Below are 72089 nucleotides of genomic sequence, written 5' to 3' on the forward strand. Positions count from 1 at the left end.
TTAATTAGACCATATAAAAAAATTGAAATATTTAAATTTTAAAATAAATTGAATAAATATGTGTAATAATAATGAATGCGTTTTTCTTTGCTTTTCCACTTGATTGATTCTTTTCGATATCGAAAATGATTATATATTTGGACTGGCCAGCAAAATTTGAGATCCAGAGCTAATTATATAAGGTATGATTTTCCGGTCGCTTTTCCTTTTAACGTATGCAAATTGTTGAGGGTGGTTTCCTGTTTTGTTGAATTCCTGATAACTAAAGCAATGTGAAAAGCTGGATATTTGGAATGCGAGGTTAATAATGTGTGATATTGACTATATGTGAAGTCAAAAAAATAATAATAGAAGGCCTGTTGTTTACGTATTTATTAAAGCATGAATAAAAATTGGAATATTTAAATTTTAAATTAAGTTGTATAAATATGTGTAATAATAAATGCGTTTTTCTTTGCTTTTCCATTGGATTGATTCTCCTTTATACCAAAACTGATTTTATATTTTGATTGAAGACGAAAATTTGAGAGCTAGAGCTAACTATGTGAGATATGATTTTCCGTTCACTTTTCATTTTAACGTATGCGGACTGTTGATAGTCGGTTCCTATTTTGTTGCCTTCCGATAACTAAAGCAATATGAAAAGCTGGATACTTGGCATGCGAGGTTAATATTGTGTGATATTGACTATCTGTGAATTCAACCAAAAATGGAATAATACAAATCATGTTGTGTATGTATTTATTAAAACATGATTAAAAATTGGAATATTTAAATTTTAAATTAAATTGAATAAATGTGTGTAATAATAAGTGTGTTTTTCTTTGCTTTTCCGCTTTATTGATTCCCCTTGATACAGAAACGGATTTTATATTTGGACTGAGGAGGAAAATATGAGAGCCAGATATAATTATGTGAGGTATGATTTTCCGGTCGATTTTGATTTTAACGTATTCGGACACCTGAGTGTGGTTTCCTGTTTTGTTTCCTTCTAATAACTAAAGCAATATGAAAAGCTGGATACTTGGCATGCGAGGTTAATAATGTGTGATATTGACTATATGTGAAGTCAACAAAAAATGGAATAATAGGAAGCAGGTTGTTTATGTATTTATTAAAGCATGATTAAAAATTGGAATATTTAAATTTTAAATTAAATTGTATAAATATGTGTTATAATAAATGCGTTTTACTTTGCTTTTCCGCTTGATTGATTCTCCTTTATACCGAAACTGATTTTATATTTGAACTGAAGGCGAAAATTTGAGAGCCATAGCTAACTATGTGAAATATGAATTTCCGGTCATTTTTCATTTTAACGTATGCGGACTGTTAGAGTGGATTCCTATTTTGTTGCCTTCCTGATAACTAAAACAATGTGAAAAGCTGGATACTTGGCATGCGAGGTTAATAATTTCTTATATTGACTAATTGTGAAGTCAACAAAATATGGAATAATTGGAAGCCTGTTGTTTATGTATTTATTAAAGCATGATTAAAAATTGGAATATTTAAATTTTAAATTAAATTGTATAAATATGTGTAATAATAATAGCGTTTTTCTTTGCTTTTCCATTGGATTGATTCTCCTTTATACCGAAACTGATTTTATATTTGGACTGAAGACGAAAATTTGAAAGCCATAGCTAACTATGTGAAATATGATTTTCCGGTCACTTTTCATTTTAACGTATGCGGACTGTTGATAGTGGGTTCCTGTTTTGTTGCCTTCCGATAACTAAAGCAATGTGTAAATCTGGATACTTGGCATGCGAGGTTAATAATGTGTGATATTGATTACATGTGAAGTCAACTAGAAATGGAATAATAGAAAGCCTGTAGTTATGTTTTCATTAGGGCATGATTAAAAATTAGAATATTTAAATTTTAAATAAAATTGAATAAATGTGTGTTATAATAAATATGTTTTGTTTGCTTTTCCGGTTGATTGATTCTCCTTTATACAGAAACTGATTTTATATTTGGAGTGAAGAGGAAAATTTGAGAGCCAGAGCTAATTACGTGAGGTATGATTTTCCGGTCGTTTTTCATTTTAACGTATGCGGACTCCTGAGTGTGGTTTCCTGTTTTGTTGCCTTATGATAACTAAAGGAAAGAAAAAAACTGGATACTTGCTATGCGAGGTTAATAATGTGTGATATTGAAGTCAACGAAAAATGTAACAATAGAAAGCCTGTTGTTTATGTATTAATTAGACCATGTAAAAAATTGAAATATTTAAATTTTAAAATAAATTGAATAAATATGTGTAATAATAATGAATGCGTTTTTCTTTGCTTTTCCACTTGATTGATTCTCCTTGATATCGAAAATGATTATATATTTGGACTGACCAGCAAAATTTGAGATCCAGAGCTAATTATATGAGGTATGATTTTCCGGTCGCTTTTCATTTTAACGTATGCAAACTGTTGCGGGTGGTTTCCTGTTTTGTGGAATTCCTGATAACTAAAGCAATGTGAAAAGCTGGATATTTGGAAAGAGAGGTTAATAATGTCTGATATTGACTATATGTGAAGTCAACAAAAAATGGAATAATAGAAAGCCTTTAGTTATGTTTTCATCAGAGCATGATTAAAAATTGGAATATTTAAATTTCAAAGTAAAATGAATAAATGTGTGTAATAATAAGTGTGTTTTTCTTTCGTTTTCCCTTTATTTGATTCTCGTAGATACAGAACCTGATTTTAAGTCTGGACTGAAGAAGAAAATTTGAGATCCAGAGGTAATTATGTGAGATATGATTTTCCGGTCACTTTTCTTTTTAACGTGTGCGGACTGTTGATAGTGGGTTCCTGTTTTGTTGCCTTCTGATAACGAAAGAAATGCGAAAAGCTGGATACTTGGCATGCGAGGTTAATAATGTATGATATTGACTATATGTGAAGTCAAAAAATTAATAATAGAAAGCCTGTTGTTTATGTATTTATTAAAGCATGATTAAAAATTGGAATATTTAAATTTTAAATTAAATTGTATAAATATATGTAATAATAAATGCGTTTTTCTTTGCTTTTCCATTGGATTGATTCTTTTTTACACCAAAACTGATTTTATATTTGGACTGAAGACGAAAATTTGAGAGCCAGAGCTAACTATGTGAGATATGATTTTCCGGTCACTTTTCATTTTAACGTATGCGGACTGTTGATAGTGGGTTCCTGCTTTGTTGCCTTCCGATAACTAAAGCAATGTGTAAATCTGGATACTTGGCATGCGAGGTTAATAATGTGTGATATTGACTACATGTGAAGTCAACTAGAAATGGAATAATAGAAAGCCTGTAGTTATGTTTTCATTAGAGCATGATTAAAAATTAGAATATTTAAATTTTAAATTAAATTGAATAAATGTGTGTTATAATAAATGTGTTTTCTTTGCTTTTCCGCTTGATTGATTCTCCTTTATACAGAAACTGATTTTATATTTGGAGTGAAGAGGAAAATTTGAGAGCCAGAGCTAATTACGTGAGGTATGATTTTCCGGTCGTTTTTCATTTTAACGTATGCGGACTCCTGAGTGTGGTTTCTTGTTTTGTTGCCTTATGATAACTAAAGGAAAGAAAAAAACTGGATACTTGCTATGCGAGGTTAATAATGTGTGATATTGAAGTCAACGAAAAATGTAACAATAGAAAGCCTGTTGTTTATGTAATAATTAGACCATGTAAAAAAATTGAAATATTTAAATTTTAAAATAAATTTTATAAATATGTGTAATAATAATGAATGAGTTTTTCTTTGCTTTTCCACTTGATTGATTCTACTCGATATCGAAAATAATTATATATTGGGATTGACCAGCAAAATTTGAGATCCAGAGCTAATTATATGAGGTATGATTTTCCGGTCGCTTTTCATTTTAACGTATGCAAATTGTTGAGGGTGGTTTCCAGTTTTGTTGAATTCCTGATAACTAAGTCAATGTGAAAAGCTGGATATTTGGAATGCGAGGTTAGTAATGTGTGATATTGACTATATGTGAAGTCAAAAAAAAAATAATAATAGAAGGCCTGTTGTTTATGTATTTATTAAAGCATGAACAAAAATTGGAATATTTAAATTTTAAATTAAATTGTATAAATATGTGTAATAATAAATGCGTTTTTCTTTGCTTTTCCATTGGATTGATTCTCCTTTATACCGAAACTGATTTTATATTTTGATTGAAGACGAAAATTTGAGAGCCAGAGCTAACTATGTGAGTTATGATTTTCCGTTAACTTTTCATTTTAACGTATGCGGACTGTTGATAGTCGGTTCCTGTTTTGTTGCCTTCCGATAGCTAAAGCAATATGAAAAGCTGGATACTTGGCATGCGAGGTTAATATTGTGTGATATTGACTATCTGTGAATTCAACCAAAAATGGAATAATACAAATCCTGTTGTGTATGTATTTATTAAAACATGATTAAAAATTGGAATATTTAAATTTTAAATTAAATTGAATAAAAGTGTGTAATAATAAGTGTGTTTTTCTTTGCTTTTCCGCTTTATTGATTCCCCTTGATACAGAAACGGATTTTATATTTGGACTGAGGAGGAAAATATGAGAGCCAGATATAATTATGTGAGGTATGATTTTCCGGTCGATTTTCATTTTAACGTATTCGGACACCTGAGTGTGGTTTCCTGTTTTGTTTCCTTCTAATAACTAAAGCAATATGAAAAGCTGGATACTTGGCATGCGAGGTTAATAATGTGTGATATTGACTATATGTGAAGTCAACAAAAAATGGAATAATAGGAAGCAGGTTGTTTATGTATTTATTAAAGCATGATTAAAAATTGGAATATTTAAATTTTAAATTAAATTGTATAAATATGTGTTATAATAAATGCGTTTTTCTTTGCTTTTCCGCTTGATTGATTCTCCTTTATACCGAAACTGATTTTATATTTGAACTGAAGGCGAAAATTTGAGAGCCATAGCTAACTATGTGAAATATGAATTTCCGGTCATTTTTCATTTTAACGTATGCGGACTGTTAGAGTGTATTCCTATTTTGTTGCCTTCCTGATAACTAAAACAATGTGAAAAGCTGGATACTTGGCATGCGAGGTTAATAATTTCTTATATTGACTAATTGTGAAGTCAACAAAAAATGGAATAATAGGAAGCCTGTTGTTTATGTATTTACTAAAGCATGATTAAAAATTGGAATATTTAAATTTTAAATTAAATTGTATAAATATGTGTAATAATAATAGCGTTTTTCTTTGCTTTTCCATTGGATTGATTCTCCTTTATACCGAAACTGATTTTATATTTGGACTGAAGACGAAAATTTGAAAGCCATAGCTAACTATGTGAAATATGATTTTCCGGTCACTTTTCATTTTAACGTATGCGGACTGTTGATAGTGGGTTCCTGTTTTGTTGCCTTCCGATAACTAAAGCAATGTGTAAATCTGGATACTTGGCATGCGAGGTTAATAATGTGTGATATTGACTACATGTGAAGTCAACTAGAAATGGAATAATAGAAAGCCTGTAGTTATGTTTTCATTAGGGCATGATTAAAAATTAGAATATTTAAATTTTAAATTAAATTGAATAAATGTGTGTTATAATAAATATGTTTTGTTTGCTTTTCCGGTTGATTGATTCTCCTTTATACAGAAACTGATTTTATATTTGGAGTGAAGAGGAAAATTTGAGAGCCAGAGCTAATTACGTGAGGTATGATTTTCCGGTCGTTTTTCATTTTAACGTATGCGGACTCCTGAGTGTGGTTTCCTGTTTTGTTGCCTTATGATAACTAAAGGAAAGAAAAAAACTGGATACTTGCTATGCGAGGTTAATAATGTGTGATATTGAAGTCAACGAAAAATGTAACAATAGAAAGCCTGTTGTTTATGTATTAATTAGACCATGTAAAAAATTGAAATATTTAAATTTTAAAATAAATTGAATAAATATGTGTAATAATAATGAATGCGTTTTTCTTTGCTTTTCCACTTGATTGATTCTCCTTGATATCGAAAATGATTATATATTTGGACTGACCAGCAAAATTTGAGATCCAGAGCTAATTATATGAGGTATGATTTTCCGGCCGCTTTTCATTTTAACGTATGCAAACTGTTGAGGGTGGTTTCCTGTTTTGTGGAATTCCTGATAACTAAAGCAATGTGAAAAGCTGGATATTTGGAAAGAGAGGTTAAAAATGTCTGATATTGACTATATGTGAAGTCAACAAAAAATGGAATAATAGAAAGCCTTTAGTTATGTTTTCATCAGAGCATGATTAAAAATTGGAATATTTAAATTTTAAAGTGAATTGAATAAATGTGTGTAATAATAAGTGTGTTTTTCTTTCGTTTTCCCTTTATTTGATTCTCGTAGATACAGAACCTGATTTTAAGTCTGGACTGAAGAAGAAAATTTGAGATCAAGAGGTAATTATGTGAGATATGATTTTCCGGTCACTTTTCTTTTTAACGTGTGCGGACTGTTGATAGTGGGTTCCTGTTTTGTTGCCTTCTGATAACGAAAGAAATGCGAAAAGCTGGATACTTGGCATGCGAGGTTAATAATGTGTGATATTGACTAAATGTGAAGTCAAAAAAATAATAATAGAAAGCCTGTTGTTTATGTATTTATTAAAGCATGATTAAAAATTGGAATATTTAAATTTTAAATTAAATTGTATAAATATGTGTAATAATAAATGCGTTTTTCTTTGCTTTTCCATTGGATTGATTCTTTTTTACACCAAAACTGATTTTATATTTGGACTGAAGACGAAAATTTGAGAGCCAGAGCTAACTATGTGAGATATGATTTTCCGGTCACTTTTCATTTTAACGTATGCGGACTGTTGATAGTGGGTTCCTGCTTTGTTGCCTTCCGATAACTAAAGCAATGTGAAAAGCTGGATACTTGGCATGCGAGGTTAATAATGTGTGATATTGACTACATGTGAAGTCAACTAGAAATGGAATAATAGAAAGCCTGTAGTTATGTTTTCATTAGAGCATGATTAAAAATTAGACTATTTAAATTTTAAATTAAATTGAATAAATGTGTGTTATAATAAATGTGTTTTCTTTGCTTTTCCGCTTGATTGATTCTCCTTTATACAGAAACTGATTTTATATTTGGAGTGAAGAGGAAAATTTGAGAGCCAGAGCTAATTACGTGAGGTATGATTTTCCGGTCGTTTTTCATTTTAACGTATGCGGACTCCTGAGTGTGGTTTCCTGTTTTGTTGCCTTATGATAACTAAAGGAAAGAAAAAAACTGGATACTTGCTATGCGAGGTTAATAATGTGTGATATTGAAGTCAACGAAAAATGTAACAATAGAAAGCCTGTTGTTTATGTAATAATTAGACCATGTAAAAAAATTGAAATATTTAAATTTTAAAATAAATTTTATAAATGTGTGTAATAATAATGAATGAGTTTTTCTTTGCTTTTCCACTTGATTGATTCTCCTCGATATCGAAAATAATTATATATTGGGATTGACCAGCAAAATTTGAGATCCAGAGCTAATTATATGAGGTATGATTTTCCGGTCGCTTTTCATTTTAACGTATGCAAATTGTTGAGGGTGGTTTCCTGTTTTGTTGAATTCCTGATAACTAAGTCAATGTGAAAAGCTGGATATTTGGAATGCGAGGTTAGTAATGTGTGATATTGACTATATGTGAAGTCAAAAAAAATAATAATAGAAGGCCTGTTGTTTATGTATTTATTAAAGCATGAACAAAAATTGGAATATTTAAATTTTAAATTAAATTGTATAAATATGTGTAATAATAAATGCGTTTTTCTTTGCTTTTCCATTGGATTGATTCTCCTTTATACCGAAACTGATTTTATATTTTGATTGAAGACGAAAATTTGAGAGCCAGAGCTAACTATGTGAGTTATGATTTTCCGTTAACTTTTCATTTTAACGTATGCGGACTGTTGATAGTCGGTTCCTGTTTTGTGGCCTTCCGATAACTAAAGCAATATGAAAAGCTGGATACTTGGCATGCGAGGTTAATAATGTGTGATATTGACTATCTGTGAATTCAACCAAAAATGGAATAATACAAAGCCTGTTGTGTATGTATTTATTAAAGCATGATAAAAATTGGAATATTTAAATTTTAAATTAAATTGAATAAATTTGTGTAATAATAAGTGTGTTTTTCTTTGCTTTTCCGCTTTATTGATTCTCCTTGATACAGAAACTGATTTTATATTTGGACTGAGGAGGAAAATATGAGAGCCAGATATAATTATGTGAGGTATGATTTTCCGGTCGATTTTCATTTTAACGTATTCGGACACCTGAGTGTGGTTTCCTGTTTTGTTGCCTTCTAATAACTAAAGCAATATGAAAAGCTGGATACTTGGCATGCGAGGTTAATAATGTGTGATATTGACTATCTGTGAAGTCAACCAAAAATGGAATAATAGGAAGCCTGTTTATGTATTTATTAAAGCATGATTAAAAATTGGAATATTTAAATTTTAAATTAAATTGTATAAATATGTGTTATAATAAATGCGTTTTTCTTTGCTTTTCCATTGGATTTTTTCTCCTTTATACCGAAACTGATTTTACATTTGAACTGAAGGCGAAAATTTGAGAGCCATAGCTAACTATGTGAAATATGATTTTCCGGTCACTTTTCATTTTAACGTATGCGGACTGTTGATAGTGGGTTCCTGTTTTGTTGCCTTCCGATAACTAAAGCAATGTGTAAATCTGGGTACTTGGCATGCGAGGTTAATAATGTGTGATATTGACTTCATGTGAAGTCAACGAGAAATGGAACAATAGAAAACCTGTAGTTATGTTTTCATTAGAGCATGATTAAAAATTAGAATATTTAAATTTTAAATTAAGTTGAATAAATGTGTGTTATAATAAATATGTTTTCTTTACTTTTCCGCTTGATTGATTCTCCTTTATACAGAAACTGATTTAATATTTGGAGTGAAGAGGTAAATTTGAGAGCCAGAGCTAATTACGTGAGGTATGATTTTCCGGTCGTTTTTCATTTTAACGTATGTGGACTCCTGAGTGTGGTTTCCTGTTTTGTTGCCTTATGATAACTAAAGGAAAGAAAAAAACTGGATATTTGCTATTCGAGGTTATTAATGTGTGATATTGAAGTGAACGAAAAATGTAACAATAGAAATCCTGTTTTTTATGTATTAATTAGACCATGTAAATAATTGAAATATTTAAATTTTAAAATAAATTGAATAAACATGTGTAATAATAATGAATGCGTTTTTCTTTGCTTTTCCACTTGATTGATTCTCCTCGATATCGAAAATGATTATATATTTGGACTGACCAGCAAAATTTGAGATTCAGAGCTAATTATATGAGGTATGATTTCCGGTCGTTTTTCATTTTAACGTATGCAAACTGTTGAGGGTGGTTTCCTGTTTTGTGGAATTCCTGATAACTAAATCAATGTGAAAAGCCGGATATTTGGAATGCGAGGTTAATAATGTCTGATATTGACTATATGTGAAGTCAACAAAAAATGGAATTATAGAAAGCCTTTAGTTATGTTTTCATCAGAGCATGATTAAAAATTGGAATATTTAAATTTTAAAGTGAATTGTGTAAATGTGTGTAATAATAAGTGTGTTTTTCTTTGGTTTTCCCTTTATTTGATTCTCGTAGATACAGAACCTGATTTTAAGTCTGGACTGAAGAAGAAAATTTGAGTCCAGAGGTTATTATGTGAGATATGATTTTCCGGTCACTTTTCTTTTTAACGTATGCGGACTGTTGATAGTGGGTTCCTGTTTTGTTGCCTTCTGATAACGAAAGAAATGCGAAAAGCTGGATACTTGGCATGCGAGGTTAATAATGTGTGATATTGATTATATGTGAAGTCAAAAAAATAATAATAGAATGCCTGTTGTTTATGTATTTATTAAAGCATGATTAGAAATTGGAATATTTAAATTTTAAAATTAATTGTATAAATATGTGTAATAATAAATGCGTTTTTCTTTGCTTTTCCATTTGATTGATTCTCCTTTATCTTAGACGAAAATTTGAGAGCCAGAGCTAATTACGTGAGGTATGATTTTCCGGTCGTTTTTCATTTTAACGTATGCGGACTCCTGAGTGTGGTTTCCTGTTTTGTTGCCTTATGATAACTAAAGGAAAGAAAAAAACTGGATACTTGCTATGCGAGGTTAATAATGTGTGATATTGAAGTGAACGAAAAATGTAACAATAGAAAGCCTTTTGTTTATGAATTGATTAGACCATATAAAAAAATTGAAATATTTAAATTTTAAAATAAATTGAATAAATATGTGTAATAATAATGAATGCGTTTTTCTTTGCTTTTCCACTTGATTGATTCTTTTCGATATCGAAAATGATTATATATTTGGACTGGCCAGCAAAATTTGAGATCCAGAGCTAATTATATAAGGTATGATTTTCCGGTCGCTTTTCATTTTAACGTATGCAAATTGTTGAGGGTGGTTTCCTGTTTTGTTGAATTCCTGATAACTAAAGCAATGTGAAAAGCTGGATATTTGGAATGCGAGGTTAATAATGTGTGATATTGACTATATGTGAAGTCAAAAAAATAATAATAGAAGGCCTGTTGTTTATGTATTTATTAAAGCATGAATAAAAATTGGAATATTTAAATTTTAAATTAAGTTGTATAAATATGTGTAATAATAAATGCGTTTTTCTTTGCTTTTCCATTGGATTGATTCTCCTTTATACCAAAACTGATTTTATATTTTGATTGAAGACGAAAATTTGAGAGCTAGAGCTAACTATGTGAGATATGATTTTCCGTTCACTTTTCATTTTAACGTATGCGGACTGTTGATAGTCGGTTCCTGTTTTGTTGCCTTCCGATAACTAAAGCAATATGAAAAGCTGGATACTTGGCATGCGAGGTTAATATTGTGTGATATTGACTATCTGTGAATTCAACCAAAAATGGAATAATACAAATCCTGTTGTGTATGTATTTATTAAAGCATGATTAAAAATTGGAATATTTAAATTTTAAATTAAATTGAATAAATGTGTGTAATAATAAGTGTGTTTTTCTTTGCTTTTCCGCTTTATTGATTCCCCTTGATACAGAAACTGATTTTATATTTGGACTGAGGAGGAAAATATGAGAGCCAGATATAATTATGTGAGGTATGAATTTCCGGTCGATTTTCATTTTAACGTATTCGGACACCTGAGTGTGGTTTCCTGTTTTGTTGCCTTCTAATAACTAAAGCAATATGAAAAGCTGGATACTTGGCATGCGAGGTTAATAATGTGTGATATTGACTATCTGTGAAGTCAACCAAAAATGGAATAATAGGAAGCCTGTTGTTTATGTATTTATTAAAGCATGATTAAAAATTGGAATATTTAAATTTAAATTAAATTGTATAAATATGTGTTATAATAAATGCGTTTTTCTTTGCTTTTCCATTGGATTGATTCTCCTTTATACCGAAACTGATTTTATATATGAACTGAAGGCGAAAATTTGAGAGCCATAGCTAACTATGTGAAATATGATTTTCCGGTCGTTTTTCATTTTAACGGATGCGAACTGGTAGAGAGGATTCCTATTTTGTTGCCTTCCTGATAACTGAAACAATGTGAAAAGCTGGATACTTGGCATGCGAGGTTAATAATTTCTTATATTGACTATATGTGAAGTCAACAAAAAATGGAATAATAGGAAGCCTGTTGTTTATGTATTTATTAAGCATGATTAAAAATTGGAATATTTAAATTTTAAATTAAATTGTATAAATATGTGTAATAATAAATATGTTTTCTTTGCTTTTCCGCTTGATTCATTCTCCTTTATACAGAAACTGATTTTATATTTGGAGTGAAGAGGAAAATTTGAGAGCCAGAGCTAATTACGTGAGGTATGATTTTCCGGTCGTTTTTCATTTTAACGTATGCGGACTCCTGAGTGTGGTTTCCTGTTTTGTTGCTTTATGATAACTAAAGGAAAGAAAAAAACTGGATACTTGCCATGCGAGGTTAATAATGTGTGATATTGAAGTCAACGAAAAATGTAACAATAGATAGCCTGTTGTTTATGTATTAATTAGACCATGTAAAAAAATTGAAATATTTAAATTTTAAAATAAATTGAATAAATATGTGTAATAATAATGAATGCGTTTTTCTTTGCTTTTCCACTTGATTGATTCTCCTTGATATCGAAATTGATTATATATTTGGACTGAACAGCAAAATTTGAGATCCAGAGCTTATTATATGAGGTATGATTTTCCGGTCGCTTTTCATTTTAACGTATGCAAACTGTTGAGTGTGGTTTCCTGTTTTGTTGAATTCCTGATAACTAAAGCAATGTGAAAAGCTGGATATTTAGAATGCGAGGTTAATAATGTCTGATATTGACTATATGTGAAGTCAACAAAAAATGTAATAATAGAAAGCCTTTAGTTATGTTTTCATCAGAGCATGATTAAAATTTGGAATATTTAAATTTTAAAGTAAATTGAATAAATGTGTATAATAATAAATGTGTTTTTTTTGTTTTCCCTTTATTTGATTCTCGTTGATACAGAACCTGATTTTATATCTGGACTGAAGAAGAAAATTTGAGATCCAGAGGTAATTATGTGAGATATGATTTTCCGGTCACTTTTCATTTTAATGTATGCGGACTCTTGATAGTGGGTTCCTGTTTTGTTGCCTTCCGATAACTAAAGCAATGTGAAAAGCTGGATACTTGGCATGCGAGGTTAATAATGTGTGATATTGACTATATGTGAAGTCAACAAAAAATGGAATAATTGAAAGCCTGAAGTTATGTTTTCATTAGAGCATGATTAAAAATTAGAATATTTAAATTTTAAATTAAATTGAATAAATGTGTGTTATAATAAATGTGTTTTCTTTGCTTTTCCGCTTGATTGATTCTCCTTTATACAGAAACTGATTTTATATTTGGAGTGAAGAGGAAAATTTGAGAGCCAGAGCTAATTACGTGAGGTATGATTTTCCGGTCGTTTTTCATTTTAACGTATGCGGACTCCTGAAAGTGGTTTCCTGTTTTGTTGCCTTCTGATAACTAAAGCAAAGTAAAAAGCTTGATATTTGGCACGCGAGGTTAATAATGTGCGATATTGATTATATGTGAAGTCAACAAAAAATGGAATAATAGAAAGCCTGTAGTAGGGGTATTCCAAGAACCGGTTAACCGGTTTCTGTTTGGTTTGTAGTCTAAACGGAATCAATCGGTTTGGACTTCAAACCGGTTCGGTTCGGTTTGGGAGCGGTTCGATTCGGTTCGGTTTGGGAACGTTTCGGCTCGGTGAGGTTTGGAAACGATTCGGTTTGTAAAGTGTTCGGTTCGGTTTGTAGGATGGTTCGGTTCCGTTTAGAACTGTTGGGCCCTTTTTGAGGACTGTTTTGTTTGGTTTCAGTTCAATATTTTAAAACGACAGAATCGCAGTTTGCATTATTAGGTACCGTCCTCCCAGACGTTATAATAATGCTGAATGTTACGTTTTACGGTATAACTTTTTTCAGATTAAAATTATTTCAATATTACTGAAACAATTGACGGGTTCGTACTTGTGTGGGTACTTTTACTGATGCTTTGGATTTTCGAATAAAACTCTTAATATCAGTTAGAAGACAACTTTATGGCATGGGCGGATTTAGGAGATACAGTATTACTGAGGCAGTTACTTGAGGTGTGGGTGCTATTCCAGGAGAAGCTACGCTTAGAATGAAACATTAACCCATTTAGGACCAAATTATTATTTTGGTGATTTCTTTCACTTTAAGAAGTTAATTTAGTTTATTATTGCATAAGTATCACAAAAATATAACATTTTGATTTTTCCTGCGCATCAGATGTGACTTACGTCCTGTCCTATAAATAGGATGCTGGTCCTTTCTGATATACTAGAAAGGACAAATATTTAACTATTTGCATTCTATTGTTTTAGTGAAGTAATTCAAATTTTTATCGCTATGTGGCTCAAGGCATTGAGTGATAACAGCCGGTCTATCCAAGCATGAAGTTTTCCTTTATATATATATATAATGTGTGTGTGTATATGTGCGTTTTCAATTAACGTTTATTTACGGAAATTATACAAAATACGATATATGATACATAACTAAACAGAACATACAAATACCAGTATTCAGAACACCCAACTGTTATGTTTGAAGTACAGATAATTGCTATTTTGTAATTTTGATCAACCTGTGCTAGTTTGTTACACGTGTTTGACTTTGATTCAAGGTTTATTTTTCCTTGCCTTCGTTGTATTTCACGAAACACTTTCAAACACAATGTGACATTACACTTTTCAAAGTACGATGATGGTTTTGAAGTGCATTCATTATCATGGCATCTTTACGTCTTCCTTTCCGTAATGAAGTAATCCCTTAGAGCGAAGCGTACATCATTGAATACGTTTGAACAGGTGACTACCAAGTTTGATATATTTGACAGAAATGTTGCTCCTGAATGTCAGAAGATCCACATTGGACTGAGTTGGTTTCGTAAACGTAATCATAAATGTACGATCATTGTGTTAATAATTCGTGTAAATATCACCCGATACCACTTCTTGCCTCTTATATCAATTCTAATTTTTTGATCCAGCAAATCAAGATGGTCGACACCTCCCGTGTGGTTATTGTAGGATGTTATAAAGTCAGGATGCTCAATTCTAATATGTTCATCATGTTGTCGGCTCCACCTCTTCGCGAAACAGGATGTAAGCTTTTAAAATATGTGCCAATTACAACACGTCGATTGTCATGCCATTTGGCAATGAGAACTTACCTCTTTCGAATCTGTATTCATGTAAACTTCATACGTATTTACTCAACTCTTTTGAATCAGTCAATGGATATACTGAGACACACGATTGCTTTGCAGAGTACGAGTTGTTCTGAATTCCAATTCACGAAGATGAATTAGCAGATCTCTACTTGCGAAGAAATTCTCAACTATATGACTTTTCGGATCATCATGTATATTGAGAACCACTCTGGAATCTAAAGAAAAATACCATTATGTATATTGTCTTTAGCACTCTCCTTTATCTTCATATTATTTCCATAGCAGAGATCAAATTTTTATAACAACTTTTATAATCACACAAGAGAAAATGATCATTCTTTATCTCCGCACCATACCGACCTGTTTGTCTCCATTGTGTCACTATTGAAAATACAATAGAATATCTCTGTAGGTGATTTGTTTACAACATTTCTCTTTCAGTTCGCTCAAGTTTCTGTCAGTTTGTACACCACCTTGGGGAAACTTTATGTATGATTCGTCCATTTCTCTCCAAATTTGAATATTATTATAAAGCAATCTTTTGTCTCTTCCATTTACTTCTCTACTGTAACTATACTAAAGCTTAGATATGAATTGCATTCAATTGACAAAAGCAAAAAATTGATGTTATCAAGCTTTGAACAATGAATGATAAGCGTAAGAACTCGAAAAAAAAATCAAGGGCGTTGGTCTATCTATACATTACCTTTTATTACTTGGTAATATATTGCTTTGGACCAGCGTCCTATTTATATGACACTAATTTTTCAACATCTATAGCACTGAAAGTTATAACAAAACTAAAATAACTTTAATATAGCGTGATTGCCGCATACCTATTGCTACCTAATACATATAAACCAAATGCATTGTTTCCATTAAAAACAAAAAAATAACGTTACCGAATCATACCCAAACAAAGAAACTTACAAGGGTAAATTTAAGTGTCCTTCTTTTTACAGAGGGAAAGGAAAAATATATCAAAAAATTACAGTGCATTAGGACAGGTCTCCAATTGCTTCATTTAATTAGCAGAGCTCGAAAACTTTATTCTTCTTTGTTATAAAAAATAAAATATCAAGTGTCCTAAAAATAGGACGCTGGATCCAAATGGGTTAAACTCGTCTTGAAATGACTAGGGGGGCATGACTTAGACCCTTTATGTGGAATATATCGTTGTGTAATATTATCAGGTAACCAAGAAAATTTGTGCTGTTTTTGAGAACAGTTACCTTTGTCGCGTTAGTGTGGTCAAATTGATTCTGATGACGTTACACAGTATGGTGCTAAAAAATAAAATTAAATCTTTAAGTTTTACGTCCCACAGTTATGCCGGTTGGGCTAAAGGGGACGGTGATGAAAGATGAGTGAAATGGTGGAATGAAGAAAGTGGGAGGAAACGGGAGAACCCCGAGAAAACCCACGAGCACGGTTTTTGTCCACCACAAAGTCCACACTGCGCGAGCTGGGATCGAACCAGGGACTGCAAACATAGTATTGTGCTAAATTCGTTGTACAGAAACAGAGGGGTGATTCCTGAGAGCAAAACAAACAAAAAAAGTTCCAGTACACATAGAACGAAAAGTGTATCGTTTACGTGTTATAGGCTACCGAAAGCGTGGGAAAACAAAATTTAGAGTTAATTATTGCACAAACTACTGATTGTAGACGTGATGCGGCATGATATCGACAAACGATCCTAACCTGCTCTATCCAAAATTGCAGTTTTCAGATTTGTGCAATGGCGACACAGGGAATTCCCTGATATTTTATGACGTAAATTGAGTGGACAACAACATGTACAGGACATTTCACTGCCTGGAAATAATACTACGTGGCAGGTCAGTACTCATACACGAAGATAAAAGATGGTGGATGAGGTAAAAATTACTGTATGTGGTTGCTCAAAAGGTACTAGTAAAGTTGTTGTACAATAACTCGCTGGAAACTTTACGTTTCTAGAATATAAAAATACGTACTGCACAAGCCGATAAGTAACAGAAAATAAAGAAATTCCAATTGCTGCTCTGCTTATATTAAGGATATCGCAACGCTTTTGAGAACGCATCTACCTTTACAACTACAGTAATTGAACAAGAACTACAGATAAATAAAGAACGCGTAATAATAATAATAATAATAATAATAATAATAATAATAATAATAATAATAATAATAATAATAATAATAATAATAATAATAATAATACACATAACTGTTTTAGCACATTCGTTTCGATCAGTACATCACACAAATGCGACTACAGTACGTTTTATTCAATTAATGTTCTAAACTGACGAATGTGAAACAAAATATTCCTTCCATTCACGATATTTGTACGTACTGTAACAGGGACCGACATTTCTGGATCCAAATCGTATAACGGGACTGCATACAGAAGGTAGTTGTAGGGAGCAAGATAGAGAGGGGAGTCTTTCTTTACATGTAAGAGGATGGATGTCAGAACGGACAATGCAAAAGGTGTTCAAAGTTTCAACCTACCACTTCAATGCAAAGGTTACAGCGGCGTTGAAGGGAAAGACGCTGCGAACGCATTGAAACACTCCTGCCGTTTTCTGAATGCTCCACACTGCAGCAACAATTCGAACAACCAAATCCTCCTCTGATTGCACAGGCGTCGTGCAGATTAGTTATTTCATATGCCCTCAGAAAAAGAAATCTAAGTGGTTAAGGTCGGATGAGCGAGGTGTCCAAGATACCGGTCCTTCTCTGCCGTCCATTTGTTCGGAAAGGATGCGTTGCAACGATTTCGCACCTCTACAGCAAATGTGCTGGAGCACTGTTGTGCATAAACCACATGTTTCGATGAACAGCCAGTGGCACAGTCTCTAGTAGTTCAGGCAGAATCTCTTTCAAAAATATCCAATACTCCCACATTGGGCATTGTAGTAGTAGTAAGTACGGTCTGATGAGAATTATCAACGATTCATGCCCACACATTCACAGAACACCGTTCCTGATGGGCAAGAGTTGACATTCTACATGGGTTTGCCTCAGACCACAAATGTTGAGTGTGAGTATTCATCACTCCATCATGGGAAAGCATAGTTTTATCTTTGAAGAGAATACGAGACATGAAGCGGGATATATTAGCATGGTTCGCGTAGCCACTGGACAAACTTCCGCCTACGTGGATGGCGTGAATGCATGCACCCTTTGGACATGAAAAGAGTACATCTGATTTTCGTGAAGCATGTTCCAAACCTGCCGATGATGGGTGTAAATTTCCCGTGTGCTGGTGGACGGTTTTCTGTGATCTCAAGCAAGAATTTCCTCCTCAAAAGCTACAGTCCATACGATTCTGTTTCGTCCAGCATTGGGCCTGTGTGCTTCCAGCAATCCTGTTTTTTGTGATCTTCGATCTACACCGGAAAATGTTGCGTGGTGTGAAATTATAAGACTAGGAAACTTGTCTGTACAGCCGTTGTGTCACACGGCCATTACCGTTCGCTTTCCCGTATGCCAGATCAATGTCTGCCAATTCCTCACGTGTGTACTCCTCCATTACCTCTGTAATCACACTCATTGGCCGTATGGTGATGAAATAAAGCAAAATTAAAGTGGGAAATGGTAGTTGTTTCCTCGTCATTATGTTCACTGTCCAGAATCGAAGGTAGCGAGATTGCAACTTAGTGCAACTCTTCTGAAAGAGAATGATATTTATGCATACGATTAGCAAATGTACAAATCCTACATCGTGACGGAGAAGATACCACACCCTGAGCTATAGCTACGTTTCAGTAAAACTCCAAAAGTTTCAGTAAAACTCACAAGAAGTTTTTACTTATTTACAAAAAGTTATTATATAATGATTTGTTAACGATGTGATATACAAGGTGCCGAGTATTGACTTACATTGTACGTAGGAGCGTTTTCAAAATCAGAAACGGTCAAAGTCTGAAATATGTGTTCGGCGTTTTGATGGTGATGAGTCTGGTTAGTTAATCACGCATTTCTTATAATATTAATCACGACGGTGAGAACGAAAGTGTGGAAAACTAGACAAATGAAGACACACATGCAAGCTGCTATTTGAGCGGAAATATTAAAAGTGAAGGTAAACAAGGGGAATAATAACATTTTCGAATTTGAAGCAGTTATAGAATGGGGACTTAACAGGTCAGAACTTAACACAACGAGTTTAATAGTTTTCAAAGATTGATCACTACCAGTGATTTTTTTTATTCCCTTGACATATGAAATGCTTCTACTTTGAAGGAATTTATTGGGATCATTGTTTAATCAAATACTTGTATTGCCAGGATTTTTTTTGTGCATACGTGGTATCTAGTTCTGTGATATTTTTATATATCTACATACATACAAAAGATATACAATGAGTGCTTTCAGGCTCTTTGCTATTTTATACATTTATTATACACAAATCTGCTAACTAGTTGTATGTTACGAGTGAGTTAAAGATCAAATTCAGCTCCATGTGGACACAGCTGAATTTGCTTTGACGGAGTTCGCTTAAGTTTTGGTTAGCCAATAGTAAACGAAACCACGTTTCAAACCCTTTGTACAGTTACTTTATCAAAGTTCTACGGACAGTTTTGAACGGTAAGATTCGGTTCGGTTTGAGAACGGTTCGGTTCGGTTTGTGAACGGTTCGGTTTGGGTTCGGTTCGGTTTCGGAACAGTTCGGTTCGGTTCGGTTTGAGACCGGTTTGGTCTGGGATCGGTTCGGTTCGGTTTCGGTTAACCGTTCCAAACCGGTTTAAGTGTCAAACCGAAATCGCGGTTTACGTTTTCAGGAACCGTCCACCCTTAGCCTGTAGTTTATGTATTAATTAGAGCAAGATTAAAAATTGGAATATTTAAATTTTAAATTAAGTTGAATAAATATGTGTAATATAAATGAATGCGTTTTTCTTTGCTTTTCCACTTGATTGGTTCTCCTTGATAACGAAATTGATTTTATATTTGGACTGAAGAGGAAAATTTGAGAGCCAGAGCTAATTCTGTGAGGTATGATTTTCCTGTCGTTTTTCATTTTAAAGTATGCGGACTGCTTAGTATAGTTTCGTGTTTTGTTGCCTTTCTGATAGCTAAAACAATGTGCAAAGCTGGATACTTGGCATGCGAGATTAATAATGTCTGATATTGACTATATGTAAAGTCAACAAGAAATGGAATAATAGAAAGCCTGTAGTTTATGTATTAATTAGACCATGATTAAAAATTGGAATATTTAAATTTTAAATTAAATTGAATAAATGTGTGTAATAATAAATGTGCTTTTCTTTGCTTTTCCGCTTGATTGATTTTCCTTGATACTGAAAATGATTTTATATTGGGACTGAAGAGGAAAATTTGAGAGCCAGAGATAATTATGTGAGTTATGATTTTCCGGCCGTTTTTCATTTTAACGTATGCGGAGTGCTGAGTCCTGGTCTTGGTCTTGGTCTTGGTTTTGGTCTTGCATGCAAGACTCTTGCAAAAACTGCAAGACCAGGACTCTTGCGCTCATCACTAATTTTCATATGCACCGTCGTCGAACTTTACGCTCCACTTAGATGTTGTTAAGTACAGAATATTTTTTTCTCCTTTCCAGGAAACTTCCAAATTAATTGTGCTACTTCGTGATTCTCTACTTTTTTTAACATTAATACACGAATATAATTAAAGATTTAACTTTGCTTATGATTTATCTGACTTCCCCATCTTGAAGGTATTTCTGTGATTGTAAATTTTTGATTTATTTATACAGATTTGTTGACATTTTCGGCATCTACAATCTTAAGCCCGTCACTTATAAGTAGACTTCGGATCGATATGCACTAAAAGACGGCAAAATATGCAAGCAAATATGCGTTAAAAATCACGAAAACATGCAAATATGTACTAATAATTGTAAAAATGCACCATTCAAAAGTTAAAGTTAAATTTAAAATTTTATTATATGTAGAGAAAAAAAAGGTGTATTACATGAACTACATATACTTGGTGTATAACTATGATGCATTTATGCTACAATATACAACTATGTACTTTTCGACGTTTTCTGGGAAAAGCCTGCCTGCATTTATTTGTCAAAACATTACTCTATATGGAAAATGTTTTTTGAATGTCACGGGTCGTTAAGAGACAGTATTTCAAAGAAGCAATGTTACTTGCCGTTAAATCTGAAATTCATGAGTGGTTGTTCCCAGGAACACTTTATGTATATCAGACAAGAATTTTATGCCAGAATTTTTCGCGTCTATTGACTGCGTTTCGAAGGAATTCTTGTCCGATTGGTCTTGGTGTCGTCTGTTTCGTTATTGAATCAAACTGCTCAAGTGCACTACAAGTCCTAAGAATGGCTTTTCTAATCTCGTTAAGATTTTTGAAATTGAACTGAAATGAAATTTTTGAAAAATGAAATGAAATGAAATCTTTAAGTTTTACGTCCCACGGTTATGCCGGTTAGGCTAAAGGAGACGGTGATGATGAGAGATGAGTGAAATGGTGGAATGAAGAAAGTGGGAGGAAACGGGAGAACCCCGAGAAAACCCACGAGCACGGTGTTTGTCCACCACAAAGTTCACTTGGCGGGGGCTGGGATAGAACCAGGGACCCCAAACACCAGAGGCGAACGCTCTACCACTGAGCCACCGCGCCCCCATGAAATTTTTGAGTCTTACGTCCGACGGTTATGCCAAAGGAGATGGTGATGAGAGACGAATGAAATGGTGGAATGAAGAAAGAGGGAGGAAACGGGAGAACCCCGAGGAAACCCACGCACACGGTGTTCGTCCAGCATAAAGCTCACTTGGCGGGAGCAGGGTTTGAACCCAGGACCCAAACACCAGAGGTGAACGCTCTACCACTGAGCCACTGCGGACCCCATGAACTGAAATGAGTATTGATAAACGCAAGGATGCTTTTAATAGTTTCAGCTCCGTAAGCCTCCAAAGCTTCTTGAATACATTTGGTTTCTTCGGGTTGAAACAGCTCACAGGCAGTATGTAAAATTAAAATATACTTATATATATAAATTTACAAATAAAAAGAATGCGCCTAGTATTTTCAATAAAGAATAAATATACTCGGAGAAACATTTCTGGCATAAGCATATAATAAAAGCTACCTAGCGAAATTGAACAGGACTCAAAAAATTTTCGTTAAATGTTTTAAAGTTAACTGTGTCATGAGGGACGTGCTAGAGGATATGGTGGCAGGAAAGAGAGGGAGAGGACAAAAGAGGCTACAATTAATCGACGGATATATAAATAGAAAGTTCATACGTGAAGAAGAAGAAGTTAGTGGAAGACCGTGGAGCATGGAAGGTTCTCAGCTGTAGCAAGTGACCTGCCAATAAGGGCAGAATACCTATGATGATGATGATGATGACATATATATAAACACAAGGTTGAAGATGAATTAGAGTTTTATAATTGAGGTTTTTGATTTTGGAAATTAGCGAGCTTTTTCTTCATATTTTATGTTATCAGTAAGCGTTTTAAAGAGTTTCAATGCGTTAGAACTTGTTTCTTTGCTTCCTTTGTGAATAATAATAATAATAATAATAATAATAATAATAATAATAATAATAATAATAATAACCCTTCGCTATACACGAAATAATATGAGTTATAAGTAACCGTAGTCCAATTACGGACCTTGTGTAGGGTTCCGTCGCTTTTCTCAAGTACAGTTTAAGAAACTCAAAGGCTCGGTTCCTTGCCTCAGTGAACCACAAAACAACACTCAAACAACGTCAACGGACACATCTACCGCTGGGAAAAATCCGTCCGTGAATGCTTGTACCACGTTGAGTTATGTCTTTCAAAATCGTCAAGAAGTGGCTGTGATGTTTAGAGATTATTTTTCTTTTCTTTAGTCGTTTTCTTTTAAAACATTTTTCCTTTACTTTGTCATAACTCAGAAATAGTAAATATATTTGCTGCGAAACTGGAGCAATATAAAACACCTGTCATGAGCGTCTATCCTGAACACGGATTGAATACTATAGCAATAGAATAATAAACGCTATATTAATAGTAACTATTGACTATAGCAAAATGGGAGAAATGTATTGTAATAAACACACTCTTAAATTTCGATAAACACAAAGTCTATTGTGTAATAGAGATCGAATAACATTAGCAATAGAATAATAATGCGTCTTGCTGTCCACTGTAACTGCGGCTTGATGTACCTAGGTAATTAAAACTACCAAAAACTATTGTTGTAATGTTCTAGAAGCAAATGAAAGCAAAAATCATTATAAAAGTTTAACACAAATGTACGTCATTTTAAGCAGTATAACAATCACTACCCATGTGTCAAAGGGATACTGCAATACATTGTCGGCTCTTGAGGGGATTCAAATCGGTAATAGATAAACTTTAATATTTAGCACAACAAGGTACGATAAGATTTTTAGACAGGTGTATACAAGTATTACTATTTTTCGGGATACTCCAGTTTCATCAAACATTTTCATTTCACTAATTGTCTCATCATGATTCACTGCCTTCAGTCATTCCCTGAGTTATGCCAAAGGGCGTAATTGTGAGCGTTAAACTGCAAAGAATAATTAGTATTCATTTAAGTTATAGTATAAATAATTAAATAGTTAGCAAAGGGACTTCCCTCAATAGCCAGGCACCGTAGCTACATCTATTATTAAACGTTAAAAACAAAACGAAACAGAGACTAAGCTCTGGAGATGGATACAATGCTCACACGTCAACAGCCAGCTGCTAAAGAAGACACCTAACGAGAAATACCTGAACTACGTGCGCATGTATGATGTAAAAACACCTACTAAGTGAAACAAAATTGTTACAAACAAGAGCTAAACTAGCGCCAATAAAAGTTAACTTATTTAATTAAAGAAAATACCTAAGATCTAATTCAATATTAGTAAGGACAAAAACAGCGGCACTTATATCATGTGGGCAACCCAAAATTAGCACAGTACAGATGCGCGTATGGTATAAGGAGAGGGGGGATTCAAAACACACCGATATATTTTAGACCTTCCATGGCGTACAAATAAAATAATGTCTGATATTAAATATCAGTGAAGTCAACAAGAAATGGAATAATAGAAAGCCAGTAGTTAAAGTTTTTACTAGAACATGATTAAAAAAGGGAATATTTACATCTTAAATTAAAATGAATAAATATGTGTAATAAAAAAGGAGTTTTCCTTGCTTTTCCGCTTGATTGATTCTCCTTGATACCGAAAATGATTTTATATTTGGACTGAAAGTAAAAATTGAGAGCCAGAGCTAATTGTGTGAGGTATGATTTTCCGGTCGTTTTTCATTTTAACGTATGCAGACTGCTGAGTGTGGTTTCCTGTTTTGTTGCCTTCTCATAACTAAAGCAATGTGAAATGCCGGATACTAGGCATGCGAGGTTAATAATGTCTGATATTAACTATATGTGAAATCAACAGAACAATGGAATAATAGAAAGCCTGTAGTTTATGTATTTATTAAAGCATGATTAAAAATTGGAATATTTAAATTTTAAATTAAATTGTATAAATATGTCTAATAATAAATGCGTTTTTCTTATCTTTTCTGCTTGATTGATTATCCTTGATACCGAAAATGATTTTATATTTGGACTTAAGAGCAAAATTTGAGACCCAGAGCTAATTATGTGAGTAATGATTTTCCGGTCGTTTTTCATTTTAACGTATGCGGACTGTTGAGAGTGGTTTCCTGTTTTGCTGCCTTCCGATAAGTAAAGCAATGTGAAAAGCTAGATACTTGGCATGCGAAGTTTTAATGTCTGATATTGACTATATGTGAAGTCAACAAGAAATGGTATAATAGAAAGATTAATATCTTGCATATATTAGACGTACTTTTTGATATTATAGAAAATGATTAAAGTAAAATTATTGTTGGAGTATTTTTTTTATTTTAGAGTGTGTTTGCTATCATCAGGATTAATAATAAACTTATTAAAATACGTAATAAACATTATTACGAATTGGATGTTTGAGATTTGAGTATTTAGTTTTTGATCACTGCCACCCTGCGTTTGTTTTCAAAAACATGTTTTTAACTTCCTTCCGGTAAACAAATAAACAATTGCCGCGAGAGGGTTCATAGCTAAGGAAATAAGCAACTGCAGAAGAGGAAGATTGGAAATATAAAGCTGCTTTTGTGAACGTTCTTGTAATTCATGTCATTAACACTAACAACATAAAGTATAAGGGAAGTATAAGAATAGTTTTAAATTCTTATTATATTTCAATTCACAATGGCTGGTGAGGCGTCTGTTAAGTTGGAATTGATGTGCAATGAAGAAATTCCTTATGACTTACCTCAAGAAGATCCACTCGAAGGGAAAGGGTGCACATACGAACTGATGACTGACAACAAAGAGTTAATATTATCTACAACGGAAGGAGAGGAAACAATGGACAATGATACAGATATGTGTTCTTTGAATGTGAAACTAAACGCTGATAGTGTGAAATCAGAATTTGTAGTAGAAGGAACTGCATTTGAAAGTAATACAGAAACTCTAAGAAAAATACTGGTTCAAAAGCCTTGCGCGTCGTACTCTAACGATTCCCAACAATTAACAACAAAAAGTTTAAATTCAGTTCAGCCAGATAGGTAATGTTCTATTTTTCATATACTAATTGGCTCAGATTGATAATACGGTTACATGGATTCGGAAACTTGGTTGGTTAAAAGCAATACTTCACGAGAAATATTTATGTATGGGTAGTGATGGGATTTTTACCGGTAAATATTTTTGGGTATTTACCTTGGGTAAATATCTGAGTATTTACCCAAATTGGGTAAATATAAGGGTTTTTTTCTTTTCAACCCTATATGTGATATAGACGTTCTTTAGCAGTGCATAAAATAATGAAAAAGTAAAAGTAGATCCAGTAGAAGCTACACCAAATATCAAAAGGCAATAAATTTATTATTTTCATTAGTAGATATGAGTAATGTAGTCGTTCCTGTTTTGATAATAGTAACATAAAAAAAAAGCATGTTTCTCCAGGAACATATTTTTAAGGACTGATGACTTTGAAAAAGACTACATTTATTTTACTACAAATAAAAAAGCTAAAAAAAAAGTATATGGAAAGCGGATAAGTGCTTTTCTTTTTATTTACATTCTGTAAGTGACTATGGGTGACAAGTTATTACAACTGACATGACTTGAAATATATTTTCTTTACATCATACATGCTTCAATAACTACAAATAAAACAGAGTAGGGGTAGGAGTATATACGAGGACTTTAACACGTATACTACACTTGCTAGCTAGGCATTAAAAGATGAGCTGTAATAAAAAAAATATGAGCTGCTTGAACCCAGAATGAAGTAACTGCATTTTCGTGTTTTGCGAGAAATTAGCATTCTTGGAAACAAAATAAATAATATTTTATTGGAAAATGGGTTTCACATGACGGTTACATCAGTTTCTTTAATTCGTTTCCGATTGTGTGTCATCAGATTCATACGCTTAATTTAAATGATTTGATGCTTTAATTTAGAAGTGGGCAAAATGCAGTTAGTTTCCTCTGTTTTCAGACACCTCAATTGGCAGCATCAAGCTAAAAAAAAGTACAGAAGAATTACAGAACATTTACGACTTAGCAAGGTTATCGAAATAGTCTGTACACATAAGGGCAAAACGTTATCTCGTTATGATATGGCATTTATACTAAGATTACTCATCAGATTCATCGGATACATGGAGTGAATATATCGTATCATTGCTGGTAATGTCTCCATCTATCTCACTTGCGGAAGATGTCACTGTCTTCTTCAAGGGTTCTATTTTTTCCTGGTACATGGTGCATTTCAAGTGTGATGAACTTACATTTCCCGATAACAAGGCCCACTTTCTAAGTCTTTCTGCAGCTCTGATTCAACAATCTTCTCTGTCTCTTTATGCTGTGTTGATACTTTTGACTTCTGTTCTCAGTGAAGCAACTTCTAGTTATAAGCTATATATGTAATTTTTCCGGCTCTGGAAGTATTCACCCTATTCTTTGACTTAGTGTTAATTTTTGAGAAGGTACTGAAGGATCTTCCTGTAGTGGCTGATGATTACCAGTGCTGTTGATATTCACTTTGCGATTTCAGATAAGTCGGTACTTCCATACAAATTTTGCCTCCAAATCACTAGGTTCATTTCACTAGAGCTTGCTCAAATGAACTTCTTGCTCCGCAAACCTTCCTTTGCCTTGTAATGTGCGAGATCCATCATCGTATTTAAAAGATCTGCTTTCATGTTCTCTGTAACCTTGTGTACAAACTCCAATTCATCGACATGTTCTGGAGTCAAGTCAAATCCCTGTGATGATGGATCTAGCAATGCTGCGACATAGTGAATTGGTGTAGCTTTTCCGCTTTCGAAATTATGAAGAATATTTTTCTTCTGCTTTGGACAATGAATATTCGGGTACAGGCTCTCTAGTTGCTCTTCGATTTCTTTGACAACAGGAAAAACTCTGTGTATGTTACATTCATCAGATTCTAGTATATTTATCCAGGACACCATTGGCTTAAGAATACATATTAGCTTTTCGACTGTCACCCATCAAGCAACCTTGGTTTGTGGTCTTTGATAAATGCTGTTTATCTTGCAGGGTTTCATGAACAGCTAGGTTTTGTAGGGTGACTTTTGTGGCTTTCAAACTTTCAAGAGATTTTAAATATCTTCCCCAGAGTGTTTTACATGGAAGAGTAAGAGAAGTGTGAATGTTTTTCTCATTCTTAATTGCATGAAAAAGTACATTCAAGACCTGAGTTCTTTTAACCGTTTTAATGGCGTCTACATTTGCCATAAATAATAAAATTGAAGAACACTTCGAACTATCATTGCAGATAAGGTTCAACTGTGTGCTATACGTGACAACGGGATTGCAAATGGGGATATTTTCTTGAACATGAGAAAAAGCCTTCTGCATATTTGCTGCATTATGACCAATGAGAACAAAGAACTTGCTGGGGTCGTATTTTTCAATGACCTCAAATACTTGGCCTCTAATGTACTCTGCACTGTGACGGCTATCTTTCGTGTTTATAAATTGAACAAATATTAAATGAGGGTTCGCAATTATGAAGTTGATTATTTCCTCATTACAAACATTACTCCAACCGTCACATTGAAGATTTTGATACCTCGAATCTTTTAGCTCTACAGACAGCTGTGTAAGCATTTCATTAAATCGGGCATCAAGTTGCAAAGTTGACAATGACTTTCTATCTGAAAGTTTGAATGAAGGTTTTAGCCGCTTGAAGAAATCTTTCCAGAGGTGATATCTACCTTAAACAATGGCGCTCCAGTTACGTAGGTAGCTTTCACTAGTATTCTGTTTAACTTTGCCTGATAAGATAAAATATAAAAATATGTTGTGAAATAGGTGATCTAAGGTTGAACACGTGCTATTTGCCAGATACAAACACAAATTGCTGTCTCGGTGGAAATCGGACCGATACACACTCATACTTGATGGGAATGAGAAGTTTTGCTGGACCAGCAGGAAATTCCAGTAAGAGTTTTCAACCTGGGAAGTTAGTAAATATTATACATATTTTTGTCAATAACAGTATTTATTGTATACATGTAATGAAGGTAAAAAGATCAATGTTTAAAAGTTTCTCTGCGGGAGGTAATAACCCAGGTAACAAAATAGCGAATTAAAAGCTTATATATACAATTTATTGAAAAAAAGTAAAGATTAATAATCCTTGTACCAGCTCAGACTTTAAGAATGCCCTCCCCGCACTTCTAATTCTGAAGGAAGCGAGTAGAAGTTGCTATTATTTAAAAGTAATTCATTCGTTTAATTTGGATGGAAACTTACTAGCAACAAAAGTTCTAATAAAAATTACTGATATAGTGATTAACATGAATCCTTGGGAACTTGGATGCATGTCTTTAAGAACAAGTACCACACATTTCTTAAGTAAAACACATCAAAATTTTCTTCCATGTTGTCCATTTGTTTTCATAACTCTTTACCATTTCTTATTTTTTAACTTATTTGGCCATAATTTTACAAACTATAGTCTATTTGGAAATACTTGTAATGTGTTTTAACAACCACTTTTCAGACATCGTTTTTTGACTCATTTTACAAGGCGTTGAACGATATGAAATAAAATTACTTGTACACTTGTAGAAAACGCTTGCACTGGGCTAGGGTAAATGCAATGTCATATATAAGAAGATAATTGTTGAATTAATTACACAAGTAGTTAACTGTCTTTTTCCATTTGCAATTTTTATCTGTATTTTGAGACAACTTATAGACACTGCAGGCTAGCAAACTACTATCTTATCGCTCAACCCAAAACGTAAGATTATATGTTATGTGTGTGTGTGAGCTGATTAACTTATTAACTTACACGTGTTATGCTATATATATGTACTTACGTTTCCATCAGCTGTCATTGTATCCATAAAAGTGGCAATGCTACTAGATGAACTGTGTTCGTTCGTGGAGGAACTCTTCTTATATGAAACTGGCATCAAAGTTTTTTCAGCCACCCTCGTCAGTAAAGAGTCACCAATGCTCTTACTGGTAAGTACCAATAAGAGCATTGGTGACTCTTTAGGGACGGGGTGCCTGATAAAACTTTGATGCTTGTTTCATATAAGAAGAGTTCCTCCACGTTACAATTTGACGTAGGTGTTTCACTTTCATTAACTTGTTCCATTCCAGTATTTTGGCAACAATTAGACAAAGTTCTCCCTTGTAAACCTATGGAAATTCTTTTCTTCATACTTTCAGGACACTCGAAATATTTATTCACATTTGCGTGTTTATAATTTTCACCACAGTACTTGTAGTTTACAGATTTATCACTTCGTACTTTATAAGCGCTCCAGACATTACATTTCTTTTTATCCATTTTCAGTTTGTTTCTCTCTCTGAATAAAAGAAAACAGGAAATTCAACTAAGGTAAAAGGCACGTCTACTCTCAACAAGTCCCTTAGGTGGCGCGGTGGCTCAGTAGTAGAGCGTTCACCTCTGGTGCTTGGGGTCCCGAGTGCGATCCCAGCCCCCGCCAAGCGAACTTTGTAGTGGACAAACACCGTGCTCGTGGGTTTTCTCGGGGTTCTCCCGTTTCCTCCCACTTTCTTCATTCCACCATTTCACTCATCTCTCATCATCACCGTCTCCTTTAGCCTAACCGGCATAACTGTGGGACGTAAAACTTACAGATTTCATTTCATTTTCTCAACAAGTCTCAACTCAATACCAGTACTGAACTAAATTCGAAAAGGAATTGATTGAAGCAATGTTACCAGATACAAGTTATGAGTTTCCAGTGTGGCAAGTTTCCATCTTTATTTAACCACATTTGTATTTAGAAGATCTTATTCTGCTGTTTTAGAACCCACTATGCCTTCTTATTATGTAATGTTGCAGTTTGTAATAAATACCCATTTTTTTGGTAGGTAAATAAAATTTAGGTATTTGCCGGGTATTTACCCAATTTTTATTTACCTACCCAGTGGGTAAAAGCCAAGTCCCATCCCTAGGTATGGAAGATATCTCAAACGTAAGTTAGTAACGTACAATTTGGAAATGGCATGGCACACATAGACTAGCTGTATACCAAATAAAAATATTAACAAGATTGATACCACTCATTCAAATCTTATGTAGTTCATATCTTGATAAAATATTTTTTTTGTATTATTGATTACACATTTCTCACTAATTGTTGCACATATATAAAATATGGGGTCGACGTTATTGTTTTATTTATATAGAGACTTCCGTAAAATAACAAATCGCGAGAATGGTATTTATCCTAAAATTTACCAAATTTAAACGTGGAATGTATTATATTGGAACAAAAACTATGGACGTTTGTGATTTTACTTAGGATTTAGCTCAAATGGGTCTAGCCTCATTTTTTCGGAGGGCTTCGAAAGACATTAGCAAAATACAAGATAAAGAATATTTTAACCAACAATGGATGTTCATTAATTGTAGAGGTCCATACATCAATCCATTTCATAGCTGCAGCCATTTCTTTCAAGGAAGTCGACTTCTTATATCCCCAGGAATCATTTCTAGGGTATGGACCTCCATTTCTCAATATAGGATAACTTTAGGGGCTTAGTGAACGTACATTATATATGAATTATTGTACAAACAACGCTAACCAGCATGTGCTAGATAGCCGTTAAAATAAGATTGCTATGCAGATTAGGGCATTACGAAGAATGTTGGTAAACGGGGATAGCTCAAAATACCGTATTTAGGATAAACTTACATGTCTTACGTTTTGAATGTGTTCTTCTACGTTCCTAAGTATTTTATAGGTAACATCCTGTAATGCTTTCTTTGCTTGTATATTTGTGTTCCAAAGTAACACAATACATTAGGGACGTAATTTCTTAATTATATGGATTCCTTCGTTCCCAAACAGTTTTCTAGTTCCGTGTCATGAATTGCCACATTTAATTTTGACACTTCATTTAGCTTACAGTGGTTACTAGCTACCGTAACATGGGGTTACTTTGCACATCGGGCATTACTTCCAACAAAATATGTAAAGAGTTTCACAGTCCTCTGTCGGTAAAACCATGAACTGTAAACAGGAAGCTTCAAACTACCCTGTAAGATAAAACATGTAACTGTATTTTGGCTATAATGTTGGGGGTTACCATTAGTTCTAATTACCGGGAGGGTTTGTTGTTGTACTGGTATGGAAAGCAGTCACTGTAAAGACCAACAAATTTTAAAATAATTTTCGTCAAAGTTTAGTTAGTTTCGTTGAATTCTAGTGTGCATAATGGGACTTCGATGTAATTGTTGAAATTGAAATGTGAAACGTTTCATAGGTAGAGTTACTTTGCATAACATACAAAAAAGTATGTCGAATATACGTTTCTGTGCAATGTTTTCCCTTCAGTATTTAAACATTTTACTTTCTACACAAAACTGCATGCGTTTTATTAATATTGATATTAGAATGATGGTACCGGTATCAGTACTTAGCTTGAATTATCGATATTTATAAAGAAAATTATGTATTTTCTGGTACCGACTCAGGAACCACATTCTAATAGTTTAGCATATGTCACATAAAACTGCCGATTCTCTTGAACAGAAAAAGTGATCCTCGTGAACTGATTTGATTTGGTTATTCCTTTTGTCCAAGAATATCATTCAAACCGTAATCAGTTTAATATTTACGGGGTTTGTAACTTTCATGCTGAAGCCAATCCACAATTGAATTTTTTTGTTCAAAAAAAGGGTAGTCCTTAATTAGGCTCAAGCAGTAAATTTAATCGGTTCAGTAACTTGCTGAAACTGTTTCTGCCTGAGTTATTTTTTAGAACTGTTCGTGCCTTTTGTTTGACGTCTTTTTTGAAAGATTGTTGGTAGTTCATATTTTTCTCACTAGTTGTCTCTGTACAGTCATATGGTAGTTTCTTACTGTCACGTCACATGTTCTGTCTGCTTGTATGTGTAAAATGCAGTGAGCGCGTACTTGAATTTTGGTTTCATGGCGACGATCGAGTTAGCAAATGCGATTGAGAAACCGTTTGATGAATTTAATACAAATAATTTGAACTTCTCATTTTTAAGTATGTTTGTATTAGATTCGTATATTAACTCATATCGTTTTAGAGCACTGTGTGGTTTAATTTAGTTAGAGAAAACCTGTCGTGGTTGTGGTCGAAGGCTGAAGATATTTCCGACGTATGGTAAAAGTGGGCGTTTATTGGTTAGTTTTGTTTGTAAGAATAACAAATGTTCTCGCTTTAAGAAATTGACGTCAGTGCGGAAGGGAACATTTTTAGTAATGTGAACTTGAATATTGCGCGAGTGTTCTTGCTATCTTATTTTTTCGTCAATCAGCAATTACGAATTCATTATTCATGATTGTTCTGGTATGGCGAAACGGTGAGTGCTCTCGTTTTTTGATTGATATTACTTTATTCTTGATTTTTTTTTCATTTGAGTATTTGGCAAAGTATTTGTTTTGCTGCTGGTCGTAACATTATGTTGGTGAGATGTAATTTATTTTTCCTCGTCATGCTGAACTGATTTATAATTAGTGATGAGTTTTTTTAAATTTTTCCTTCTTACCTTAGCTTTATAGTAGTGGTTTCACTAAATATTGTTTTTTGGGGATGTTTTTATGGAAATTGAGTGGGGTGGGGGGTTAGGGAGCGATAGCCCCCATTTAGATATCAATATTGATAGTGCTTCTCCTGGATTGATTAGGAATAGTGTTTAGTAACATTTAGGCCCTTGTACTTATAGCATAATTCTTAACATTGTACATTACGTTGACTCGGACAGTAACTGTAACCGATTCATCTGATCCGGTTTCGGGAGCAGTTTAGGAATGATTCCTAAACTGCTCCGGTAACGGGATAAGATTAATCCGTTGCAGTTGCAGTCACTGTTTGACTGAAAGTAAAGATTTGCCTAAAAATCTATTGTTAGTGATTGTTACGTGTATAAGCTGCAAACCCACTCCTAAAAGTGCAGTGATTTCTAAAAAAAAAAAAAAAAAGTCTTCTTGAGAGAAGGCCCTGTCAAACTACTTTTCTGGATACGCCACTGTTCATAATTTGTTTTCCAACAAGAAATTCCTTCCGGCATCTACCTAAATAAGAAATTTACCTAAATTTAAAACATCGGAGGCTCCAGTGGTAATAATTTCCTATCTAAGCGTTATTTTGGACCAGTGCAAAGTAACCGCGGGTAGAGCTGAAATGCCTTGTCCGAGTTTTACGTTTTTATATGACTTTAAAACGTTACACATTTCAATTTCAACTACTGCATCAAAGTCTCACTATACATGGTAGTATTTTACGAAACTAATTTAACTTTGACGGACATTCTTATAGATGATATCTTTCAAATTTTATCAGCCTTTACTGTGACTGCTTTCAATACCATTACAAGAACAAACTTTCCCGGTAATTGAAACTGAATTTAACCGCCAACACTATAGCCAAAATACAGTTACATGTTCTATATTATGGTGGCAATTGAAACTTCCTCTTTACTGTTCACGGTTTTCCCAACAGAAAACTGTGAAACTCTTTTCAAACTTTGTGCAAAGTAATGCCCAATGTTGAAAGTAACCCCGTCTTATGGTACTTCAAAGTAGTTTTATGCTAGACGTCATAGTTTTGAATAAACATTAGTTTATATATCATTATTTTTTTTTTTTACCTAAACTAGGGAAAAGGAAGTGCTAAGAAGATGTTATTAATTTACTCTTTCTCTCTCTGTCATCACGTTAGGAGAAGGAAGCTCGATTCGTATACTAACTTATAACAGCAAGTTAATATACACTTCTAACTAACATTATGGAGATGGATACTATAGATGTGAAAGACTCCAAAATATTAGGAAGGGTAGAGATGAGAAAATGATCAATCAGGGCCGCTATCAGTATCGAATCCATAGTCTTCTGCCGAAGTAGGTGTTGCTCATTTGTATTTATTTTGTTTATTTTTGTCAATATTAGTTATTATTACAATTATGATAAGGAATGGCAAATGTACCCGGAATAGACATTGCAGTCGCAAGAATTATTATTTATTCTCATCAATTTCTTATTTCAAAATTCTTTGTATATGCATTTTCTTCCTGAAGCTAGTGCTATTTCTCTTGGCACCTAGTAAAACACAAATTTGTACACTATTATAATAAGAGTTTTTATCTAAATACTGCGCAAAAAAATTCGTATTGTGTATCATTTATTTAACATAGCATACAAAGGATATAACTGAAAAATATATTTAATATATTAATAATCATAACATATAGAGTAATGGAGGACAATGCATAATGATTCGAATGATGTATAAAAATATTTATAACAATCTTTGAAACATTCACCACTTGAAATTGAAAGTGGCATCAATAATCACTACAGTTGGAAACACATCTCAAATAAATAAAAAAGTAAGAAATTGTTTGTGTTTCATATCTAGTCCCATTCGTTCTGTAAGATCCTCGAAAATTTTAAGTCATGTCACTTGTCTTTTAAATGGTGTGATTTCAAATTATAACCCCTATGGTGAAAAGCTGAACGCACACCGTTTTAGATCCAAATTCAAAACATGTCGCAAATAAAACGATTCGGCATATTTTTATAGCTCTTACCTTGGATATTCTTATCCTTTCCTAGATGGTAGAAAATAACTAATTATTTCACTCATCGGATAGTGATAACGTGATCTGAAGTGAAACTCTTCCACCTCAGTTCCTGAGAGCGCGTTAATGAAAGGTCAAAATTTTGAGTAGATAAAGAATAGAAGAAATGGATAATTTTAATTTTAGTTTCTGTTATGTACGGACATACTTGTATCTTTTATATTGTATCATATAGCAACAAATGTGTTTCCCTCAGTTATTACGGATAAGACAATTTCAAATTATATCCTTTGTGTTGAGAAGCGGAAAAACTGTTATTACCAACCACAAGTTTGATAATATTTCAAGAATAAGGATTGGAAATATTTTCCTAACTTGTTTCGGATTTGTACCTTTTACTTGCAACTATTCTACAACCAACTTTACAGAATATTTTTTTTTTTTATTTTAGTAGTTAAGTGTATAAAATTAGGACTTTGTGGTTTCTACAATTTAGAAATTTGTAATTATTTCCCTAGCTGGAAACTACAAAGAAAGTTTCAGTTCGTTCTATTTCAAGCGCTTTCCAATTGAAATTTTTGTTTGCGCTGCTCTGAGCCTATCGTAGAAGTATATATTTGACATCCTGCTATTCCTAGTAGAAGAGGCAAGTAACTCGTGAGTATTTTTTTTTTTTTTTAATGAAGAAGGAATGTCCGTACTGACAAACAATGAAAGAAATTTTGATCGTAGCATTAAACATTTTTCAAACTTGGTGATCAGAACGGCTCATACTCTGCGGATGATATAATTTGGGATCGTTTCATTTGTTTTAGGCGAGTGAAATGAATATAGATATTATTTGAGAATAAAGATATGTAAGAATATTCCAGGTACAAAACATAAAAAAAAGAAAGAAAAAAATAAATCCCAACCATTCTATTTGAAACATGTTTCGAACTTTAACAGCTATTGGCATTGTTTTTCCTTCTAACAGCAGAGAATGTAATTTGAGATCACGTATTTCTTATTAGGTGAGTGAAATAAATTTTGTTACTTTGCTTTTAGATTTTAGACAGAAGTGTAAATGGCCACAGATACAAGTCTCGCAGGATTTTATGTCTTTTATTTAAGAAAAGCTTTGGAATAGAAGATTAAGAATAGATTTATCAATACAAAATAACTATGCGTAGTATCCTTTTTGACAAAATAGAATCTTAATATCTTTAAAAAAATTTGCCCGCCGTCGGTTTCTTCTTTTTGGGTTTCCCTTAAAGTGGGTGGTCATTGTGACTACAAATCGATTTGTAAGTAACGTTAGTTCAATTTTTGTTATGGGGCAGCAGCATTTTATCAGATGATGTTCTCGTTGTACTTTTGAAAGGGGTATTTTATAAACGACTTTTCGTTCTTTTATATAGAACTCCTGTAGGCTGACATCGTCATTATTATTTAAATTCATTTCAGAGTGATGTTAAGTCAAATTTCATTGTGGGTTAATGAGATGTAGTCATAAAATGCCAGCGAAGCATTATTTATTTATTAGTAAATTAGCCCTGTACAGTCCAGATTAAGAATATTATCACAAATACGATATGATGAAGTACATCCCGCCTTTTGAACAAAATTTCTTAGTAGCATAGAAAACTACACCGTCTAAGCTGCATTTCATTCTCGAATCCAGGTTCAAATTAGGAAAGCACGATGATGGCTATGAATACAAGGTTTTATGAGAGAAAGATAGAAACTTTTAAGAAAAACTACTGTCCACTTTTATTATATTTCTTACACGGGGGAATATATTCTATGATCCAATCGAAAGTGCAGGAACGTGAGAGTACAAGGAGTCAAGACTGACGAAAAGGTTATGGAGCTAATGGTTTATAGTTTACTTGTGTATCAGTTTTTGAATATATTTTGTGTTTCCACGTATTTTTCGCTTTCATTAATTTGCTCCTTTTTGTCAATTTTTATTTTTTTTTCTCACTATTTTCGATTGAATACCACCGAGATATGAGTTTTCTATCATTTTGTCAGTTCTTGTGTGTATTGATAGCATTTACCATTTTCATACTGCCTTTTTGTACAGATCCATATTTTTGCACTTGAAGCTGTAAACGCTGAGCTATTCCATATAGAATCAGGAACTTCACGAGTGAGGACTTAAAAATTAAAGTTAGATCTTATATTTCAAATAAAAATGACGTTTGTTCGATTAGCACTTGCAGATGGCTCAAAGCACATAGGATACAGGCTTGGGTGTCGTTTTAAAGCTGATCAAGAGTTGTATGTGGAGTATTATTACAAACAATCCTCGCAGACCGTTTAAACGCTCAAAATTGTAAGTTCCAAAACCACATAATTTTATTCCGTTACACTCAATAAAACATCTACATCAAACATAAGGTGAAGATCTTGGAGGGCAAGGGAACTGACTTTCGAAGTAGGTGTATGTATGCCTAGGAAATTGAAAAATTAAATCTTTGAGTTTTACGTCCCACGGTTATGCCGGTTAGGCTAAAGGAGACGGTGATGATGAGAGATGAGTGAAATGGTGGAATGAAGAAAGTGGGAGGAAACGGGAGAACTTCGAGAAAACCCACGAGCACGGTGTTTGTCCACCACAAAGTTCACTTGGCGGGGGCTGGGATCGAACCCGGGACCCCAAGCACCAGAGGTGAACACTCTACCATTGAGCCACCGCGCCCCCGCCTAGGAAATTGACTCTCCATAGTGAAATATGTAAGTTGGGAGGAGAACCATGACGCAATTCACTCATTGGTAGACCCTCGAGTGCAGTGCGATGTGGTTCTCTTAGTTTGCATATTGTGTTCCGGAGAGTAGTTTTCCGAGTATAAATAAACCTTATTGGAAACGTCATGTATAACTTAGATCCCTTTTATTATGGGACCTCAATTGAGCTGTCTGGAAACATTGAACTATATAAATTTTCGAACTATCAGTAACCGGATTAAACTTTGTAGTTTCTCATAATTTGTGATAAATTATTACTTTTGGAAACAGTGGTGGATAAACTCACACCCCATCAGGATGCCGCGGTCGGCAAGAGGGATTGCCGCCGTCGACGGTGGCAGGCCGCCGGCACCCGTCCGCGGCGGCACGACGATCTACTTGTTCAAAATTGCCGACCTTTTGCCGAGGCGGCAAGCGGTCGAAAATCGTAAAAAATAATGCCCTTTGCCGACTGTTGCCGACCGCCAGAGTCGGCAAAACAGTCGGAAAGACCTCTTTCCGACCCTCTGCTGACTCCTTATGCCGGCCTCTTTTCGACGGCGGCGCCGGCGCATTTACTGCACCTTTACGGCTGTTTGCCGACTGCTCGGCAAGGCAACTTTCCGACGGCGGCGCCGGCGCATTTAATGCTCATTTCCGGCTGTTTGCCGACTGCTGGAAAGGACCTCTTTTCGACGTCGGCTTCCCGATTCTCCCACTGTCGGCATCCGACTTCTTGCCGCCGTCGAAAAGTGGCCCTTTGCCGACTGGAAATCAACGCTTCAGGAAGGCAAAATTTCCATCAGCTTTTACATTAGTCTTGCCTAAGTCTTCCTCCATGCTATGATTTCTCGACAAGGAGCACCCTTGGAAGTTCTTGAAGTATAATACTTGCATTTTTTTGTGTGTCCCAGTATAAAATTGGTTCCTTTTTGCTTTTTTGCAGCACTTTCAGCCAAAAAACAAGAAATTGAATGGGACATGGAAGTATTATATACTTTCAGAACTAGCAATTGTGCCCTTCATGAGAAATCATAGCACGGAGGCAAACTTAGGCAAAGCTACTCTAAAAAGTGGTGAAAATTTTGCCTTCCTGAAGGGTTGATATCCAGTCGGCAAAGGGCTACTTTTTGACTGCGGCAAGAGGTCGGATGCCGCCTGTGGGAGAATTGAGAAGCTGACATCGAAAAGAGGTCCTTTCGAGCAGTCGGCAAACAACCGGAAAGGCGCATAAAATGCGCCAGCGCCTTCGGTGGAAAGTTGCCTTTCCGACCAGTCGACAGACAGCAGAAAAGATGCGTAGCACTGCAATGAAAATCATGGCGGATTCCCACCAGTAATAAAAATGAAATGAAATCTTTAATTTTACGTCCCACGGTTATGCCGGTTAGGCTAAAGGAGACGGTGATGATGAATAATGAATGAAATGGTGGAATGAAGAAAGTGGGAAAAAACGGGAGAACCCCGAGAAAACCCACGCATACGGTGTTTGTCCACCACAAAGTTCACTAGGCGGGAGCAGGGCGGCACCAGAAGTGAACGCTCTACCACTGAGCCACCGCGGCCCTCCCCCACCAGTATATTGCACTCGGTACATACGCAGTACATTTCTACAATTCTCAGTACGATTTAAGTGCTATATAGAGGAAATGTATCTGGGAATGACTTACAAATGCTTAAAAGCGAACTAAAAATAACAACTGAGCAGCTAATAATGAACGTTAAGAATAATTCAATTAACATGTCTGTGCGCCTAATGTGAAAAACTTATAACAGTCAGTACATTTTCCCCCTGAAAGCACATCTTTCACTATCACGACCACTAGGAACAACACTGTTCTATGCAATCAAAATTTGCTAGTTGGAAACGCTTTCTTCGAGAAAAAAAAAGCCGCAGCAATCCGTCGGAAATACGGTCTTTTTAGGTTGTCGTTTTCCCATCAACTATTGGAAAAGGATTTTAAACGTCAATGATTTTCTCATTTTTTTTTAAAGTACAGGGGTCACACTCGCAATGGAAAATGAGATTTAAATAAAAATTAATGAAGTAAAAATTATAAATAAAAATACTGTAATAAAAGGTATGTGGTGGCGGAGAGATTCAAACCGAGCCTACACGCAAAAAAAAAAAGTTAAAGTAAACAAGAAAAAGGTGGACAGTAACGATGTTAGTTTGTCAATATATGGAAAACAGAGACGTGTATCCAAGCAGCCAAGCCAAAATGTCTCTGCATTTGTTGTAACTTTGGTATTAAAAAAAAAAAAAAAAAAAAAAAAAAGTGGCTGGAGCGATCACTTGTCTGCTTACACCCATGACTATATTCGTAGAAACCAAACACTGAAATGCACTAAACACAAGTTCTAACGACTAAGCTGTCAGTTCTAACTCTATGCCTTAAATATTTATTTAAATACACTTTAAAAGTGGAAATAATATTAAGATAAAATAACAATTAAGTAGATAACTAATTGTTCATTTAATTCGTTCCTATATGATTTATACATTAATTGTATACAATGAAACAGAAAAATGTGAGAAAATAATTTATATCGTAAATGAAACAGCCACATGTACAGTATACTCATAGTGCATACCCATTATATAGAGAAAAAAGGTTAATGAAGTCATTTACATAAAAAATGAAGTGTTTTAACATAATACTTTGCAAAGATCCTTTGTTTTAAAGGAATTATTTAAGAGAATAAATGAAGGGAAGATCACAATTTTTTCTGGTCTATATTAGCACTAAAAACACACCAAATTGTATTAACAAAATACAATGCACATCGTATTAACTTATATACATTAGCCTATGTAATGAACCTTATCATCATTTAGAAGTTATATGTAATATACCTTCGGATGTACTACTACTTTTTTTTTAAACAGAAATTTGTAGCATTCCATAACATTGAGTTTTAACACAGATAGCCTTCATACAGTATGTAAAATCAGAAAAGCAAATATATATGAAGTGATTACAATGTTCAAAAAAGCACTATATTATTCTAAAGAATTCCTGCTATCCATATTTTGTCTTGAATAACTCAGCCATTTTTCTTTTTTAGCCCATTGATATATACGAGGAAATCTTCCTCTGTTTCTTTGAGATTTTAAGGGTTTTACTTTTTATTATTTTTCTTCAGGTCTATTTAAATGTCTCTTACTTTGTGGAAATAAAATTCTGTGTTGTATGTTTTTAATATTCATAAATGACATCTAATTTAAATAATAATATACTTATATATACTAAAAGATCATTTTGACAAAGCAAGGGACATTTAAATAGATATTCAGAAGAAATCAGTAAAATCAGAACATCAAAAATTTTATTCATTTCAAAGAAAAGGAAGAATACTTCCCCTACAAATCAATGGGATAGAAAAGAAAGGAGGCGATGGTACCGTTAAGGAGCTTGTACTCTGAGAAATATAATTACACTTTCTCTCTTAACTGATTCCACGCAAAGTTAAGAACAATATCAAACAACAGTTGTCTTTATAATTGAAGAAAACTTCAAACTTATGAAATAGTAATGTAGAATTTAAATAGCTCAGAATCAGGATTGTGAGAATATAGAGAGATACAGAAAATTTTACAACACTGCATAGAAAAGATGAAGTAATAATAAAAAAAGAATTTAACGACAAAAACTGGGATAGGGAGACTAAGGTAATATTGGCAAAACAAAAATCAATTTCAAAACCGTAATTCTCAATATTCGCTTGAAAGGTAAGTGATGACCATAATTCCCGTGTGATTTGAAATAAACCGCATTAAAATGGGAAATTTTTTACAAATGTTATGATTGAATGAAATTCATCGTTCTAAAAGGAAAAAAAAAACTGTTGTCCCACATGTATCCTACCACTCTTCACAATTATCTTTAAGGATGTTAGTACATATGATTTTTGTGAATACTCTCCGTTAGTGGCGTAGGGAAGGGGGGCCCAGAGAGGCCGGGCCCCCCAAAGAGGTCCGACAATGTAGTTTGATGTTTGTAATTTTTTATATATTTTTATGTTTATATATTTTTTGTTTGGAATTGTTCCATATGTAAATATAACAGCACTTGCCCCACCAAACACACATCCTGGCTACGCTACTGCTCTCTGTGGGTCTTCTTCCATTGCAACACTTCTGTATTTCTTGAGCAACATTTCCCCTTGCTTCCAGAAATAAATGAACTATCTAAAATAGAACAAATATAATGCTTTGTAAAATATACTCTTCAATGTGTACGGCGTTGGCACATCACGTATATTTATTACAATCGAAAATATACTTCATCACACCAAAACCAAACCAAACTACACAGTGTAATAGACCTTGTTGCAATGAACCGGCTTCAACGCTATATGTTAGACGCTATATGTTACAAGAAAACCTGTAAGAGTAATGAAAACTATAGTCACTGATGAAGAATTCAATTACGTCGAAACAGTTAACTTTTACTTAACCTTTTGTCACTCGCGCTGTTGGAAAAAAACAAACAGGTGAGTAAAAACTAATGATTTTTACGAATGGGGTCGCATTAGCGGAGTCACCCTCACTGCTATTCCTCAAGTGGCTCCTTCCCCTCTTTCACCCTAAAGCTTGCTGACGTGCTGCAATTGTAGTAGCTTCCAGTACAGGTTGAGGAAATAGTTTTGTCTGCGTTTGCTTTTTTCAAACGCGCGAGTAGTTCCGTGATAACACTAGCAAACATATATTTTTATGGAGTTTGAAATTTTCCAACGCGCGATCGTTAATGTGATAATTATTGTTTATGAGTGAAATTTTATTTTTCTAAGCAACGTCTCGCTTCTTGAATAGAAGTGAGATAGAGAAGTGGCTTGACAATATTAATGATGAGTCTGATGTTAACTATCGAAAATTAGTGGCTGCTGAAAGTGATGCGAATTGAAGTAATGAAAAAGTGAATGAAGATGATATTGATCACGATAGTTTAGCAGATAAGAACAGTGTAGATGCAGATTCAGATGCAAACGATATGGATGTGAATTACAGTTACAGTGAAAATATTGTTTCATTGGGAAAGACAGGAAAACAAAATGTAAATAGTAACTGGCAGCATCAGCAAAGACAAAGTGTAAAAACATTGTGAAAAAGATGCTAGAACCGCTAAGGGTATCACTGAGTAAAGTTTTTTTTTTTTTTTCGAAATTTATCGATATAGCCGTGATTGATGAAATTGTAAAATGTACTAACAATTATTTGGATAAATTACGAACAAGTTTCGGCGAAGAACGCACTGCAACTGTACAGCAACTTCAAGAGCAAAATTAATGACTTTATTTCGACGTCTTTATTTGATTGCCAAAAGAAAGGAGCACGTGATGTACGATCACTGTGGACATGTCACGGAACAGGAATTCCAATCGTAAGAGCAGCAATGAGTTACACGAGCTTTTTACTGCTACTCAGGGCATTAGATTCGATGATTTCGAAAGCCGATCTCAGAGAAGAGATATTGACAAGCTATAGATATACCACATTGACTTGACACCTAGTTTTCTGTTCCAAGCGTTGCTATCGGCTGAAGGAATTCACTCCCTTTCGCCAAGGATCTCTCGTTTAGCAACAGCTGAATCCTTATTGGCTCAACGCGTGGATGTGTCGATGGTTTGAACTTTAGTTCGCATTTTTGCCACAGATCAAGACATTTTGACAACACTATAGCAACAATTCCAAATATCCTAAGTATTTACTCAACAATTGCATGCATTACTTCAAATAAGTTTACTAAATATATTGTTTGTATCTCAAAATGTCAATGTTGGAAAAAATCAAACGCGCGAGTAGTTATGTTACTAAATTTGGCGCGGGTGACAAAAGGTTAATCTTTATTACAACAGTACGGTTGCCATCCCGAACGAGAATCAGAAAAGAAAAGAAATCCTGCCGTATATCCAATGGTAGGAATTTGAGTTTCTTGAGAAATCTTTGAAACATTACCTTGAAGCTGCAAGTTAAACAATAAATCCCTAAGTCCCTCACCAGACAAAAAGATGTATTAAAATAGAATATTATATTTAGTGAAGATAGCATTATATTACTTTGAAATAGAACTTCGATACGCGTCAGGGTTTTGCGACACTATTGTATTGGCAATTGAGAATTTTGTATTCGGCTGAATACAAAATATTACATATTAAAATAAAACCTTGTTAATGGAACAAATAAAATGCACATATACTTAAATAAACTACAGGTAAAATCGATCAGGTGGGCAAAAATGATAAAAGTTTCAAAACAAATACATTTTATGTTCTCCTAGGAGTCAATTTGAGTAACATATCTAAAACACAAACCATCTGTAATAAGAATTCAATCGAATGAACATAACTTTGAGAAACGCTATAAAAAAAAATCACAAAACTATAACTTTACATTTGTTCGTTTGTCTGCCGAGCTCCTTTATGGCTGAGCGGTTAGTGTACGCGTCTTAGGCGTGGGTGACCCGGGTTTGCTTCCCGGAGAGAGCTCACGTGGTTCGGATTCCACTTTAATCAGTAGGTCCCGTCTCATATAGCCAAGCTGCTGAAAGGGACGTTAAACACAAAATCAACTCAACTTTCGGCCTTTTAAGTTAAAATTTTCAGAGTACAAGCACGAGACACTCTAAATTCCCTGTTTAGATTTTGGCGGCGTACCAACGTAATATATCAAAATGGCGGCCATTTTGTCAAATGAACGAGTATCTACGCTACGAAGCGCAATTTTCAGTCTTTTAAGTTGAAATTTTGACGGTAGAAGCACAAGATATGCTAAATTTGCTGTGTAGATTTTCTCGGCGGTCCAATGTAAAAAAAAAATAATCAAAATAACGGCCATTTTTTCAAAACGGCAGTGAGTAGAAAATTGTTGCAAGTTGTGACAATGACAATATTGAAATATAAATCACATTTTAACACTTTTACCCCAAAGACATTGAAATATTTCGAAAAAAAACGATTAAACCTGAAAAAACCCAATTAAACTCGAAAAAACCCGAAAAAATGGGCCGAGGTGGGTTTGGCTTTTTCAAAAAAGCCAGGGTTTTTTCAAACCCTCGTTCATGATGAGCTTTTCTCCTCAAAAAAAGTTTTAATAGTAGTCGCTAATGGTTTTCTACAGATGTTAATGTTAAATTGTTAAATTTTTTCAAACTTCCGATGTCCAAATTTTTGTACCTACACATCGTGAAACAGTGTCAGGAGAAAGGGTTAACACTCGGAAAATGAAAATGAAATTTTTGAGTTTTACGTCCCACGGTTATGCCGGTTAGGCTAAAGGAGACGGTGATGATGAGAGATGAATGAAAATGGTGGAATGAAGAAAGTGGGAGGAAACGGGAGAATCCCGAGAAAACCCACGCACACGGTGTTTGTCCACCACAAAGTTCACTTGACAGGAGCAGGGTTTGAACCAGGAATCCCATGCACCAGAGATGAATGCTCTACCACTGAGCCACCGCGGCCAGCAAAAAATCAAAATAAGACAGTCACTACGTTTTGGTGCACTACATTTTGGAAGATTTACAGGTAAAATTCAATACTTTTCATAGAAAGACATGTTTATAAGGAACGAATTTCTACAAGTAACTTAATTACATACAATGTAATACAACTGTATCTTACGTTTACTAATGTTAAACCATTACAAGTGCTTTACGACGAATAAAACAAATGAGTGCATATGAAAAATGGCTCTATTAGATGTTATTTTCCACGGGCGGCTTTTTTATGCACCGTGTACACCGGCATCATATTTCTGCACAGTGTGCAGAACCTGTATTTTGTTTACAAGTGGAGAGTTACTAGTATGAAACAACAACAAGTGTTGTTGAAACTTGTATTATGCTCAAAACGCACTTCCTTCCACTACCCTCACTTCTCCGCATACACACTATCGCAGACGTGCCTGCTCCCTTCGGACGTATTCCCGCGCGGGGTCACCAGCTTCGACCTATCTGACTCGGTTCGATAGCATTCGTGCTATTTAGTGGCCACCCAGCACAGATTGTTTTGTGCTTTCTTGCGCTGTTTTTATGTTAGACATCTGGAAGCCTTATTTATACGCAAATCGTAAAAGAATTATAATTTTTCAACAATTACTTCTAGAGGTCCCCTTGAATTTTATTTATGCCAAGTAAAATATATTCCGCCCATTTGAAACCGACTAGGGGACAATAAAAAAGAAACTGGTGAAAGAATTATAATTTTTCAATTTTTTTTTAGTATTGCGCCACAAGTAAACCTGTACACAAGAGCGTTTAACCACTACCTCATTTCTCTTTTTTTTTTTTTTTTTTTTTTTGAAGTTTCGCTCACATGTGAAACAAGTCCTGCAGTATATAATCTAGTGGATCTTATTAGGTTACTAAAGATACACTAAATACTAGAGAATACTAAAGGAACACAAACCTTGTCATGGCACAAGCATTATGAGAAATTGTCCACGTTTCTCTAAGATAATTATCTTGCTTTTTTGTATTTCGGCTTAAAACTTATGTACAAATCCGAATTTGTGTTCGTTCAGGTTTATTTTCGGCGCACCACCCGGAATAATTGATGAAAAATTTTCATTATTTCACCAATTTCCTTCTTATTGCTTCTAAAATATTTCCACTGGGCGACATGAAAATATCACACCTGGCATAGATAAAATTATTAACTGCTTCTAGCAGCCATGTTATCCTTTAACCTCCAGTTGGTTACCGATTAATTTTCTCAGTGTACCACTCACCGCGCTGACGTTTTCCCCTGGAGTAGGATTTCTGCTTGGAAATAGCGTTCCTTTGATTGTATTATAAGAGTGCAGCCTGTATACCACCTCGCTTTATTAAGTATTTTAGCCATAAGAAAAGGTTGCGGGTCACTTTCTCACTCTATTATGAAACAACTATTCACAAAAGACAAAATCAAGCTAACATCTCTAGTAGTACGTCAGAGGACTTAATCTAAAAATTATCTAATCTAACCTAACCTAAATTTAGGGATTTACTGTTGTATCGCAGAACCAATTTGAAAATCGAAAAAAAAAGTACCAAAACGTACTCCGATCGGTTATATTTGGTTGGATTAGATTAAGTTACGTTCGATTACTTTACATTAGCTTAGGGGCATAAAAACTACAGTGCAAAAACACGAACGAACCTGTGCTAGTCAGGGGCAGATCCAGGACGGATTTCTGGGGGGGGAGGTAGGTTGTAATACTACTACTTTGAGCTACTTTTAAGTACTCGAAACTCTGGAATGGGTTTTATTTATATATAAAGTAAGAAGGATTTCTCTTTGGGAGGGGGCAATCGCCCCGATCGATTCCCCTGGTGCTAGTTGGCCACTAAAGAGCACGAATTCTATATAATATCAGAGCAGGGCAACGCTGATGGGAACAAGTGCGTCAGCGACGGTGGGTATACGCGTAAGCGAGGGTAGTGAAAACATATGGGCTTTGGTAATCATACATTTTTCAATATCACTTTTTATGGTTTCATACTAGTAACGCTTCAGTTGTAAACATAAAATACAGCTTTCGTACACTGTGCAGAAATACATTGGCGTTGAGTTAGAAGACACTTATCTTAAAAACTAAGACATGTAAACTTTTGCAATTTCAAGAAGAAAATAATGTACTACAGTTTCTTAACTGTCCCTCGTTTTGTAAATAAAAAATAAGTGAAACCTTTAAGTTTTTTGTCCAACGGTTATGCCGGTTAGGCTAAAGAAGACGGTGATGATGAGTAATGAATGAAATGGTGGAATGGAGAAAGTGTAAATAAACGGGAGAACCCCGAGGAAACCCACGCAAAAAGTGTTTGTCCATCACAAAGTTCACATGGCGATGGCTGGGATCGAACCCGGGACCCCAAGTACCAGAGGTGAACGTTCTACCACTGAGCCAGCGCGGACCCTACAATTGTAAGCGAGTTCTTGATATACCGGTAACTCTTTACTTTGGGCAAGGCAATGATATCCTGTCAGTACATAGTATTGCCGAACGAGCGTTAGCGAGTGAAGGCGGGTTAGAGCCCCGCAGGGCACGTTGTTTTCTGTCTTTCCTTCTTGGGAACTGTAACTATAATTGCGGGAACCAGTTCAGATGACTTGGTTATTGTCACTGCCTTGCCTAAAGTAATGACTTGCCGATATACATTAGGGGGTTCGTGAAGTTAAGCAGCAAGGCAACAAATAGAATCGAAGTTAATACACAGGTTGGGCTAGGTAGTACCATTTAAATTACTTTCTTTGATACCCGCCCCCCCAAAATTTTATATGCCAGAGACGCCAGTGCGGGGGAACATACTATAACCGAATCTTTTTCATGCGCAGCAACAATTAACATATGTAACACAACATATAAAATTCATGACAATTTGAAATGTATATGCATAATATTAAATTAACTCACCTCATGTATATGCATAATAAGTGCAATAATATATGCAAATGTATATGAATAATATTAAATTAACTCACCACTCTCTCACTTCATGTTTTCGTGGTATTTGCTTAACCAGCAACTGCGTACAGTTCCAATGAATGAATATTTTTATGATAAACATTATTTTCCCCATTTGTAAACTTATCTCAACGATTTTTTTTGAAGGACTTTACCCACACTGCATCACAATGTGACAAATGAAGAACGCGAACCGAACATACAGGCAGCGCAACCAGACTACGATTTCTGCAATCAGGTTCTTCAGCGGCAAAGGCGGCTCGGCGCCTGTCCGAGCATCTTTTCAAGGTCGGTCCATCCGCTGTTTGCCGACCTTCTTTCGGCTCCTTTACTTGTCGGCACGCCGCCAACGTTTCGGCGTCTTTCCGACAATATTTGCCGCGGTCGCCGTCCGCTGTTTGCCGTCTCCTTGCAAAATGTTTGTCAAGGATCCTCTCGTACTTGTAATTTATTTTAAGTATTTACTTCTCATATACCCTTTACGTGCAGTCCCTTTACTACATTTCTTTTCATGCATTTACCTTTTTCGTGGCCGCCACGCCGTCAACGTTTCGACGTCTTTACAACCATCCTTTGACGCTGTCGTTCCGTCCGCTGTATGCCGACTTTCTGCCGACTCCGTTTTCACAAGACCTATTTTATGGAATTAGTGCCCACCCACAAGAAAAAGCTTCGGACAGTTTCAATTTTTACTTCATCATTAAAGAAGATACAGGCTCTATTCATTTTCCAAAATTCGACTCTTTGCCGCTGGTACGCGTTATTGCAACTTTCGCCGACGTCGCTTTTCAAGAAATTGCCGGCAGTCTCTTTTTGCAGTCGTCGTCCGACTGTCTGCCGACTGTTTTGAGAAAGCTTTATACGAGGGAAATATAAGCCCTAATTCGTATTTTAAAGCAACAAATTACCTTCTAACTCTTTTTGTTTTCTATTGGTGAACGAATCTCTTTTTGCTCGTCGCGGTCGAAAATCGAGCGGAAAGACGCCGGTGTCCGGCGCCGGCAATCCGACCGCGGCATCTGGTCGGCATGCACAAATTGTCCGACTATAGGCGGCAGGATCCTGATGGGGCATGAAAAGGTGATGTAACAATGTGGCAATGTACCTTTTTTGTGGTAATTTACATCTTGCTTTTTTACACATACTTGTTGACAGCTCGAAAATGGAGTTATGATATTTCACTTTGGTTTCCGACAGCTTAGTTACTATTAATGCACTGCAACTATATATATATATATATATATATATATATATATATATATATATATATAGCCTATATATAATGTGGCAGTGCATCATATATATATATATATATATATATATATATATGTGTGTGTATATAGCATTTACTTTTATTACTTTGATCTGGTTACGTGACAAGAAGCAAGGACATTCTTACCTTATATCAGAAATCTTTTAATTCTGCATTATCATGACAGAGCTTATTAATTAAGACATCTTAATTCACTTTATTTAGTATATCCCTTTCATACTGTATTAACATAAACGATTCAAAGTTGTCTTGCCCGAGGTTCGCCCTTAAGCTTTATTTAATAATATTGAGTTTCAAAAACGCTCGTTTACTTTTTTTCTTCTTAAGAGGGATACTGAGGAGGAAGTTGTACATTTTAAAGAGGAATGTATAATATAAGGCGTACATGTGATATTCATATATGCTTTTGAACCCACACATGAGGCAAGACTTGCAAGCTTACTTTGATTTCCTACATCCCTGGTTCAATATCGCCTCACCATGCTTCCTCTTCATACTCACTACTTATATATCCAATATCATATCCACTCACAACATCTCCTTGCGATGACTTGGACTAAATATCTGCATACAATTTAAATTCTTCGATTGGTTTCCCTTTATCTATGCCACAGATTTTGTTCATTACATTTGAAGGTAGTTCGTCTTTTAAATCAGAATTCCGCCTTGGATCGAAACACACCAAGTCGCAGTAAACATTTTCGTGTTTCGAAAACCGATTAGTCACACACTGAATGATTTTCTTAAGTACATCACTGAAATCTCACAGTCTGAAACTTTTCTCTTCTGTATCCCTGTTTTCATGACATGCCAATTCAGATGATGCAGCGATATTGCATATTTGTGAATTAATTCCATTTTTTGTACCTATTCTGGGCAAAGGTGCTAATTAAAATTGCACAATCTATTGTTAAAAAGAAGAAGAAAAAAATATATAGAAGATATGTTGATTTTAGATAGATATATTTAGTATATCCCTTTCATACTGTATTAACATAAACGATTCAAGGTTGTCTTGCCCGAGGTTCGCCCTTAATCTTTAGTTAATAATATTGAGTTTCAAAAACGCTCGTTTGCTTTTTTTTTTTTTTTTTTTACTTGTGTAAGAGGGATACTAAAGAGGAACTTGTACATTTTAAAGAGGAATGTATAATATAAGGCGTACATGTGATATTCATATATGATTTTGAACGCAAACGTGAGGCAAGACTTGCAAGCTTAGTTTGATTTCCTACATCCCTGGTTCAATATTGCCTCACCATGCTTCCTCTTCATACTCACTACTTATATATCCAATATCATATCCACTCACAACATCTCCTTGCGATGACTTGGACTAAATATCTGCATACAATTTAAATTCTTCGATTGGTTTCCCTTTATCTATGCCACAGATTTTGTTCATTACATTTGAGGGTAGTTCGTCTTTTAAATCAGAATTCCGCCTTGGATCGAAACACACCAAGTCGCAGTAAACATTTTCGTGTTTCGAAAACCAATTAGTCACACTTTGAATGATTTTGTTAAGGACATCACTGAAATCACAAAGTCTGAAATTTTCTCTTCTATATCCCTGATTTCATGACATGCCAATTCAGATGATGCAGCGATATTGCATATTTGTGAATTAATTCCATTTTTTGTACCTATTTTGGGCAAAGGTGCTACTTAAAATTGCACAATCTGTTGTTAAAAAGAAGAAGAAAAAATATATAGAAGATACGTTGATTTTAGATAGATAATCTGTAATTGTGGTTACAGTAATACCATTAGATTTTTTTGTTACGGTTTGCTATGGCAACTGGTAGTTATTAATTAAGATTACAGAATAAAAAGTAGTTGTGGTGAATATGATGTGTCTAATTTGAAACTTAGTTATTGCAAATATACCTGTAAATGAAGAGTGCCTGATAGTGGTGACTTATCTTAGTATTCGAACTGGTTTAATGTCACAAAACTTCGTTATTTTAATTATAACGTTACAATCACACGATTACATTCTACGGAAAGAAAAATTTTACACTATCGCAGGGAAAGGTAGGCACATTTTATACGATTTGATCATAAGAAAACGCTTGCCCCCTCCTGGATTCTTCGGCACCTAACCCTCTCCAACTCCCTACTACCCCTACAACCTCCCGCTACGTGCTACACAGAATCTGTTACGCTCCTTATGGCTACTGCTTTGAAGCAAATGCAGAGTATGAGAATTGATTCTGTCATACCTGTAGTTTCGTGTGCAGAAGATACATACTTCTAGGTCATGGTGAGTGGTGGTTCGTAGTGGGTCATGGTGGTGGTGGGTCGCAGTGGGTCGCATGCTGTTGACCCGCGATCGACTGACTCAATGACCTACTCCAACTGTGGCTCTCCAGTTACTCAAATTTAAACGTAAGTTTTCCGCTAATATTTTGTGTAGAAAATATTCTATTGTACGTTTTCAGAACAATAAGTGTAATAAAAAGAACTGAATATAATTGACCACTTAAAAAAAAAAAAAAAAAGTTGCTCGACGTGTATTCGATCGAAGAACCTCCAGATTACTGGTTAAGCGCATTGATCACTGAACTACGATCACTACGCTGTAAATGATTCGTCTTTAGTCTTATAATAAACTAACTTGTGGAGTTTGCAGATGTAATTATGAAAGCTTTGCTACAAAAATATTTGCAAAGACCATAATTCAGAGACCTCTGAAATACAAAGTAACAAAATAATGTATAAGATTCAGTCTACAGAGCAGTTGTTACTTAAACAGTGGCATGCACTATTTCGAGAATGGAGATAAGACGAAAAATGTTTACGATACTTTTTGTCTCCTCTCGATTCTCATCTCCAAATCATGACGTTAGTGTGAGTTAGCCTTGTCCCGTCTCGGATGAAAATGTTAAGTCTCATCCCGATTTTGTTTGGTTTGTTTTAGAATCGAGATGAGCAATTCGCCTTTTCATGAGCAAGATTACACAAAGCCGAAATATTTTTTTTTTTTTTTTTTGGCTAATATCACGTTTCTGCTATTAATGGTATGACCTGAGCAATAATAAGTTTTTAATTTTTAAATATTCTTCGAGATAATTATTCTTATCACTAGTATTATTCCTGAAAATTTGATGGCTCACGTGTTGAAACAAACGAGTATTCAAATATTTGAATGTAATAAAGCGTGTTATCGCCAATCAATCGCCGTCAAATTTTGTAAAGCAAAAAAAAAAATAAATAAATAAATAAATAAATAAAATAAAAAATAAATAAATAAATAAAAAGTTTCTCGACGTGTATTCGATCGAAGAACCTCCAGATTACTGGTCAAGTGCGTAGACCACTGAATCACGATCACTACGCTGTAAATCATTCGTCTTTAGTCTGGATACGTTAAGTTTCTTTGCCTAAGCTTGGAAAGTGGTATGTTATTTTTTTTCTTCATTTCCAAGAGCCTTTCGTGTTCCTTTTATGTTGATATAAGTGAATGATTTTCGGTGGAGTTTATATTGATAAGTTCAGTTGTTCTTAAACCTTTGGTTCGCAAGTTTGTTTTTCTCCACACGTAAGTATAGGTAAGACAGATTTAATTCTCATACTGTGCATTTTTTCACATCAGCCGCCATTGCCTTGTCAAAGACTTATGGCCGGCACGATATAAATTATTGTTCAATTTGATATAGTGAAAGAAACTACAGCCTCCTATTTTGAGAATAGAGAGATATGGAGACTTCTCTGTGGTACTCCATTTCATATTTCTACAATATTTCATGTAATAAAACAAACGTAATTTTATCATGAAAGGTAGCGATTACTTTTTTTTTTATACTTAATCATTATCTCCATTCACATTTCCTTGTTTGTTGAATTTGTTACAGGGGCGGTAACCTATTATCTTTCCACGGAGAAGAAAATAAGTTTATTACATTAAAGGAAGCAATTTCTCAGTTAGATGAGGAATCTCATACTTCGATGCAGTTTGGCAAAGGTTCTCATGCATCACGTTTGTCAAGTCATATGCTGACACAGGCAAGTGAAGAGGGTAATACGTTTCAAGAGAGTGATAAACGCTTTAGTCCAAGTTCAACTTTGTCAAGCGGTAGGTTAGTTCATACAGGTGAGAAATCCCAGATTTGCGGAGTATGTGGAGAGGAATTTAGTGTATGTTCAAGTTTGGCTACGCACATGTTAATTCATACAGGAGCAAAGTTATATACATGCGAAGAGTGTGGTAAGGGATTTAGTCTACGTTCAAATTTGGCTAGACACATGTTAATCCACACAGAAGAAAGAACTCACACATGCCAAGAGTGTGGTAAGGCATTTAATCAACGTTCAATTTTGGCTACACACATATTAATCCACACAGGAGAAAAACCTCACAAATGCCTAGAGTGTGGTGAGGCATTTATTCACCGTTCCAGTTTAGCAACACACACGTTAATCCACACAGCAGAAAAACCTCATACATGTCAAGAGTGTGGTAAGGGATTTAGTCGACGTTCAAATTTGGCTAGACACATGTTAATCCACACAGAAGAAAAAACTCACACATGCCAAGAGTGTGGTAAGGCATTTAATCAACGTTCAATTTTGGCTACACACATATTAATCCACACAGGAGAAAAACCTCACAAATGCGTAGAGTGTGGTAAGGCATTTAATCACCGTTCCAGTTTAGCAACACACACGTTAATCCTCACCGGAGAAAAACCTCTTACATGTCAAGAGTGTGGTAAGGGATTTAGTTTGCGTTCAAGTTTGGCTAGACACATGTTAATCCACACAGAAGAAAAAACTCACACATGCCAAGAGTGTGGTAAGGCATTTAATCAACGTTCAATTTTGGCTACACACATATTAATCCACACAGGAGAAAAACCTCACAAATGCCTAGAGTGTGGTAAGGCATTCAATCACCGTTCCAGTTTAGCAACACACACGTTAATCCACACAGGAGAAAAACCTTACAAGTGTCAAGAATGTGGTTAGGCATTCAGTGGACGTTCAAATTTGGTTAAACACATGTTAATGCACACAGGAGAAAAAACTCACAAATGCCTAAAGTGTGATAAGGCATTTAAACGACGTTCAAGTTTGGCAACACGTATGTTGATACACATAGGAGAAAATCCTCACAAATGCCAAGAGTGTGGTAAGGCATTTAATCACCGTTCCAGTTTTGCAACACACATGTTAATCCACACAGGAGAAAAACCTTATAAGTGTCAAGAGTGTGGTAAGGCATTTAGTGGACGTTCAAATTTGGTTAAACACATGTTAATCCACACAGGAGAAAAAAACTCACAAATGCCTAGAGTGTGATAGGGCATTTAAGCAACGTTCAAGTTTGGCTAGACACATGCTAATCCACACAGGAGAATAACCTCACAAATACCAAGAGTCTGGTAAGGCATTGTGTCAACGTTTCAGTTTAGCAACACACATTATTATTATTATTACGAAAGTGCAGCAATAGGTATAACAAACGAAAGTATCAATTAAGTCACCAAACTACAATTTTTACCTCATGGTTTTATGTAAAGGAAATAATATTTTTAAAGAATTCTACATTCGTCTTTAACTGTTGTATCTGAATCCAATAAGTTACCTACTGTTCTTAGAAATTCAATTAAGTGATGGTAAACTAACATCTGATCTCCAGATATTTATACAGTGTATATTGAACAAAGAACTCGATTGTTTGTATTCTCTCTGATTATATTTGAATAAGAAATTAGAACAAAAGTGCTCTGTACTAGTTGAAGGTACCTCCCCTCCATTCGCCTTATATGACTAAGAAAACGAGAAGTCAAAATCAGTCCACGGACTTACAGATTTGATGCCAGTAGCGTCAGCCTTTGTTTAGCTCTTAGGCTGACCGCACATTGACTAGAGGACAGGACGGCGGAACCGAGGCACAATAATGTGAGCGATGCAAGAACAAAACCTCGTATCACATATTCACTCTAGAACACGCTAGTCAAAGGATTTTAATTGCATGAAAATTAGCATAGTATCATGTATTATTACTATAGTAAATAATGTGTATATGTCTCATTATCTACGCAGGTAGATATATAGCATATTGTATGTCAAATTACCAATAGAAAATTAATATTTCCTTTTGTGCTCAAAATAGTCTAATCGGTGGTAAACGTTGTCGATACTGTTAATGTGTCATTCCATTTTGTAGTTCTTTCTTTAAGAAGTTAATTTGCCAAAACTTATTTATGTATTTCCGTGGTGTACGGTCATAAGGGCTTGAGTTACTTTTTGGCGACTTTTAGTTTCTAATCCAGTATTCTTTGGAAAACACAAGCAAGCTTTCACTTTATATTATTGGAGAATATCTGGTACAGAATCCTTATTATAAAACCAAGATGTCTCAGTGTGTCAGTCACGTTATTAATAGTTTACAGTTGGGCGAATAGTTGTCGCTAATTACACTGCCTTTATGTGACAGCAAGAGGTATCGCCGCAATATGCAGGCGTGCCGAAATTAAGAGGAAACAAGTAGTAACTTAAAAAATAGTTAATAGGCCTTAAGAAATATTTTCTAACATTTTATTGATACTAAGGATTTATGTCGACATGTGTCCCTAGTATCATCAAGGTGTGTTACACTACAGAAGTTTTATGTTCTAAATACCACTCAAGATCTAAAAACTTTTAAATATTTTATTTTACTTTCAGTTTAGCGTCCCTTTCAGCAACGAGGCTATATGAGACGTGAACCTACAGCTTAACGTGGAATCCGAACGACATGAAATCCTACCGGGAATAAAACAAGGAACTCTCACGCCAAAAGCGTGTACTCTAAGCTTTTAATGGGATGGTAACACTATGCTGATGAAGAAACTTGCAAGATTAATATTTGCATGGTCGTTGGATTCTGGAATGAAACATAAATAGGACCGTTTACTAGTTTTTTTCTCTTTTGTAATCGTTTCAAGACTTTTTTTTTCCTTGGGAAGAAAGTGAGTCTCTTAGCACACAAAGAAGAATTGATATTAACAAATCAGGTAAACCATTAACTTGATCTAGTGGTAGTAATAAATTTAAGATCAAGATTCCAACGGATAGGCTTTTATTGTAATAGAAATATTTGTAAATTATTCTTTTTGGATCAACAGATCCAATATATTTAATGTAAAAATTTTCTTGTACGCCTTATATCTGGAGAACTATATATAGTGTAGCCAAAGCAGAACTATCACTTAACTCACTACGATGTTGGTTATTCCGTAAAATATACAAAAACTCGATTTAGGGTCCGTTCAAACATTTTGTGGCCCTAATCCAAAAACTCCAATATATTTCAATCAAAAAGAATCGTGTACGCCCTATATCTTGACAACTGCATATAGTGTAATAAAAAAGCCATTACTTAACTCAGTATGTTATGCTTATCCCGTAGAAAATACGAAAACTCGATTTAGAGTCCCTTCAAACATTTTGTGGCCCCTGATCCAAAAATTACAATACATATTTCAAAGAAAAATTTCCTTGCACGCCTTATATCTGGAGAAATACATACAATGTAGCCAAACCCAAACCGTCACAGAAGATGTGCTAACAGCACTGTTGCAAATCCCGGGGAAACGAGTGGGACATGTCCTCCGCAATCTTGGACCTTGGGGGGACTGTTCCTCCCAATAGTCAGATTTAAAAAGTGCTTTTTGAGATAAATGCCATGATTTGTGTCCGACTGCCACGAAGGAGTGGAAGATGAAATTGATTTATCTTGGCTTTTCCATTTTTAAAAAAGAATCGTATTCTGTAGTGTTTCAAACTGAACATCGTGCTGTAGTGCGTTTAGTAGTCTTATCAATATGTATTAATTCCACATCCGCTACTTGGGCACAAATTGCAATAAATGCCAGAGGAGGATATGCCCCTCTCCTCATGCCGGAAAGTTGTCTCAGCTGTAGGTACGGGCACAAATTCCGGGGAAATGGGGAGACATGTCTCCCTCAACATTGAAACTGGAGGTTCTCCCAATAATCCGATCTGAGAAGTGCTTTTTGCAGATAAGTGTGATGAATTGTGTCCGACTGCCACAAAGGAAAGTGAGATGAAATTTATTTCTCTTGGCTTTTCCATTTTTAATGAAAATGAAGGCGTGCGACTGTGCGTGACGTAACCTGATATGAAATCTTATATCCCCCTCTCCCCTAGGCCCTAGCACATGAAGAGTATTTAGACTATCCAATGTTAGTAGAACCCATCTTTTCAGAAAATGCACATTTAATTTATTTGTAGTGTCAGTCTATGCATTTATTCATGATTCATAAGCTAACTAACTTTATAGCTTATGGAACCCGGAGTTCAATGCCGCGTTCACAAAAGCTCTCCAATGATTTATATCCTTAGTCAACTTTATATGGATCCAGTTTCTACTTTGTATTCCTATTTTTGCGAGATCCATCTTAATATTTTCTTCCCATCTGCGCCTAGATCTTCCTAATGGTCGTTTTCAGATTGGTCTTTCCGCTAATACTTTGAAAGCGTTTCTACTTTCTTCCATTCTGGCTATATGTCCTGCCCACGTAAACCTTCTAGACTTGATGACCCAAATAATGTTTGGTAAGCCGTATAATTTATGTAGTTCCTCGTTATGAAGTTTCCGCCATTCCCCATTCCCGTTCCTCTTGGGTCAGAATATTCGCCTCAGGATCTTGTTCTCAATTGCTTTCAGTCTATGTTATTCCCTCAGAGTAATCGACCATGTTTCAAAACCATACACAACAAACAGGTATGATTATCGTTTTATATATTTTAGCTTCAAATTCCTCGATAGAATTCGCGACGACAAGAGATTTTGAACTGAATAATAACACGAATTCCCTGTTTTTAGTCGACATTTAATTTCCTCGTGAATATGATTTTCGTCTGTTAATATTGGTCCTAGATATTTGAAAGTATCCACTTTATCAAAAGCATTATTTAATATTTTAACGCATTCATAATTTGGCGTATTACGGTTCCGACGCACATTCATGCATTTAGTTTTCTCTGAATTTACTTCTAAACCCTTGTCCCTGCAAGCGTTTTATAAGACCTCATCATTTCTTTCTATTGTTCTCCTATCATCCCCTATTAAATTTACATCAGCAGCGTACGCATAATCTGGTGAACACCGATTAGCTCTAGGCCCTGGTTGTTATCTTTGATTTTCCTTATAGCGTATTCCAGGACAGTTGAATAATAATGGCGACAACGCATCCCCTTGTTTCAGGCCATTCTCGACGTGAAAGCTCGTGGCCAAACATGTTCCTACACGGACTTTACTTTGGGATTCATTGGAACATGCCTTAATTGATCTAATTAGCATTTTCGGCATTCCAAATTCTGTAAGAACGTTGTACAGTGTTTCTCTCCTAACCGAGTTATAAGCCTTTCTAAAATCATTAGATCAAATTGTCACATAATTATATATTGAACACGTGACTATTGTAACCTTTAGTCGGAACAGTATGCGGCAACAGACATTGAATTTTGAGTGTTCTGCACTTAAAATATATACTGGGCCTCTCAGGCCCCGGTTGCCCGTTTACGTTACAAAAATGTCTTGCCCTGATAAGGGTTAATTCAAACATTTAATTCTTTTAAAAATAACTAAAGGAAATACTTTTTCCTTTGTTATAATAACTAAAGTTCTGTCATGTTGATATCCGCGCAAGTTGGTGTGGTACACCAGTTTCGCTTATCAACTCCTCTTAGTTTTGGTGTTACTGATGACGGCCGACTTGAATCATAACTGACAATGTTCGATAAACTAAGATAGGCGAAAAGAAAGAAAGTAATGTCAAGAAGAAGAAACAGAAAAGTAGAAAGAACAAAAGGACACAGTTCTTACATGGAATGAAATTTGACAAATACAATATTATTTCTGAACACAGAACATAAGAAAATGGAAAGTCAATATCGTTCTTAGAAATGGTGAGAAGGAATATTGTTGTACGTGGAATGCGAAAAGCTAACAAATTTATTTCGGGGGAAGCTTGAGCCCGATAGACTCCTAAATACGCCACTGAAGACAATTTTGCTCCCCTGATCCTTCACAGCATTGTTTTTCAACTTCATACATATTTTGAACACCCTTATATATATAATATGGGAACGGTGTTACCCGTCCCCCGCAATATTTGAGACAGATTTGCGCTGATGGCTAACAGGTAACACTTCCTAAGTGTAACACCCCGATTTTGACAAAACTTGGCAGGTAGATACTACACATAAAATAAACGAATACTTTTTTTTATTTTCTGCGGAAAACGGTTTTAGGGGGCAAAAGTCCCCACCCAAGATTTTGAAAGTTGACGCCTGAAAGGCAAAAAAATAAACCGAAGTGAATGAAAATGTGCACAGTTATTGCAGACGTAAAATAAGGGAATACGTGTTGCGTATTTTCCTGGAAAAAAACTTTAGATGGGGCACGGACCCCTCCAAAACTTTGATCAAGAAATATCAAAAGTGCTAGTAACAGTATGTCAGATGTGTGTAAAGCAGGCCCGTGCTGGCCCACTGGGATATGCCCCGGTGCGCCCTTCGAAACATCACATTATATATAAAGGTACGTTTTTTGGTAAAGAACCCATGATAAGTACAGTGCGATCTTTACATAAGACGCCCTTGCGAAAAAACATCAAAGATTAACGGTTTCATTTATTCTTCTGTATGGCACAGTTCTGTACCATAAATACATATTGTTACTGTTGGTAAAGAACTCATGAAGGATACAGTGCGCCCTTTGCAAAAGCGCCCTTGCGAAACCACATCAAAGATAAACTTTTTTTTTTTTCTGTATGGCACAGTTCTGTACAATGAATACATCATACTGTTGGTGAAGAACCCGTGAAGGGTACAGTGCGTCCTTTACGTAAGGCGCCCATGTCATGTAATTATGTGTGTTTTAGAGCAGTATTGAAATAATCAGTGCCTATTGTATTTACAAAATATAGCTATATAAATTTATTAGTATATATTTAGCTTCATTATGTTTGACAAAAAAAATCTTACAAGAACTAAAAAATATTTCTCTAGTAAAGAAAAAATTAAAGGAAATCTTTAAGTTTTACGTCCCATGAATATGCCGATGAGGCTAAAGGAGACGGTGACTATGAGAAATGAGTGAAAGGGTGGAATGAAGAAAGTGGGAGGAAACGGAAGAACCTCGAGAAACCCAACGAGCACGGTCTTTGTCCACCACAAAGTCCACAGGGCGCGAGCTGGGATCGAACCAGGGTCCCCAAGCACCGGAGGTGAACGCACTGCCACTGAGCCACCGCGCCCCTCTAGTAAAGAAGTTTTCACAGTTTAGCTATTTACGTTATTTAACACACTTTGGGTTTAATACATAAAATGGCGCCCGTATATATACAGGGTGTAACTTAATTAACATAAATTTCAGGAGGTGACACGGATATAAAACGAAAAGTATACACGAGCCTGGGTGTAAAAATGCTTTCTTTTGACGCCTTGATCAAGAAAATTTGTCGGAAAAATGTAAGAACAGCTATAACTCAAGAATATAACATCGGATCGAAGTCGGGTAAAAGAGAATGTCCATTATTTTTAGTCGTATATCCCGTTAGTGTACAGTGGCGACACAAGGGTGCCTCCCAAAGAAACTGGAGTATTCCGTTGACTATTGTATAAAACGTTGAATGGGGGCAATGAACAACAATCAAGTACAAGATTTCAACAATCAAAAGTAGATCTAATAGTACATCGTTCAAATTAGAACACTTGAATTCGGAAGAAAGAGATAGACACATTTGTAATTGATCTATTTCACCTCAGCACAGAATAAACTCTCCGGAGAATAATATAAACGAAAAGAATTGTTTAACGTATCACAGTTATATCTTTTAGGCTATTGATAACGGATGATAAATGAACGGCTTTCTGTCTAAGTTACGAGTGTGTGAAAATGGAAAATATAATTTTGATCCATATTAGGTTTAAAAAGATCGTGCATAGGACAGTCAGGCGGTATGTAAAGAAAAGTAACATGAAGTATTCAAAAATGCAAAGATCATATGTGATCAACGAGTATACAAGGGATTTTTCAGATATATATTGGGCGAAAGTATGCTGCATTAAAGTCCGTGGAATATGGTACTTCTGTGCACAGAAGCAACAAAAATGGATGAAACACGAGATGTTGTACACGTTGCATGCTGGAACAGTATAGGTAAATCTTCTTTCAGGGATACCTTCGAGGGGCCTTTCCCCTCTCTTGGAGTTGGAAAAACACCCCTTAGTCCTGAAATACGAAAAACTACATTCCTATTGTGAATATACCAAAATAGTGTCGTAGAGTAGCCCATTTATATTTTGATTTTGTTACTGGTGGATCAATTTTTTAGAAGAAAATTGTTTCTAGAAGAAAACTTATGCAACAAATGGTGGAAAATATTTTTCGACGTTCCCTATGTACTTTGGAGCTGGATGAAATACCTACACGGAGGAAAGAAAATGTACCACTTTATCTTAGACGTAGCAGCACTTACAGAATTATCGTCCCTTGTATGCCACTTGCAAGTGGCTCGCGGAAGGCTGTATTGCAGTTTTGATGTGGATGACATAAATTAGCGTGGCTGTGTTATAGTAGGCATCTGACGCAACTTGTGAGTGATATACAGTGTCCGATGCTCTGATGTTACGTGTGGAATTACTATATAACAGGATAGGAAGTGTTGCCCTAGTGATGAGCGCAAGAGTCTTGGTCTTGCAAAACCAAGACCAGGTATCCTGATGCAAGACCAAGACCAAGACCAAGACCAAGACCATACGTGCAAGACCAAGACCATACGTGCAAGTCCAAGACCAAGACCAAGACTCTTGCGCAAGAGCCTTGCACAAGTACCGGGTCAGTGGTAGAGCGTTCACTTGTGGTGCATGAAGTCCATGCTTCGACCCCAGCTTGCTCCATGTGAGCTTTTTGGTGGACAAAAACCATGTGTGTGGATTTTATCGGGGTTTTCCCGTTTCCTCCTAATTCCTTCATTCCATCATTTCATTCATTTCGCATCATCACCTTAGCCTCGGTTCGGGACGTTAAACTAGATATTTCATTTCAAAACATATTACTGGTGTTCTTCCAAAACTAAAGAGAAATGTAGTATTGAACATGGGTAATTCTGTACACCATGGGTGCCGACTATATGTGTATGGCCTTGGCTTCAAAGTTCAAGTATCCATTGGAAAGTTTAATACGTGCTCATGAAATTAATGTCGAAATAACATTTTCATGATATTGACAAAAACTTAGTGCTTGTGACCGCAAGTTTGGTTTCATGGGCAGATGATTAAACGTTTGTTTATCAATATAACTTTTAGCCTCCTTAGGTATAAGGCACATCGAGGATTGAACGATATAACATTATACAACGATAAATAATTCATATTTACAAGTGAGAGAGATTTTGTACAGTTATTTCATATAACTTGGGGTTAGATGCTGTTATTTTGTTTTTCTAATATAAGTCATAAATATTTATATAAATTGAGATTGCAGAAAATACATATAGAGCCGAAACGTTTTCAGTTTTCACTCAAATTACTCTAAACTGTTAAGAGATTTGATTATAATCATTACTATTTTATTTTCTCTCTTTCTTGGCCAATATTGCTAAATATATATCATTAACATCATAGCTAATGTCATTAGTAGGTCATGTAAGTAATTGGTAAGTAATTGCTGCAACTGAGGAGCTTCGATGTACGGTGGTCAGTAGATAGTCTCTTTGTCTTGACGTAGTAATTTTCTGTTTTAATACCTTCCTCCAACTACAATCTCCTTCGCCTCCTTCCTCTTTTTCCTTCCACCGTACTCTCTAGCACGTCTCTCAAAATACAGTTCCTCCTTAGTCAATGTCCCAACCAGTTCCTCTTCCTCGTCTTAATTACATCTAAAATTCTTTTTTTCTCCCCTACTGCTACTATTTCTAACACCTTATTCTCCCTTCCCGTAAAACCCAGCTAGTTCTCTCCTTTTTTCTCCATGTCGACGTTTCCAAAGCCTCCAATTTTTTCATCGCTTTTGCGTGAAGTCCATGTTTGTGCCTTACGTATTGGAATCAATGAAAAAAAATCTCAATATTTAATTGGAAGTTTGTTCAATACAAAGATGAGTTATTCGTGGTTGAAAAGAAAAAAAACTCTGACACGTTTAAAATGTAAAAATAATTTTGCAATTCATGATATGTCAGTTATCTGTGCCGTCTTGATTTTCTTTCATGCGTCTCAAGAGTAGCCTTCTCAGTTTGGGAACCAGTGGAGTATTAGATCTCTTAAAAAATATAAAAACATTACAAAACATTGTGATTTAACTTTAAATAGTGAGCGTAGTCACCCATTGGAAAAAAATAAAGGTCATCGCCTTTGTTGTACACTATCATACTAACACAAAGGTAAACTGTATTACATTTAGAAGCAAACATTATATTTCCGTTACTATTGGCGCATTGTAGAATTTATTATCCCTTATATCCAGAGTAAAATTTACCTATGAAAAGCATAAGATTTCTTAAAAGCAAGACTTGCAAGCCTCTTGCTAGCAAGACCAAGACCAAGACCACCCGGGTCTTGGTCTTGGTCTCGCATTTGCTCATCACTAGTATTCACGTCGTGTAAAACTGTAGACGTTGGTGTTTAAATAATTAATTTTGTTAATCTGTATGTACCTTCGCAATGGCAGATTACCCTGTCCACGAGCAAGGCGTTTATATCGTAACCGTCGCCCTCATAGGAGAGTAACTTTCACTGTATTTTTTCCACGTCTCCATGTTCGGCTTCGGGAGGTAGGGTCTCTTCAATTTTCCCTAAATGAAATCGGAGGAAATTGCACCATGTGGACAGTTGAATTTGAACACAGCGTACTGGAAATGATCAAATACAGTAATGAAACTAGCGGTAGCCAAGTGTAGGACGTAAACATCCACATGCAACTCTAGTGAACGATCAGCAGAGAGATTTAGAGTGAGTGCGCGGTGCAGTATGGTGGATAATTTTGTGGTAGAATCTTATTTATTACCGGCCCGCCTGTGTAGGAATACGTATCTTTTATTTTTAAGTAATGTTCTCTCAAAATTGTTAGAACATGTGCCCTTGAACATAAGACAGCAGATGTGATTCCAGCATGACAGTGCATGTGCACATTTTGAAAAGTGTGTGCAGACCTACTTAAATGAAACATTCCCAGATAGTTGGATTGGGAGAGATTGACCTTTGTTATGACCACCTCTTTCACCCTACCTCACGCCCCTTGATTTCTTATTTGGGGTTATGAAACGCCTTTTGTATGCAACGCTAGCCACGACAGCCGAAGAAATTGTTGCTCGAGTTAACATAGCTGCGGCAATCACCTTCAAAATTTCAGGTGTAAAATGAAAATGAAATGAAATTTTTGAGTTTTACGTCCCACGGTTATGCCGGTTATTCTAAAGGAGACGGTGAAGATGAGAGATGAATGAAATGGTGGAATGAAGAAAGTGGGAGGAAACGGGAGAACCCCGAGAAAACTCACGCACACGGTGTTTATTCACCACAAATTTCACTTGGCAAAATTTCAGGTGTGTTTGACCGCACGCGGAAAAAAATGCTTCGGCAATGTCATCTTTGCAATGCAGTCAACGGTTGACAATATCAGACTGTGAACTGTTATTCTTCACAGCTGTTTCGTGTACACATACGTTTGATAAAATACTCCAAGGAATACTCCAGTTTCTTTGGGAGTCACCCTTGCACCGCCCCTGCACTACGTCCGATTGTACACTAATGGAATCTACGACTAAAAATAATGGACATTCCCTTTTGCACGATTTCGATCCGACATTTTGTTCTCTAGTATGGCTGCTGTTGCATTTTCTCGAAAATTTTCGGGTGGTCATAGCTCAGAGGCATTTCTACACCCAGGTTAGTCTATAATTTTCCTTTTATCTCCGGTGTCAGCAATCACCTCCCGACGTTTATTATATTAATTAAGTTACTATATATATTCACGTTTGTATGGGCGCCCTTTTGGTAGACTTGTCCACCGCCCTCGTTAGTGTCCCAGCACGGACATGGTGTAAAGGACATGAAGAATTGCAACGAAATTTTGTGTATGAACAATGCGGAAAAAACAAACCAATACGGTTCCTTATTTTCTGTGTCAACGGTTTTAAGGGCAAAAGCCCCTACCCAAAATTATGAAAGTTTAAGGCAAGAAGAAGTGGACCGAAGTGAATGAAATTGCGCACAGATATTGTGGACATAAAATGAGGGAATACGGGTTTCGTATTTTGCTAAAAAGAAAAAAAATAAGGGTGGACCGAGGCGTTGAGTGGCGGAAGGAGTCGACCGAAGCGAATGAAATTGTATGTAGATATTAGATATGTAAAATAAAGCCTTGCGTGTTTCACAAGTCTCTCCATATCAATAACAAACACAAACAGTATATCGTATTTTATAGTACTTCAGGATGCACCTTTAACCCTTACAATATTTTTCCGCATAAACAAAAACACGTGTCGATTTATTTCCTGTTTGTTGTTGATGTTCCAAATTTGAAGCAAAACGGATAGGGACACTCGAGAAACACGAGATGCCTTATTTTACATATGCAATATCTACACATAATTTCATTTGCTTGGGTTTACGCCTTCCTGCGCTATTACGTATTTACTTTTTCGGATGTGGCCTAGGTCCCAACACTGATTTTCCGCCCAAATTAAAACACGTTTCATTTATTGTTTTTTCAAATTGTCCCTATACGAAGTTTCGTTGCAATTCCCCATATTCTTTAGGGACTTCTGACGTATATTTATTTGCACTTTTGATATTTTGTTATCAATGGTTTAGAAAGTCCGTGCCCAACTCAACCGCTTTTTTCCAGGAAAATACTTAAACCAATTACCTCATTTTACGTCTACAATACCTGTGCACAATTTCGTTTAATTCGGTGCACTTCTTATTGCCTTTTGCGCCTCAAATTTCAAAATTTGGTTGGGGGCTTTTGCACCCCTGAAACCGTTCTTTCGCGAAAAAATAAAAACCCGTATTCGTTTATTTTTTGCGTATTGTCCCTGCACAATATGTCGTTCCAATTCTTTATATCATTTAAGTACTTCTGACATACTGTTATTAGCACTTTTGATATGCCACAATGAAAGTTTCGGAGGGGTCTCTGTCTCATCCAAACATATTTCTTTTATTTTTTTCAGGAAAATACGAAACACGTATTCAGTCATTTTATGTCTACATTATCTGTGCACTATTTCATTACTTCGGTTAACTTCTTCTTGCCTTTCGGGCGTCAACTTTCAAAATTTTCGATGAGGGCTTTTGTCACCTAAAACCATTTTTCGGCAGAAAATAAGAAATCGTATTTGTTTAGTTTTTTCGTACTATCCATACACAAAGTTTCGTTGCAATTCTTCATATCCTTTACACACATCTGACATCATGTTACTAGCACTTTTGATATTTCGTGATCAAAGTTTTGGAGGTGTCCGTTCCCCACCTAACTGTTTTTTCCAGGAAAATACGAAACCCGTATTTCCTCATTTTACGTCTACAACATGTGTGTACAATTTCGTTGACTTTGGTTTACTGGTTTTTGTCTTTACGGCGTCAACTTTCAAAATTTTGCGTGTTGGCTTTTGGCCTCTAAAACCGTATTTCCGTAGGAAATAAAAAACAACATATATTCGCTTATTTTATATGTAGTACTTTTTTACCAATATTATCAAAATCAGAGTGTTATTGTGTTACTTGTAAGCAGTGGTGAATCCACGATATGATCAAGGGGGGGCTAAACCATAATTTGCCGTTAGTAGTAGACAAAATGATCGATCTGGAACATATTAGAACAATTCAGGAGCCCATGGGAAATCGAACACATTGAGCCGTCCACCCACGGTCTTTTACGACCTCTATTTTAGGAGTATATTTGTTCCTTTTTTATGAGCACTTTTTAGGGGTGTACTCCTTCTCTTTTATTAGTACATTTTAAGGGGGTGAACTCGTTCCCTTTTATGATCACTTTTTCCACCCCTTATTTTACCATAGCAGAGAATACATAAGACTACGAACACATAGCAGAGCAGATAATACATAAGACTACGTAACATAGCAGGGAAGTATTCGTTTCCTTTTATGAACATTTTAGGGGTGTATTCGTTCTCCTTTATGATCACTTTTTCAACTCCTATTTGAACATAGCAGATAATACGTAAGACTACGTAACATAGGAGGGATGTATTCGTTTCCAACCCTTATTTTACCACAGCAGAAATTACATAAAACTATGAATACACTGAATGGGTAATCGAACACGCTGAACCATCCAGCCATAGTCTTTTACGACCTCCAGCTTAGGGGTTGTATTCGTTCTTTTTATGAGCATATTTTTCATCCCTATTTTAACATAACAGAAATAACAGACAATGAGCACATTATAGCAAAGACTACCAACATAGTAAGGGGTGTACTCGTTTAGGGGGTATATTCGTTCTCTATTTTAACATAACAGAAATAGCGGACAATGAGCACATTATAGCAAAGATTACAATCGAACACCCTGAACCGTCCACCCACGGTCTTGTACGACCTCCATTTTAGAGGTGAACTTGTTCTGTTTTATTTTTCAACCCCTATTTGAACATAAAAAAGATTATTTTCTTTTACAAGGATAGCAACCACCAACCCTCCTTCTTTCTCATCCAGAGCTTGGGACCGGCAATGGCGAAGTTAAAAGGTTTTTTACAACCAGTGTTTAAAAAAATAACAACACAATTTAACAAGTCGGGTTTACGCAGAACTTAATCTCATTCCAGTGACCATTGTAATCATTATACTCTCATAAATGAATAAAGCATAATATCATTAGCAACAATAGTGGTTAGTGAGAATTTGTCTAAGAAATCGCGTAGTGAATAACCTGATGCACGACATGCTAGATATAGAAAACAGTAATGTCCACAAAATTGAGATAAATCACCTTGAATACGTCTATTATTCCATGTATAATACAGACAGTTTCGTTTCAAAAACCTTATATGATGTTGTATATAGGAAGGTATACCACAGCTATCGAAATATCCTCCCACACACATATTAGATATATAAACAGCAACCCAATGTTCTCCAGGTTTATCACTAGAATCAGTGTTTATAATTATGGCGGCTGGAAATGTATGAATAAACAGCGGTAGCTCATCTGCAGCATACACACCAATAAAATGATCTTTAGGCAAATTTTGTTGTAGTGCCTCATAAAGTTCAATTGTATTTAACATTTTTAAAATTAATTAATATATATTTTTCTCTGGAAATCAATTTCTAATTCTGAAGAGAATTCACCATAAATAATGGCTGTTACAGGAGATGCCATTGCTTCTTTAAAATGAACCTCTAAACGTACACTTCCTTGCCGTTGTGGACTAGTATGAAATGCAGCACTAGCGCTGGAATCGGGAGTTAAATCAAACACCAGTAGAGTATAACCATTAGGATATTCGGCAAGTGAAATATCATTACCTTGATTAGAATAATAAATACCTGAACCTGTAAATAACGTAGAATATGCTTGTACATATAGCTTATTATCAAAATCAGGTTATAGTGCTTTGGATGGTACAGGCGTTCCATCAACATACAATGTAAAAAACGACATACTAAAATGTTGAAAATGGAATGGATTTGTTTGATAAGTACCATTGAAAGCAGCATTAGTAACAAAACCAACAATAATACGTTTAGGCCCTATGCCTGAAAACAGATCTGGAAGTATACTATCCATAATTCCTTGTGGTAAAGTTTCTGTCCTCACCTGCACTTTTGTTAGAGGATATTTTATTCTAAATTTAGGATTTTGTGATACTTTATTTTTCGCTATTTTAACTCCTGGTGATACATCAACCTTTTTCACAAGCAATGTTGCATCTGTAATTACAACCTTTCCATCAACATCTGCGTCAATCATTAGACAATATGTAGGTTTAGCTGGAATTAGTTTAATACGCAGTTGTACACCATTCAGAAAAAGTTCTCCTGATTAAATATATAAGCATTAATATAACCCAATAATTCAAATGGCTGACTAAAGTAGTGAGAAGAAATCGTTGTTTAAATCCTAAATTACCATCGGCCACACAGTCCATATGACCTGCAGTATCTTTACACCACATTGATGTTTGAAGATGCGTTGTTTTAGCATTAGTATTATAATTTACTAGCTTTTCAATATATGATCGATATGGATATGTATGTGAAGAGTAGGAAATAAGTTGATTATTGAAATATAATTGCACTTCACTGAACATTGCATTGAGAAAATCATTTACAGGACCAATTTTCTTATCGGCAGGAGTTAAATTAGAATCATCTGATTTAGTAACTTTACCTTTAATATACAAGAGTGTGTGCGGTAAGTCCATATAGTCATCCCCATGACCGGGGACAACAAATTATATTTGTGCATTATCAGGTATAGAAGCCACAGGCTTATATGGAACTATTTTATTAGCTATAATACTAGTTTGAGGGGGTAAACCAGCAAATAAATCTAATTCTGATTTCATACACTCACACTGTGTTTTTTGTCTTTTTTCTTATTATTAATATTCACACATGGTAAAATTTACAATACCATATTACGTCTACGAAAATGTAATTTTACACATACACTGCCATATTGGAAAGGAAGTGGATTACCTGTACTATCTCTTAAATCAATAATAATTTGATCAAATTGTTTACGTTGCACGGTGACATGATGAGGAATGTCAAAAATATGTACATTATTAATACCATACTCTGTAATATTTGTACTTATAATACGTAACAATGGAGCTATAGTATCACCTACCATTTGTGGTTCTACAATATCACTGTAAATAAACATAAGTGTAGGTAGCGATTTTTGTAAATCAGGTGGATAACAAGCATGATGCACAGCTGCAATATCTTCCTGTTGTATATGATCAAACCCTAGTATTCTGGCTAGTTCAGGAGGTAGTCGTACTTCTATATGCTTCTCTTGATCTTTTCTTACTATATTAACCTCAATCCGTTTTACTGATGCTTTAACCTTTAATTGTAAATTTAATATATTACTTTTATGATTAATTTGAGATAGAATATCATCAACATGATAATAGTGTCCTGGTAAGATTTTAGTTAAGTTCCAGTTTCTTGTATGGTAATAAATATTATTAGTATATTTGGAAACAATCAGAAATGAATTTGTATTATATACTTCAACAACAGCTGTTTCCCACACTCCCTTCTCCAGTACAATAGTATGATATAATTTAGTAGTATAGCAAGCAAGAGTATTTTGAGGAAAATATTTTATAGAACTATTGCTAGGAAGTGTGAGATAAAATTTATCACTTTGCTCCATAATCAATCAATCAAAAATATCTCTGGATATTTTTATCCGCTTCACACTGCAACCTGTTGATGTAAAATGAACTTTCTTTATTTTCTTCCAGATCCTACCAACACCTGATTTAACTTATTTTGATTTTTTTAAAATTTGTTTTAGCTTCTTGCCACCGATTTTGTAAAGACTTCAATATCTATTATTATCTAGTACATCTCCTGCTACATTAATTCCTGTACGTATCAACTCTTTACCAACAGTTTTTGCACCTTGTTTTAATAAAGGAAATACAGTGCGGAATAAACCTCCTAGAAAACTACCAATGCCATAACCTTCTGGATATGCTGTACCTTTATATACATTTTAACCACCCCCTGCTTGATTGTTGTAATAACGAAAATACGGGTTATTCATATTTCTTTCTATATACTCAAATATATAAACAGATTGCAATAGAATATTAGTATTATTGCTTATAAGTACGCCATTTTTAGATAGTTTTACGTTTACGTGGTGGAGGACCATCCTCTTTGTTCTCATCATCATCATCGTCCTCTTCCTCACTTTCTACTTATGTGAGTTTTCTACTGTATTCTATTCGTTGAGGATTACCGATGTACTCTAAGGGTATATTGGCTTTTGCTAATAATGTAGGAAAAGGTTTCCAACCGGCAACTGAAATATTTTTCTTACGACATCTAACAAAATCGGATACCAAATCCACTATATTCGCACCTGGAATTAATTTATTATTAATATTTACATTTCCATTATGATCCCATTGAATATTAGGATTTTGTTTCAATTTACGTAATAAAGGTCTTGCTCTACGTTTACAAATTTCGGGGAGAGTAGATATTATTTCCTTCTCCTCCTCCTCGTCTTTACCAATAGTAGTAGTTGCTGTTGTAACTGCTGCCGGTTTTTGAATTAAATTTAAATATTTTTGTAAGACCTCTCTATATCGTACCCATTTTTCTTCTGCATTTAAACTTTTATTATTTAAAATTTCTTTCATTTCATCGTCAAGATTAAATATCGTTTGATAATGATGTAATTTATCCGGTGAGATTAAAATAAGTTTTTGTGTTTTTTGCATAATTACTTAATTAAACTTGATAATGTACCTCCTAAAATAGGTGCAAGCAATGCAGTAAGAAAACCACCTTTTTGTATAATTATTCGTTATTTCTTTTGTTTTAATGACGGACCTTTTTTCACCAAATATCTCAGTTCCTTTTTATATATTTTTTAAATATATTTATCTCTGTTTTATTTAATGGAACATTTCCCTGTAATACGTTATACTAACGTTCGCAAATAGAGCGAATTAAATCAGGATCTGCATTTTGAAAAATTGC

At 34.9% G+C, this 72089-nt stretch overlaps 1 protein-coding gene across 1 annotated transcript; it reads left to right on the forward strand.

The window, feature by feature from the left end:
- Positions 1–24874: 24874 nt before the first annotated feature.
- Positions 24875–56744, forward strand: LOC145674307 (uncharacterized). The gene is made up of 2 exons (XM_081744171.1): positions 24875–25426; positions 53225–56744. Exons 1-2 carry the CDS (start codon positions 25065–25067, stop codon positions 54336–54338), a joined length of 1476 nt encoding a protein of 491 aa, XP_081600297.1. The 5' UTR covers positions 24875–25064; the 3' UTR covers positions 54339–56744.
- The last annotated feature ends 15345 nt before the right edge of the window (positions 56745–72089 follow it).

Source organism: Thermobia domestica, chromosome 17, assembly GCF_964235325.1.
Source record: "Thermobia domestica chromosome 17, izTheDome1.hap1.1, whole genome shotgun sequence".
In the NCBI taxonomy this organism is placed as follows: domain Eukaryota; kingdom Metazoa; phylum Arthropoda; class Insecta; order Zygentoma; family Lepismatidae; genus Thermobia; species Thermobia domestica.

Bases quoted from the DNA above. Each gene is read 5' to 3' on its own strand.
- LOC145674307 (XM_081744171.1), top strand. From the start codon at position 25,065: ATGGCTGGTGAGGCGTCTGTTAAGTTGGAATTGATGTGCAATGAAGAA. The intron at 25,427-53,224 runs GTAATGTTCTAT...AATTTGTTACAG, and splicing joins AATTCAGTTCAGCCAGATAG to GGGCGGTAACCTATTATCTT.